Here is a 71,073-nt window from a genome sequence, read left to right as displayed (position 1 = left end):
ACTCTAACAGATGCTTAAAATGTAGAGTCAGATTTGAAACTGTGAATGGTTAGAGGCTGGAAGAGTTTTAAGGTGCATAATAGTAAAAGCCTTGATTGCCTTGAAGAGACTGTTGGTGGAATTATGGATATCAAAGACAATTCTCATGAGGGCTCAAAAGGAAGTGGGGAGGCCCATAACACTTGAGACAGTGCAGATGGTGAGAAGCAGCAGGAGAGAAATGGCACAACCAGACCAGCAGGAGATGGTGGGAGCCAACCCATGAAGCAAGACAGCTGAGAGCCTTCCAGCCGAGGTTTACTGGCAGAGAGGGTTGTCTCCAGGAACTTACCGGTAAAGAATTTTGTAACATTTGCCTGAGCAGGGCAGAGACCAGGCCGGTACAAGAGGCCCAAGAAGCCAAGGAACCAGGAAGCAAAAGGTGAAGAGACAAGGAGCAAGGGGAGAGCTGCTTCAGTCTCCAAGGGTGAAGCCAAGACCTCTGGAGTCTCAAAAGGTGGAACCACGGCCTGCTGGGTCTCAAAGAGTAGGGCCACAGCCTCCTAGGTTTCAAAAAGTCAGATTTTCACCAACTCAGTCCCGGAACGTAGGGCTGCCTTTCATGAGTGCCAAGGGGATGGGGCCAAGTCCACCTCCCAAAGCTGAGGGGGTAGGGCTGCCATTCCCAAGGAGAGAAGAATGGGGCCTACCGGGGCCAAGGAGGTAGGGTCACCACTCAGATGGACTAGGTGAGTGGGGCTGCCCAAAGCTGAAGGAGCAGAATTGCCATTCTAGTGGGCCTGGAAGGTGGAGTTGAAGCCCAGGGCTGAGAGGCCTCCACCCAGAATCTGGAGAGCATGACGAACACCCAGAGTCTAGAGGGCAGGGCCAGTGCTTGAATGGTCTCAGAAAACAGAGGGTATTTTCAAGTGTTGAGAGCTAATGTGATGTGTTCTGCTGACTTGCCTGGTGCCTGTTATCCCTTCATTCCCTTTAATTTCTCCCATTTGTAATGGAAATGCCTATCTTGTACCTGTTCCACCATTGTACTTGGGAAGCAGATAACTTGTATTCTAGATTTCACAGATGAAGAGTAATTTTGCTCCGGGATGGAATTTGGACCTGCAGTTGATTTAAGACTTTTGGGATGATATGATGGGGTGAGTGTGTTTTACATGTGGCAAAGACATGAATTTTGGGGGTCCAAAATTCATGTTATGGATTGAATTGTATCCCCCAAAAATGTGTAGCAACTTGACTACGCCATGATCCCCAGTATTGTGTGGTTGCCCATCATTTTGTGAGGCAGAACTCAATCTAAAAGACTAGTTTGTATCTTGAGTCAATCTTTTTTGAGATATAAAAGAGAGAATTGAGCAGAGAGGAGAGGGACCTCACACCACCAGGAAAGAAATGCCAGAAGCGGAGCATGTCTTTTGAACCCAGGGTGCCTGTGCTGAGAAGCTCCTAGACCAGGGGAGGATTGACGATAAGAACATTCTCCCAGAGCCAACAGAGAGAGAAAGCCTTGCCCTGGTGCTGGCACCCTGAATTCAGACTTGTAGCCTCCTATACAGTGAGAGAATGAATAAATTTCTGTTTGTTAAAGCCATCCACTTATGGTATTTCTGTTATAGCAGCACTAGATAACTAAGACACACCAGGAGGACAACTGAGAAACTGCGGTTGGGGTCATAAAACCAAAAAACCCGTTGCCGTAGAGTCGATTCCGAGTCATAAATTCTAAATCCATTTGGAAACCGTTTCAGCTCTGGTGAATGCTCTGTGCTGAGAGCTCACACGAAAATAAGAAGAGACCTTCCAGGCTAAATAGGGAGAAAGCTTACTCTCCCATTCATCCCGGAATTATTAATTGAGCTCCTTCTCTGTGCCAGGGACTGTGTTAGGTGCCTGAGATACAATGGAGAAGAGAGAGAAAATCCTTCTTTCATGGGGTTCACAGTGTAATAAGGACGAGCCACTGAAAAAGTAATTAAAGTGTGCTGAGTACTCCAAAAGGAAAGTACAGAATCGAGAGGGCATGAAGACCAGGGACTGAGACCTAAAGGATAACCTAAAGTGCTAACGTAAAAGAGTAAGAGAAGAGAAGACAGCATGTAGGAAGGCTCAAGGCCAAGAGAGAGCTCAGCACTTTCGAGGAACTGAAAGAGATTCAGTGTGGCCCTAGAGTGTTGAGAAAGGGGAAGAGGCATGTAAAAAGGCTAGAAAAGTGGGCAAAGGCTGTGTCATGTGCGCCGTTGGAGACCATGGTAAGGATTTTGGACTTCAGAGTTTAAACCAGTGAGAGCCATGATTTAATGTGCTTTTAAAGATTATTTAGGCTACTATGTGGCAATCACGTACTGAAAACCAGCTAGGACCTTATAGTGGGCAAAAGATGCTAGTGGCCTGGAAAAGGGAGAATGCTACGATTAGAGAAAAGTGGTCAGATTTTAGAGATACACTAAAACCTGCAAAAACCAGAAACTGTGTAAGGCAGACACCTCTCAGAGAAGGAAAACTCAAATAGTTTCCACTGACAGAGAGCGATAGAAAAGTGATAAGACTGCACCCTGTCAAAGGCAGAAAACTTGCAAGACCTGGAAAAACAAGGCAGTCCTGCCTGTCAAATTCTGGCTCTCCCAGGTTTCACTGTGTGTAGGAGGACTTGGAAACTAAAGAAGGAAGAAGGAGTTAAGGACAGTCTTTTTCCTCTTTCACTTGTAAAACCCAGTGGATGGTTGACTTTGTGCCATGGGAAGCTCAGTTGTGGATATATTCTGTTGAGATGCCTTTGCGGCCTTAAATAAACATATCAAGTCATGCAGGGTTGCCAGATGAAATACAGAACACCCAGTTATATTTAAATTTCAGATAAACAACAAATACTTTTTAGCATAAGTATATCCTAAATGTTACATGCAACATACTTATGCTAAAAATTTACTAATATCGTCAAAAAAAAAACAAAAAACAAAATCCTACCAGGGCAATTGCTTCCTAATCCACAAAATAAGACTACATCATATGATATCTAAACTTCTTTTCTTTTTTTGATAATGGAATCAAATGCCAGTTATCTTTAGCTTTACAATTATATGACCTCGGGAGTCACTTTTTGTTTTTTTTTAACCCTTCAATAAGATACACTTTTATTTAAAAGATCTCAGCAAAGAAATTTTCTCCTACAAATCTTACAAGGAGGTTTATCCTAAAATCTCCTTTGGTATCATATTTTGGAAAGAAAATTCCTTTTAAAAGGCATTAGCATCAACATAAGGAACCCTGGTGGTGAAATGGTTAAGGACTTGATTGCTAACTGAAAGGTCAGCGCAGTCTCAGAACCCACTAGTGGCTCCAAGGAGACAAGACCTGGAGAACTGCTTTCGTAAAGATTACAGCCTAGCAAACCCTATAGGGCAGTGTTACTTTGTCCTATAGGGTCTCTATGAGTAGGAATCAGCACACAACAGGAAAATCATCAACACGGTTTATCTTTGGCCATAATATATTTCATATTAGAAATTAGTGAAAGAGTGTCATTATTTCTAGGTTTAAACAAGAACCAAAAAATTAATTAACCAAAGTTATGTAAACTACATGAGCCTTTAATTTATAATATTTATTTTTTAAGTGTCTTAGTTATTGTCTTGATTATCTAGTGCTGCTATAACAGAAATAGCACAAGTGGATGGCTTTAACAAAGAGAAGTTTATTTTCTCATAGTAAGGTAGACTAAAAGTCAGCTGCAGGGGAAGGCTTTCTCTCTCCATCGGCCTTCTCATCAATCTTCCCCTAGTCGAGAAGCTTCTCGGGTGCAGGGACTCTGGGATCCAAAGGATGAGCTCTGCTCCTGGCACTGCTTTCTAGGTGGTATGAGGTCCCCAACTCTCTGCTTGCTTCTTTTTCCAAAAGGTGGTGCAGGCCACACCCCAGCAAAACTCTCTTTACATTGGATCAGGGAAGTGACCTGAGTAAGGGTGGTGTTACAATCCCACCCTAATCCTCTTGTCATAAAATTAACCCAAACCCAACCCAGTGCAGGCAAGTCCATTCCAACTCATAGCGACCCTGTAGGACAGAGTAGAACTGCCCCGTAGAGTTTCCAAGGAGTGCCTGGTGGATTCAAACTGCCGACCTTTTGGTTAGCAGCCATAGCGCTTAACCTCTATGCCACCAGGGTTTCCATCATACAATTACAATCACAAAATGGAGGACAACCACACAATACTGGGAATCAAGCTGATACACACATTATGGAGGGGATGTAATTTAATCCATGACAGTCATCTAATGCTGCTGTAACAGAAATACCACAAGTAAATGGCTTTAACAAAGAGAAATTCATTTCCTCACAGTAAAGTAGGCTAAAAATCCAAATTCAGGGCATCAGCTCCAGGGGGAAGACTTTCTCTCTCTGTCCACCTTCTCATCAATCTTCCCCCAGACTAGGAGCTTCTCTGCATAGGGACCCTGAGTCCAAAGGACTTGCTCAGCTCCTGGCACTGCTTTCTTGGTGGTATGAGGTCCCCTGTGTCTCTGCTTGCTTCTCTCTTTTATATCTCCAGATATTGCCTCAAAACACAATCCAATCTTCTAGATTTGTTACCAATCGCCAAACTGACACAAAGGGTCCTTCTCTTTTCCTGAGTAAGAATACACGAGAAAGACAAACTTTATCTTCAGCAAGCTTTATTTTGCTTGAGTCAAGCAAAAGGAGTCAGCAGGGGACTAAGCCTCTCCACAAGACTGACTCGAAAAGGGAAGCAAGGCTAGGGCTTATATGGGTTCAGTGGAGACAATAGAGTAATGAGTATTTAGTGGGCTTCTTTCAAGAGGCGGATACTTCTCAGAATGGCGGTGCATGCTAATTAGTTTGCACAGGCATCTGGAATCCAAGATGGAAGTCACTGATATTCAAGCTGGAGTCTTCTTGGCAGCCCTTGCCGTCTCTTATTACGGGATGTAGTGCAAGCGCACTGATCTTCAACACTACATCGCCATCTTTGGAGGGCTGGGGAAGGTTAAACAGCAGTCACACTTTGTTCTTCTGTGCATGTGGAGCCTGTAAAGGTGGAAGGGACTAGAAAAACACTAAGAAGGAGATGGTAACCCATGGGTTGTTTCAACCTTATCTCAAGTTGACAGTGTGGTTCCTGTTTACCCAACTTGCAGATGGTAATCTTTTAACAGCTCTTTTGTTCTGCCAGCACAGCTAACCTTATCCATCTCAGATTGAGTCCTGCCTCACTAACACAACTGCCACCCATCCTCCCTCATTAACATCACAGAGGCCAGATTTACAACATATAGGAAGATCATACAATACTGGGAATCATGGCCCAGCCAAATCGATACACACATTTTGGGGGGGCCAAAATTCAATCCATGACACTATGCGAGTAGCCTATTCTGCCTTCTGGTGGAAATTATATGTATTTCTGAAATGTTAAGCATGTCTCATGTAATATTTAGGGCATGCTTTCTTTTTTCTTTTTTCACACTCAAAACTTATTTGTTGTTTATCTAAATTCAAATTTAACTGGGCTTCCTGAATTTTTATTTGGTAAATCTGACAACTCTACAGGCAAGTAGATAAATAGATCTGAAGCTCAGGAGAGAGGTCTAGAACAGAGGTGTATGTCTGACCATCGTCAGCATAGAGTAGCTCTTGAAGTGTCACAAGTATAGGGGGTGGCTTAGGGTCAATAGATAGAGGAGACAAGACCTGGGACAGAGCCTGATTGAATTGAGCATTTAGGGTTTGGGTAGAAGAGGAAGTAGGAGGGAAAACAGGAGAGTGTCACACAGGCCAAGGGTAGTAAAAGGAGGAAGTGACCCATAATGGAAAAATCAAACATGAAAGGGCTAAAAGTGGTCACTGATCATATGAAAGTCATTGGTGGTCTTGGCGACAGCAGTGCACTTAGGTTTTATGATGGGGAAAAATATATTTCAGTGAGTCGAGGAGTAAATGAAAAGTGTTTGAGATGTTTTTCTAAGAAGGAGGGTGTGGTAGTTGGAGGAGGAGGTGGGATCAAGGAAGATTTGATTTAACGTTAGAGAGACTTTAACTTGCTTAAACATTAATGGGAAGGAGTGAGTAGAGAAGGGGGCGTTGAAGATGAGGAAAAAGAGGGGACAGGTAACGTCTCCGAGATGGCAGCAAAGCTTGGGATCCAGAACGTAAGTGGCAAGATTAGAGAGAAGGATGCACATCTTCTATTAAATCAGGAGGCAAAATGGAGAGGAAGATACAGGCTGGTAAAAGGGGTGCCAGGATGTTGAAAGATTCCCTGTCTAAAGGCATCTGAAGAGATGATACCATCTGCAGAGAATTAAGATGGAATTAAAGATGTGAAAGGTTTGAGGACAGAGGAGAAGGTTTAGAAAGTGATTTGTGAGGAGCTGGAGAGGTGGCACCAACAGTTGAAATCTTGGCCATTTGAACCCACCCAGAGGTGCTTCAAAGGCAGGCCTAGCTATCTGCTCCTGAAAGGTCACAGCCTTAAAAACCCTATGGATTAGTTCTACTCTGTACACATGGGGTCTCCATGAGTCAGAATCGGCTTGTCGGGAGCTAATAACAACAGGCAAAATATAGCAGGGCAGTGCTGAGGGCTCAGCTAAGTTTCGTGACCGTCAAAGATGATGGGTCCAGTCTGCTTGCTGGTGTGGTTTCCAGCAGAAATCATCTACCCCGTGCAGTTCAGGGAAAAAGGATGGCTGATTCATCCATAGACGAGGTTTTGCCAGGTGGTGCAACAGAGGGAAGATTATGTTATAGGCAAGAGAACGAATAAAATTCTGGGCTATGCAATCCAAACTGTGAAAAAAGAAGGAAGCTTCTGGATAGGGAGAAGGTGGAGGGGTCAGTGAACAGGTGCTCCTGATAAGGTCAGAGGACAGGTGTAGGGGAAGTGATTGAGTGGCTAAGCTGAAAGGATAGAAGCGTGTCCAAATTAGTAATTTCAGAAGTGGGGAAGTTCTGGAAAGTGACTATGTCTAGGGAGTGGTGATGGGAGTGGGTGGCCAAGACATAGTGGGACATAAAGTCATCAGAGACAGGGAGACCAAGCAACTGAGTGACTAGAGTGTGGGCTGCATCACTCTCATGGACACTGAAGTCATCCATGATGATGGCAGGGCGTCACTGTGTCCAAACATCTTATCTCTCCTGGCAACATCTCCCTGTTTGTCAGGCCCCATGGGTTTCTATGGTGGTGGGCAGAAAGAGGGGCGGTGCTGGTGACTAAAACTGGGAGAGGACTGTGAAATCTTTCCATAGAGAAAGAGATTTGGTCACTTGTGTAAGCTTTGAACAAAATGGACTCCTTTGAGCCAGGCTGGAGGCATCCATGGTTGGTTACAGCTGGCATCAGGACTGAGATTTTTTCTCTTCTCAGTGTACTCCAGGAGCTCAAGAACTACTGTACTGGTAACAACCCCAAATGGTATGCTCATCTTCCTTCCCTCCACCCCCTACCCACTGGAACCTGCTGCTTCTCTTGTGTTCTTTCAGCCAGTTTGGCCAGAAGATTCAGAGTCTCACTTCCCACATCCAATTGGTTATCTATTTCTATTCTCGCTGCCCCTGTTTGTTGACCAGATGATGGATCGTTGTCATCTGTCTCCTCACATTACAACTGCTTCCTAACTGGTTTCTCTGTCTCTGCGACTTTGCCCAGTCCCCTCTTCTCAGCATTCTCCACCTTCCTAAGAAGCAGAGACTGAGAACAGAATACCTCTGGCAATGCGTTCTCCAAATATACCCTTCACAAAGCCATCAGTGTAAGTTTCCCAAAATATGGGTCAGTTTATTTGACTCCCATCTTCAAAATTTCTCAGAGAATCTCTGTTCCTACAGAACAAAGACCAAACTCCTTAGTGGGGTATGTTAGTCTCTTCTTGGTCTGACCCCGTGTTCCTTGCCACCCACATCTTCTCCTCCACCCCTCCGTGCACCATGTGCCAGTCCCTCTGGGCTTTTTTACATTAACTGTAATAAGCCATCCACTTTCCTGACTCTGAGCCTTCACGTCTGCTGTCCTCTCAGCCTGCAATGCCTTCCTCCCATTCTCCACTTATCAAAAGTCTATGCATCCTGCAGAGTTCAGCTGCAGCCACACCTCCCTGGTGCCTTTTCTGATCCCCACCATTCAGAATTAATCAGCCCTTCTTCTACAGCAAAGGCAGTGTGTCACCAGCCTCTCTATTTATGGTGTATTTTCAGCCTTATATTACAGTTAGCTGTTTAGAAGTGGTTGATTGATATCACACTTTTTCTGTTAATAGTTTTCATTATGTGAGACACTGAGGATACAAAGAGAGAAGGCCAGTCCCTGCCTTCAAGGTGCTCATGTTCTGGTGGGGGGTACTGGGGGGCTGACAGACAATGACAAAGCTTAGTGATGGGGGAAGGACGTCCACTGAGATGGCGTCGAGAAAACTTCTTGGAGGAAGATGACATCTAAGCTGAGCCTGGAAGGAGGAGCTGCAGGGCTTTTTGGGTGGAATTACCCACATCGTGGAATTATGAGTCGTCTTAGTTCTCTAGTGCAGCTATAACAGAAATGCCACAAGTGGATGGCTTCAACAAACAGAAATTTATTTTCTTACAGTTTAGGAGGCTAGTAGTCCAAATTCAGGGCACCAGTTCTAGGGGAAGTCTTTTTCTGTCGGCTTTGGGGGAAGGTCCTTGTCCCTTCATCTTGTTTCCTGGTTCCTTGGAGATCTCCATGTGTCTTGGCACCTATCTTACCCCATCTGTCCTCTGCTCACTTGTTTAATCTCTTTTATATCTCAAAAGAGATTAGCTCGAGACACACCCTACGTTAATGTTGTCTCATTAACATAACAATGATAATCCATTCCCAAATGGGATTATAACCACAAGCATAAAAAAGCCCGTTGCCCAGACAAGTCGATCTGACTCATAGCAACCCTACAAGACAGAGTAGAACTGTCCCACAGGATTTCCAAGGAGCAGCTGGTAGATTTGAACTGCTGACCTTTTGATTAGCAGCCTGAGCTCTTAACCACTGTACCACCAGGGCTCTGTACCACAGGCATAGAGGTTAGGATTTACGTCACATATTTTGGGGGGACATAATTTAGCCCAGTTATATGTCTATCTCCCCAGCTGAAATGTGAGTTCCTTGAATTCACAAAAGTGTTTTATTTATCTCTGAATCCCCACGCCCCAGCCCAGAAGCTGGCATGTCCTGAAAGCACAATATGTGATTGTTTTAAGGATAAGTCTGGAGGCTCCTGGAAGGCAAGACCTGTGTCTCGTTCATCCTTTTATCCTTCTCCCTCCCAGTACATTGTACTGAGGCCTGGCAGGGGTCAGTGTTTGCTGAAATGTATCGAGAAAAAGAGTTCCTCGCAAGCAGCAGGTACTCTGGGGAGTCATGAGTAAATAGTTGGCCTGGGGTATGTTCCAGACCAGACATGCACTCGGGATTGATGGAACTGCTGTCTGGACCCCAGACATAGCCAGTCACTGCTCATCTGGGCTGGGCTCCCCGAGGCCAGCTGACTGACCATGTCCTCCCTGTCCCTCCCTCCTGCATAAGGGTCAGGGTAGGGAATGGACACTTTCAGCAAGCAGAGGCAGGGCCGGGAACAACCGGGACTGGGCCGGAGTGACTCACTAGAAACGGCAGAGGAATGCTGCGAGGCACCAACAGAATGCCTCCTCCTCCAGTTGTGGATTCGGCCCCCATCTTGGTTTTGGAGGCTGTGGGTTCATTGTTTTGCCCTCAGCCATTGAATCTCCCACCTTCAGGAGACGACATAGGGGCTCTGTTCCCTGAGTGTGGCCCTGAAGGGACCAGACTTACAGGCCACTTCTGGGGAGATGCAGGGGAGGAACAGGATTCCCCGGGAGACCCCACCCTCACCCCCCCACCCCCCCTCACATTCCCACCCCCAGTTTGTGCAGAGGGAAGTTGGAATGCAGAGGGTAAAGATGTTATTGTAAAAGCTGGAAAGCGTTCTGAATTCCTGGGCTGAGGAAAATCCCCCCATGGCTCTAGAGTTCCAACCAGGAAGTGGGGAATTCCCAGCAGCCAGGGTGGAGGGAGGGGGCAGGAGGGGAGAGGGTGCCAAATAGGAGTCAGGGCTTCAGCAGCCAGGGCCCTCCCCTCCTGAGGCAAGTCCCTGCTTATCCCCTGGAGGTTTACATGGGCTGATGGAGTCCAAGGTACTCCTTTCAAGGGGCAGGACACAGGGTGCTCAGGTCCCATGCGCGGCCTCACTGCTTCTAGGCCTCTTCAAGGAGCCAAGGTAAGCTCCTCCCTGGCCCCTCCTGGCTCTTCCTTCAGCTCTCCTTCCCACACTCCCAGCCCCCAGCCGGCCCCGGGACTCCTTTATTTATTCCCCTCACAATCTTCCTCTCATTTCCCCACCCAGACTAGGAGAAAACGGAGAGAAAGGGCCAGGTTTTTCTCCTCTTTGTAGAGGGGCTTCAGGGCATGGTGCAAAGAGCCTGGGGTCTGGTCCCTGCTCACCTGACCCAGTCCTACCTCCAGCACCAATTAGCTCTGGCTCTGGGCAAACCTCTCAACTGTTCTGGGCCTTGGCTAGTAGTGCCCCTCTGTGAAACGAGGATGCCCCTTTGCAAAATTGTTGTGAAGAGCCACTGTATGTAAGGACTCTTTGCAAATTTGCTTTTAAGGTACAGTTACTCATTTACATGTATACAAACATGCCTTCAGCAAAATATTTATTGAGAGCCTGTTATGTAGCATGTACTATTCTCGGTGCTAAGGATGTAGGCATGCATAAAACAAAAATCCTTGTCCTCATGGACCTTGCACTCTATTGGGAAAGATGCACAAGATTTCATATATATATATGGCCCTGGTGGCACAGCGGTTAAGAACTCAGCTGCTAATCAAAAAAGTCAGCAGTTTGAATCCACCAGCCACTCCTTGGAAAGCCTATGGGGCAGTTCTACTTTGTCCTTCAGGGTTGCTGTGAGTTAGAATATATATAAAATACATATATACATATATAAATATATATATATGATGTATAAAACCAAATATATTGCCATCAAGTCAATTTCGACTCATAGCGACCCTATAGGCCAGAGTTTGGTAATGGGTTTGGTTTTATACATCATATATATACATATATATGCATTATGTATGTGTGCATGTATATGCATAGCAACCCTATAGGACAGAGTAGAACTGCCCCATAGCGTTTCCAAGGAGCAGCTGGTGGATCTGAACTGTCGAGCTTTCGGTTAGCAGCAGTAGCTCACTGAAGATCCTAATCACTGAGCAATTTTCTGCCATGATAAAAAATAAAGCAGGGTAAGACAACAGAGGGTGAGAGAGTTCTCTTCGAATGTCAGGAAAGGCCTCTCTGAGAAGACATTTGAACAGAGACCTGAAAATGTGTAGTAAGGGAAAAAGCCAGGCGACAGTCTAGAGGGAGAGCATTCCAGGCAGAGGAACAGCAAGTACAATGCTCAGAGGCAGGGATGAGCTGGGCCCAAGGACTGGCACAGAAGTCAGTGTGGCCAGAGTGGAATGAGCCGGGGGACCATGGAGGAGATGAGGTCAGAGGAGAAGGCAGGGCCAGTTCCATTGGGGCTTGTTTATCACATTAGGGAGTGTGGGTTTTATTCTAAGTAATCGTTTTGAGCAGAGGAGTGAGATTATCTAATTATGGTGGTGGAGCGGGGGGCGGATTACTCTGTAAGGACAATTCACTGATGGAAAGCCTAAGTGGGGCCAGGAGAGCAGTTAGGAGGCTGTGATCAGTAATCATCACTACTGATCCCCCCAGCTCCATCCCTGCCCCGAGTTGTCATCGCAGTGCTGAGCACACAGTATCCAGTTGCTTTCCATCTCTCTTCCTCTTCTCATCCCAACTCTCTGCTTCTCTTCACTGTGTCTGGGCTCTGTCCCCATACTCCCCTGAGGCTATCCTCTCTCCTGACACCTTTGCCTACTGCAAGGGACTTTTTTGAGACTAGACCTCTGTAATGGATTGAATTGTGTCCCCCAAAAATGTGTGTCAACTTGGTTAGGCCATGTGCGGTTGTCCTCCATTTTGTAATTTTCTTCTGTGTTATAAATCATAATCTCTGCCTATGGTTAAAGAGAATTAGGGTGGGATGTAACACCCTTGCTCAAGCCACATCCCTGATCCAATGTAAAGGGATTTTCCCTGGAGTGTGGCCTGCACCACCTTTTATCTCTCAAGAGATAAAAGGAAAGGGAAGCAAGCAGAGAGTTGGGGACCTCATATCACCAAGAAGGCAGCGCTAGGAGTGGAGCATATCCTTTGGATCTGAGGTTCCTGCTTTGAGATGCTCCCAGACCAAGGCAAGATGGATGACAAGGACCTTGCTCCGGAGCGGGTAGAGAAAGAAAGCCTTCCTCTGGAGCTGATGCCCTGAATTTGGATTTCTAGCCTACCTGACTGTGAGAAAATTAATTTCTCTTTGTTAAAGCCATCCACTTGTGGTATTTCTGTTATAGCAGCACTAGGTGACTAAGACAACCTCTCTGAGATGTTTGATGATCTTGGTCCCCTCTTCCTGTTGGGAATCTCCACTCCCTTGGCACCTTGGCACTGGGCTCCTGAACAAGGTGCAAAGGTACCAGGTTCACTCTCTGACTGTTCCTTCTCCCCTCCTCCAGGGGCCCCTCTTCTCTGCCCCAGGCTTAGATGTTGCGGCTCCCAGGCTCTGTCCTGGGCCCCTTCTACTTCCATTCCGTCTACACTGTTCACCATGACACCTCCCTCCTGTCCTCTGCTATCACTCTCTCTGGCGAGTCATATGTTCCCCCTGCATCCTGTCCCCAGTGTTCACCAGGAGCCCACCCTGGGCACTCCTGGGCACCTTCTAAGTGAAGATGAGCCAGACCGACTAAGCTTCTGTCCTGAGGGAAGTCACATTCTAGTGGCGGAGGCAGAAAAACACAGAAACAACTTTATGATGTGATGTTGGGGAGTGAGGAATGCTACGATGAAAATTAAAGCAGTGTAAGGGGATAGACAGTGATGGAGATAAGAAGTAACTCTAGATAGAAACACAATTATTTGAGTGCACAAGCCTTGTCAATGTTTGGGGAGAGAGTGTTCCAGGCAGAGGAGACAATAAGTACAAAGGCTCAGAAGTGGGAAATGAGCTTGTAAAGAAGACTAATGGAGCTGGAGCACGGAGAGCGCATGGTAGGAGATGAGGCTGATTATGCCTAACTCCAGACTCAACATCTAACCTCATGCTACAATGTCCAGTAACCTACTGGACTTCTCCAGCTTCAAGCTCCATAAGCATCACCACAAACTCAGTGGGTCCAAAAGTTAACCTGTTTTCTTCCTTGTGAAACCTGCTCTTCTTCGTATTGTCTAGTCTAAACTATCCCCCATGCTTGAAAGCTGGGAGCAGATTTGGCCCCTCTCTCTCCCTCGCCCCACACATCCAGCCAATCACCAAACCACACCAATGCTCTTTTTAAACATTTCTCAAATCCATCTTCTCTTTTCCTGGGTCAGGCTCTCACCCCTGTCATGAGGATCACTGCAACCCCTCCTAACTAGCTCCCCTCTGGTAATCCTCTGATTGGAAAGATGATACATAACACAAAGCAGCATGCAATATGTCAAGAAAGGGCTGTGGCCTGGATACAGTAAGCTGGAGGGGCCAGGGAAGGCTTCGTGGAAGGAGGACATCTCATACTCTCCCAGTCCAGTGACTATATACAACTGGGGCTTCCAAGTCTATCCCTCCAACACAAGCTTCTGGCCTTGTCCACTCACTTGTGCACTTGCCCTTGGCTGCCCCTCAGGGAGCTCAAACTGTTGACGTCAAAGTCTGCACTCATCATTCCCCTGCCTACAGGCCTGCTCCTCTCAGGAAAATGGGCTACCTAACACCCATCCACTTAATCAGGAACCTGGGAGCCATGCTTAACCCCTCTTCCCTCTACCCCATGTCTAAGCAATCACCAAGTCTTATCAACTGGAGAGAGCTCTGGACCCCTCTCATTGCCTCAGCTTCCCACCATCACTTCATTCAGATAACCATTGCATCCCATCCAGACCACACTAAGCAAGACTTGCCCTCCTCCGATCTGTTGCCCACACTCTAGTCACTCTAGTCAGCAAATCTGTTCATTGTGAACCTCTTCTATATACCTTCCATTGTCTTCTCATGGCTATTAGGATAAAGTCCAAACTGTGGGCCCACTGGGTAATTCCCAAGGATCTTCTCTCACCACTCCCCCTCATACCCTCTACTCCAGACTTTCTGACCAACTTTCAGTTCCTAGAATGCATCATCTCTTGCCTCAGGCCTTCCTACTTTGTTTTTTCTGGTCCAAACACTCTTCTGCCCCCTTCTTTCCCTGATTCCCCTGCCTACCTATTTCCTACTCACTCCTCAAGAAATGAGTCTTCCCCCAATCCTGATGCCCCGTTTTTCTTCATATAGTCCAGCTTCTCATATTATTTGCTCAGCATACAGATTGAATAGGTGTGGTGAAAGAATACAACCCTGACGCACACCTTTCCGGACTTTAAACCAATCAGTATCCCCTTGTTCTGTCTGAACAACTGCCTCTTGATCTATGTAAAGGTTTCAGTCGCATTGTATGCATGTGAAAGCTGGACAATGAATAAAGAAGACCAAAGAAGAATTGATGTCTTTGAATTATGGTGTTGGTGAAGAATATTGAATATACCATGGACTGCCAAAAGAACAAACAAATCTGTCTTAGAAGAAGTACAACCTTGCTCCTTAGAAGCAAGGATGGCGAGACTGCATCTTACACACTTTGGACATGTTGTCAGGAGGGATCAGTCCCTGGAGAAGGACATCAGGTTTGGCAGGGTATAGAATCAGCAGAAAAGAGGAAGACCCTCAACAAGGTGGATTGACACAGTGGCTGCAACAATGAGCTCAAGCATAACAACGATTGTAAGGATGGCTCAGCACTGGGCAGTATTTCATTCTGTTGTGCATAGGGTCCCTATGAGCCGGAACTGACTCAACGGCACCTAACAACAACAACAACCTCAAGAAATCAGCAGAGGTGCCACCTCCTCCTGCAAGCCTGCTCTGATCTCTCAAGGCTGTGTGAGCTGTCCCTCCCAGGTGTTCCCATAGCATCTGGGTCATGCAAATGGTTAACATGCTTCACTGTTAACCGAAAGGTTAGAGATTCAAGTCTACCCAGAGATGCCTCAGAGAAAAAGGTCTGGCAATCTACTTCCAAAAATTTAGCCATTGAGAAGAACACCAAGGACACAAGGCGATTACGAGCCCAAGAGATAGAAAGGGCCACATGAACCAGCAACTAAATCATCCTGAGACCAGAAGAACTAGATGGTGCCCGGCTACACCCGATGACTGCCCTGACAGGGAACACAGCAGAGAACCCCTGAGGGAGCAGGAGAGTAGTGGGATGCAGACTCCAAATTCTGATAAGACCAGACTTAATGGTCTGACTGAGACTAGAAGGACCCTGGTGGTCATGGCCCCCAGACCTTCTCTTGGCCCAGGACAGGAAACATTCCTGAAGCCAACTCTTCAGACACGGGTTGGACTGGACAATGGGTTGGAGAGGGATGCTGGTGAGGAGTGAGCTTCTTGGATCAGGTGGACACTTGAGACTATGTTGGCATCTCCTACATGGAGGGGAGTTGAGAGGGTGGAAGGAGTTAGAAGCTGGCGAAATGGACACGAAAAGAGAGAGTGGAGGGAGAGAACGGGCTGTCTCATTAGGGGGAGAGTAATTGGGAGTGTGTAGCAAGGTGTATATGTTTTTGTGTGAGAGACTGACTTGATTTGTAAACTTTCACTTAAAGCACAATAAAAATTATTAAAAAAAAAAATTTAGCTATTGAAAATCCTATGACACACAGTTCATGGGGTCACCATGAGTCAGAGTCAACTCGAAGGCAACAGCTTTATCTTCCCTGAATCTGGAGATCCATGAGTGCTTACCTTGTTTAGTTTGTTGGAAATGGAAACTTCAGCTGATGGCACAGGGCTTGGCAGAGAAGGTACTCAGTGAATGTGTTTTGGATGGATGGATGGAAAAGTGACAACGAAAATGAAGTTTAAAGAAGTATGGTGGCATCTGGAGAGGAAAATACATTCTAGTGTAGGGGATGGTGGAGAAGGGCCAAGGCAAAGGCAGAGGTGTAGAGATGGCCATGTGTACTATGTCATGCTCAGGAGCAAAGGAGGCCTGCCTGATTGGAGCAGAGGAGGAAAAGGGGAGTGAAAGGCAATGAGGTCAAAAAGGGAGGCTGGAGCCAAACTAAGGCATTTGAACTTTATGCTAGAGCCAGTGTGGCGTCTCCAAAGATTGTGAGCAAAGTGTGACATGGTCAAAGCCATGTTTAAGAACATCCATCTGGTTGGACTGCAGGGGAGTATGGGAGGTGGGAGGAATTTCAAGACCGCTTCTACTTTGGGGAGCCAACAGGGAGGCTGTCCTGAGTCTTTCTTTCAACTGAAAGACCCTGAGATCCAGTGATAAGCCTCTGGCAGCCTTAGGCTGTGGAGGGAAAACTTCGTGCACCCGCACTTCCTCCTGCACTTGGCAGAGGCTTCTTGCCCTTCCTGGTGACTCACCCAGAGGGGTCAGCTCCAAGCAGAAAGTCATTGTTGACAGGAAGAGGGGTCAGACTTTCCCTTCACCAGTCAGCTTCCTGGGCACCAAGACAGCAACACAGGACAACAAAGCTTGGGGAGGGAGCCTCCTGAAGGGGCTGGGGACACCCCACCCCAACCCATGCCACCCGCCTACCCCCTCAGCCCCACTGTGCCACATGACAGCTAGCCTAAAAGCAGCAGCTGTCAGTGAGTCAGGCAGCCTTGGGAACCCTCTCACAGCCATGTAAGGAGATGTGAGTGACATAGAGGAAAGCAGAGGCGCCATTCTGACCCATGTTCCTAGTCCGGTCAAGAGGCAGTATGACCACAAGAATCAAGAGCCCAGCAGTGTCATGCTCAGATGCTTGCACACCAACAAAGCTGGTTGTAAGGCACATGTTATGAGAGGAAGGTGGGAACCAGTGAGGGCATCAGAGTTGGGGACAGAGACTGGCAAAGCAAAGAAGTAAGAATTCAAAGAGGGGACAGAGGTCTACAGCCCACCCAAAAAGGTATAACCTGGAACACAGAACTTGGTCAGAAACTGTCCCTCTGACATGGAAGATGGCAAGAGTTAAACCACTGTGCCAGGGGTCAACAGGCTGGCTCCAACCCCCGAAACTGTTGGAGTTTAGAATTTGCTGTCTATTGGAGTACAGTGTCACATGTGGTGGTCTAGTTCCTGGGCTTGGCCATCCCACAGATTTCTGTGTGAGCTGTAATGTTCAGCTAAGAAGGGGGGCTGTAAAAGGAGAATGAAGAGCACCAAATATACAAGGAAAATATGAGCCCAAGAGAAGGAAAGGGCCACAAAAACTACGAACTCCATCACCCTGAGACTGGAAGAACTAGATGGTGCCCGGCTACCAGCAATGTCTGCCCTGACAGGGAACACAACAGAGAATCCCTGAAGGAGCAGGAGAAAAGTGGGATGCAGACCTCAAATTCTAGTAAAAAACCGGACTTAATGGTCTGAGACTGGATGGACCCCCGAGGTCACGGCCCCTGGACTCTCTGTCAGCCCAAAACTAAAATCATTCCTGAAGCCAACTCTTCAAAGATTTATCTGGACTGTAAGACATAAAATGATACTGGTAGGGAGTGTGCTTCTTGTCTCAAGTAGACACATGAGACTGTGTGGGCAGCTCCTGCGTGGAGGTGAGATGAGAAGGCAGAGTGGGCAGGAGCTGGTTGAATGGACATGGGAAATACAGGGTGGAAAGAAGTAGTGTGCTGTCACATTGTAGGCAGAGCAACTAGGGTCACATAACAATGTGTGTATAAGTTTTTGTATGAGAAACTGACTTGAATTGTGAACTTTCACTTAAAGCACAATTAAAAAAAAACTCAATTAAATAAAAAGAAGAGGGGGCTGCAGATTTGGAGTGGGGGGAGGAAGCAGGGGAGACTTGGAGAATCTGCAGGGTCCAGGAATCCATAGGCAACAGGTATTTTTTCAATCAACAGAGAACCACTGAACGAGAAAACAGGACTTCTAATTCTTGCCCAACTTCAGGGCCTATGTCTGGGGGTGGCTCCAGTGAAGCCTACCTCGCTCATTGTGTTACTAGGGATGACAAGAACTTCATCCTCCCCTGTACAGGAGGAAGCAGAATCCAGACCCTCCTACTCACCTGCTAGGTGGTGGGAAAGGGGGGCACCTCCAGCTTAAGGTAGTGGGGAACTGGCTTTAAGAAGCCTGGAACTCAGGATAGGTGTGAAGAAGGTGTGGGTGTCATACCTGGGGCTGAGGGCTTTGAGCCAGTCATTGGGAAGAGAGAAAAAAGAAGAGGGAGCTGTGCTGAGGGTTGGGGAGTACAGAAAAGGAATATATACCAGGAGAGGGGCCAAGGATCAAGAGGGTGAGGAGAAAAAAAGCCCTCCCACAGCTTGCTGAGTTGCAAGATCAGCAAGAGACCAGGATTTTCCTTTCTGTATGTCCTTAGTCATCCTCCTCCTTCGCCTTCCTGGCCCTTCTAAAACTGGCTCCTAATGGGGCAAAGGGCAGAAATAGGAGCCAGAGCGGGTTTGTCCTTCTATCTGGAACTCTTCCAGCCACTACAAAGCTGGCTCCTTTTTGACATGCTGCTCTTGGTGTAAATATCACACCCTCGGAGAGCTCTTCCTTGACTGCCCTGACATCTCTATCACAGCCCCCCGTTTTATTTTCGTAACAGCACTTACCACCACCTGGTATTTTCTCAGTTATTTCTTGGTTTCCTTGTTTATTTTTGGCTCCTCTCTAAAGTGTAAGCTCCATGAGAGCAGGACTTTTTCTGTCTTTTTTATAGCTGTATCCCCAGTGCTTAGAACAGAGTGTGGCACAGAGTAGGCACTCATGTATTAGCTTTTTTCATGAATGAATAATAATAGCCAACATTTATTGGGTGCTATGTACCAAACACTTTTGTCATGTATTAACTCAGGGGTCAATAATCTATGGGCCAAGGGGGCAAATCTGTTTCCCTGCCTATTTCCAAAAATAAAAATTTATAGGAGCACATACCCTTTTGTGTACAATGGCAGAATTGAGTAGGTGAGACAGAGGCAGTATGGGTGGCAAAGCTGGAAATATTTGCTACCTGGCCTTTTACAGAGGAGGGTTGCCAACCTGTCTATTAACTCATTTAATACTAACCAACACCATTGAGGTCAGTGCTATTGTTAGTGCTATCTTACAAATAGGGTGACCGAGGCACAGAGAACTTGTCCAATGTCACACAACTAGTAAGAACAGAGGCTGGATATGAGCCCAGACAGCCTTGCTCCAAGGCCCAGGTTCCCAGCTACCACACTCCACTACCTTTCTAGGAATGAACAGAAGGAAGGAGGGAGGGAGAGAGGGCAGGCTGGTCGTAGGCACCGTGGGTGTATATGTACATGTTCTTATCAATGCCAGTGTCTTAGTTTCTTAGTGCTGCTGTAACAGAGGAAAAGGAAAACATGAAAAGAAAATGAAAGATAAACTCCAGGGTAGCTAGGAGGCCAATGAAGCCCTGTAATGCTTAAGGTTGTGTGTCAACTTGGCTGGGCCATGATCTCAGTGATTTGATAGTCATATGATGGTGTGCCCATTTCCATGATGAGATTTGATATTATGTGATCACCTCCATAATGGGATCTGCTGTGAGTAGCCAATCAGTTGAAAGGGATTTTCCTTGGGCATGTGGCCAGCATTGAATTATAAGTAGACATTCTGGCAAGGCTCGTGGGCTTTTGCTCATTCTGGATCCTGCAGCTGGCTCCTGTTCATCTGATCTCCAGTTCTTGGGACTTGAGCTAGCAGTTTATCTGTGGTCTTGCCTGCCAATCTTTGGATTCATCAATCTTAACAGCCTGTGAACAAGAGCCCTGCTCACCGACCTGCCGATCTTGGGTTCACCAGCCCCTGTGACTACGTGCATCAGAAGAAGCCTCTATCCTGACCCACAGACTTGGGACGTTCCAGCCTCTACAACTATGTGAACCATTTGCTTGATATAAATCTCTCTCTCTCTATATATATTTATATGCTTTGCTGGTTTTGCTTCTCTAGAGAACCCAGTGTAAGGCGAGCCCTTAAGACCCTGGGTCATTGTTTTTGAGACTCGGTCAGGCACTGAGACCCAGAGCCCCTGGATCAACCCCAAAACATAAACAAAGACCCTCTTTCTTTAATCTGAGACGGAGTGGAAAATATTCTCCATTTAGGACTTGGGGCCCTACATTTTTCTTAATGAGGTGTTGGTGGTTCAGTAGTAGAATTCTTGCCTTCCAGGCCGGAGACCCAGGTTTGAGTCCCAGCCAATGCACCTCATGCGCAGCCACCATCCGTCTGTCAGTGGAGGCTTGCAAATTGTTATGAAGCTGAACAGGTTTTGGCGGAGCTTCCAGGCTAAGTCAGGCTAGGAAGAAAGGCCTGGCGATCTACTTCCAAAAATCAGCCCACGAAAACCCCATAGGGCACAAAGGTTGCTATCCGTGAGAATGGTGCAGGATCAGGGAGTGTTCCCTATCATTATGCGTGGGTCACCATGAGTTAGGGCTGACTTGATGGCAGCTAGCAACTACCACAAACATTTTTCTTAAACCTTTGACCCCTGCCACTGCTTATCTATGCAAGAATCAAGGAATCAAGAATCTGTGGTCTCTTGCCATCGAGTTGATTCTATCTCATAGCGACCCTATAGGACAGAGTAGAACTGCCCCATAGGGTTCCCAAGGCTATAATCTTTATGGAAGCAGATTGCCACATCTTTCTCCTGTGAAGCAACCTTTCAATTAGCAGCTGAATGCTTAACCACTGTATCTCCAGGGCTTCTTCCGATTTATACAGATAAGGGTAATTTAAGGTTGGACATAGCATTTTTTTTTTTTTTTTTGGCATCTCACCAAAAAAACGCTCTATCTCCACGCTGTGAACATGTTTGGGAACCACACATTCATTTCTCTGATGTTTAAATTTGGATGCAGTTCAAGTCAGAAATTGAAGAAACACGAAACCAATAAGTAGATCCTCTAGCATCAGAGTGTTATGTATTGAATTATGTCCCCCCAAAATGTGTTGTAAATCCTAACCTCTATGCCTGTGGTTATAATCTGATTTGAGAATGGTCTTTGTTATGTTAATGAGGTAGGTTAGGACAGGGTGTATCTTGAGTCAATCTCTTGAGATATAAAAGAGATTAAACAAGCAAGCACAGGAGAGATGGGGTAAGATAGATGCCAGGACACTTGGAGATCTCCAAGGAACCAGGTAGCAGACACTGAAGAGACAAGGACCTTCCTCCAGACCTGACAGAGACAGAAAGCCTTCCCCTAGAGACAGAATTCAGGCTTCTAGCCTCCTAAACTGTGAGAAAATAAATTTCTGTTGTTAAAGCCATCCACTTGTGGTATTTCTGTTATAGCAGCACTAGATAACGAAGACAAAGGAGATAAACCGTAACCTTGGAAATCGAAGCCCAACACAGGAAGGAGGCCTCCTAGTAGTGCTGAAAGCTTTTCCTTCTGATAAGAAGTACAAAAAAGGAGGGGATGGGACAAGCTGGACAGGAGCAGTGACCTGAGCTGTAGATTAGCCCTGTCCAGTTAGAGAGGTCTGCTCTGCAGAGGCTGGGCATTTTCTGGAAGGTGCTCTCTGGGGAGGAGTAATCAAAAGCACAGCCCCTCCCCTCTACAAACGTCTGGTGACCTTCTGTATAACAGGATGAAACATTGCCCAGTTCCGCGCCGTCTTCACATTTGAGTCCATTGCTGCGGCTATTTTGTCAGTCCATCTCACTGAGGGTTTCCCTGTTTTCATGGGCCCTTTTTTGGAGGGGTTTATCTCTACAAGCAGAAATGGAGAGCCTTCCTCGTACATGTCCATGGCCCAGCCTCTGCCTGCCTTTCAGCCTTCTCCGCATCAAACTCCTTGTCACCCCCACTCTGCCTCACTGAATCACTCTCTCCTCCACCCCTTTGCCCTCACTACTCCCTCTGCCTGGGGCATTTTTCCTCTCCCCCTCCCTTCTCTTCATCCCTTGGCTCACCCACCACCTCACCTGGAAGCTGTCCCCAATCCCCCACCCTCTCCTGGGGCTCCCACGGGGCAACTTGGGCTTCCTCCCCAATAGCTCTAACCGCAGGAGCTGTAATGGGCTGCTGCCTTGCCTAACCCCCTCCACTCTTGCTAGACTCTCTTTTATTTTGGAAATTCCAGCAGTTTACCTTGAGGTGGACATATAGTAAACATGCAATAAAGATTATTATTAAGTGGAAAACTATCCAACTTACATGGGGCAAAGGAATGTGTTATGGTAGACAAGGCCAGAGCAGGAGGTTGGGTCCAACCTGAGGAAGGCCTGGACATCAGACAAGGGTGCTGGCATTTACACCGTGGGCATGTGGAGCCACTGGCAGTGCTGAGGAAGGCCTCCTAAGGCTGGTGCTGCCCACTAACAGGAGGGCTCTGCAGGGCATGAGGACTCAAGCAGAACACGGAGGATCACGAGGGAGGAAGGTGTGACGATTGCTCTGGCATTCTGGAATGCACTCACGAGGTCTTCTAAGGGTTTGGTGTGCCTGGACCAGCCCCCAGGTTCCACTCCCACCTGAGCTCACTAACGGAGTGAGTGCTGGCCCTCAGCTCTGGCCTCCTACCAGAGCCCATGACCTCACCCAAGTGCACAGATCCCGTGACAAGCATGTGACCCAGCAGCCAGCCCAGGGACAGGCACAGCGGGATGAGGGGAAGGAGATCAGCTTAGAAACAGGAAAGGGAAGGTTGTTTCCAGCAAGAGGGATGACCTGGGTTCTTGAAATCCATTCATTCATTCATTACTTTATCCATTCAACAAAACTTTATTGGTAGGTTTGAGTCCTGTGGGAGGTGAAAAAGCTGTCTCCATCCTCAAGAAAAGACCCTCAAGCAAAGCAGAGGGTCAGCAAAAATAAAGGAACCCTCTGTGAGATGGATTGACACAATGGCTGCAACAATGGGCTCAGACATCCCAAAGATTGAGAGGATGGCAAGGACGGGGCAGTGTTTTATTCTGTCATACACATGAGGCCACCATGAGTTGGAGCCGACTTCAAGGCAACTAATAACAACAGCAACCATCTTCGAGAAGTTGGAGGAAGAGTAAGAAATGTGCACACGAAAAGGGGTCATAAACATCAGAGAAGACATAGAGACCAGAGCACCACGGGCCAGAGGATGGAAACGGAACTGGGAAGATTCCCCAAGGAGGGGGCATTTCACACCGGTCTTGTCTCAGCTTCCCAGGGCAGCAATAACAAATTACCACAAACTAGGTGGTTTAATACAACAGAAATGGGCTCTCTCACAGTTCTGGTGGCTGGAAGTCTGAAATCAAGGTGTCAGCAGGACTGCATTTCCTGTGGATGACCTAGGGGAGAATCCTCTTGCCACTTCCAGGTTCTGCTGGCCATCGACATTCCTTAGCTTGTGACCGCATCTCTCTCACACTGTCTCTCCTCTGTGTGTCTATGTCTTCTCTTCTGTCTGTCTCAAATCTCCCTCTGCCTTCCTCTTATAAGGATACTCGTTATTGGATTTAGGGCCTACCCAGATAATCCAGGATTATTTCTTCATCTCAAGACCTACCTTAATCACATTTGCAAAAACTTTTTCGAAACAAGGTAACATTCACAGGCTCTAGGGATCTGCTGTAGACATATCTTTGAGGAACTATTTTCCGGCCTACCTCAGGCCTTAAAAGATGACCGTGATTTCAACAAGAAGACAGGAGAAGGGTAAAGAAGAACAGGTAAGCCAGACAGAAAGAGACATGAGCACTGTAAGGGCGAAATCTTTGGGGGATGGGTTTCTAGTTGTCCCTGGTAGATGCTCAATAATCACTCGTCTCTTTTGTCTGATGAGACGATGGACTTCTACCAGCTCCTCTTCCTTCATTCCCTTCCTGGACCTGCCACTAATCACCTGAACTTGTCTCTCAATAGCACTTAAAGTCTCCTGAGCCCCTCTCCTTCTGCCAAGGGATTGGGAGAGCAACCCCAGCCCTGGATCAATGTCCCAGCTCCCCACATCACAGATGAACACTTGGACAAACCTATGTTGTCCAGCCTTAGCTGGGCTGTGGTCACCACAGGGCTTAATTTGTCCTTAGATGACCTCAATGGCATCCTTCTCAGAAGCTCTGCAGCCCTTCCTCACGCTCCTTAAATGGCCTTGCTCCTCTCTCAGCGAGCCCAGTTTTCTACCAACCACATTACTGAGGAGAAGAGGGCTACCTGCCCTCTACCTGCAAGTCCATCTGTAGCCTCAAGAAACCTCTGACCTCAAAGAGAAAATGTCCCTCCTCCTGACTCTCAGAATGCTTTCCCAGCCCCTTGATCTCACCCTCCTTCCCTCCCTGGGATCCTACTCCCTCAGTGGCCTCTTTCTCTCCATCTGTTTAGCCCCTCCTCTGCAGGTTCCTTCTCTTTAGCTGATAAACCTGCTTGTCTGGTATCTTCCAAGCACCCCCCCCCCCGGCACTTTCTGATTAAACAGTGCATTTCATATGGGCAGGGGTACACGCAGTACAACATGTATGTCTTCCGGGGCCCCTCAAAACCTAAGGACTGTGCCCTAGGCTCGGGAACTATTCATCAAATGGATATTCCTGATCCTATCACTTCCCAGCTCCTCAGTGGTGTCTCAAGGTAAAGTCAAAATGATGTGTGTGTATGATTACATACATGTATGACCTAATGTCTTGTGTGTAGGACACACCAGGCATCTGGCCTCTCTCCCACTTCTTCTTCCTCCCCTGATCTAATCATTCCAGAATACTTGCACTATCCAGAGCCTGCCACACTGTGATTTGCCTCTCCTGGCCTTTGTGCATGTTGTTCCCTCTCTCTGGAATACGTCTTTCCCACTTCTATACTGTCTACACTTTTGCTTTCAACTTGGCTTGAGGATCTCCTCCTCCAGGAAGCCTTCCTGGCTCTCTCTTCACCCCAACCACCTCCTCCTAACTCCCACCTAGCACTGTTGAAATATGTAGGAACAGTGTGTGTACAATCCTGCCTCCTCCATGAGACTGCGAGATTCCTAGGGTTTGTTGTTGTTGTTAGTTGCTATCAAGTTGGCTCCAACTCACGGCAACCCCATGTGTTCCAAAACAAAATGTTGCCCAGTCCTGTGCCATCTTCATGACCATTGGGATGCTTGAGTCCATTGTTGCAGTTACTGTTTCAATGCATCTTATTGAGGGTTTCCTTCATTTTCACTGACCCTCTACTTTACCAAGGAGCCCTAGTGGCACAATGATTAAGTGCTCAGCTGCTAACCAAAAGGTTGGTGGTTGGAACCCACTCAGCATCTCCTTGGAAGAAAGACCTGGTGATCTGCTTCTCTAAAGATTACAGCCTAGCAAACCCTTTGGAGCAGCTGTGCCCCATCACATGGGCTTGCTATGAGTCGAAATCAACTAGACAGCACCTAACAACAACTACTTTACCAATCATGATGCTCTTTTCTAGCAACTGGTCTTTCCTGACCATGTGTCCAAAGTAAGCAAGCCGGTCTCTCCACTCTCACTTCTAAGGAGCATTCTGGTTGCATTTTTGCTAAGACTGATTTGTTCGTTCTTCTGGCAGTCCCCAGTGTATTCAAGACTCTTGACTAATACTACAGTTCGGATGCATCAATTCTTCTGTCTTGGGAGTAGGGAGGCTCTTGTTCAGTGATTTTAGCCCTAGTGCCTAGGGCCTGGCAATCGGTAGGTGCTCAATAAGGGTTCATTAAATGAATATGTTAATTAATGTGTAGAGAAGTGCTAGTGATTCCAGAGGCAACTTCCAAATTTCCTCTCGAGTCCTAGTACCCACCTGTAAAAAGGGGTGAAACTCACTAGGGATACACAGTGTCCAAGACGACATGAGCCCACAGTCCAGGGTCTCCAAAACATCAGGTTTAAGAAAACCCTTCCTTAAGTTGGCTTTAAAAATTAGGACTATAAGCCATGATTTTATTTTTCAAATCCAAGGAGGATCTGGAATACGATTTCTATTGCTGTATTCTAAAAATATATTTTTTTTTATTGCTTTCTGCTTTCTTCACAATAAAATAGTTTCGGCATGACACTTCTTGTGTAAGTGAAAGCACCATTTATTGAAATAGCATTTTATGAGTTTTAAGGGCAACAAATATCTGACTTCAGGCCAGGGTGAAGAGAAAGGGGAGGGGCTCCAGGCAGGGTAGTTCTATCTCTGCCAGAGAAGGCCCCAGGCCTGGCGCCAGGAAGCTTGAGGATTGCCAGAGGTTTCCAGCTTCTCCAGGGATGTTGGCCCTGGAATCCAGGATCAATCATCCTCAATCAATGAGCAAATATTTATTGAATGATTACAGCACTTGGAGCCACAGCTGAAAGGAACATAAGAAGCATGTGAGCCTGGTTTGCTTTCTGTGGTAAGCTCCTTCTGGTCATACCATTACTATCACTTCTACGAATAAGAGTATCCAACGTTCACTGGGCACCCACTCTGCAATGAAGGCCTGTTTATATACCGTATTGACTCTTTACAAAGGAGCTCTGGTGGCACAGTAGTTAAAGCGCTTGGCTGCTAACCGAAAGCTCGGCAGTTCGAATCCACCAGCTGCTCCTCGGGTGAAAGATGTGGCAGTCTGCTTCCATAAAGATTAAAAAAAAGAAGGAAAACCAACAAACCAAACCCATTGCCGACAAGTTGATTCCGACTCATAGTGACCCTATAGGACGGAGTAGAACCTCCCCATAGGGTTTCCAAGGAGCGGCTAGTGGATTTGAACTGCTGATCTTTTGGCTAGCAGGCGAGCTCTTAACCACTGCATCGGACAAGAAAACTACTATCCAAATACACTTTGTGACTTGTCCAGGAGAGCTGGAGACAGGACCAGGTCTCTGGATTACAGCCTTAGAAACTCCATGGGGCAGTTCTGCTCCGTCCTACAGGGCCACCATGGGTCCGGAATCGACTCGATGGCAGAGGGTTTGGTTTTGACTCTTCACAAAAACACCCTGAGGCAGTTAGTATTATTTCTACTTAACAGATAAGGAAACTGAGGCACAAAGAGGTCTCACATCTAGCAAGTTGCAGAGCTGGGACCTGAATGTGGATTCCCTGATTTCAAACTCAAAGTCCTTTGATAATGATAGCCAGTATCTGCATGAGGTCTCCCAAGGTTACAGTGTATTTTCTGGTAAATTTCTAATTTGATCCTATTACCAATCCCCTGAGGTCAACGTTATTATAATCTCTGTTTTACAGATAAGAAAACTGAGGTTCAAGTGACTTGTCAAAGGTCGCTCTGTTAATAAATACATATTCCGGATTTGATTCGAAATCAAATCCTGTGTTCCTTTTGCTACACCATGGCAAGGGCTGGATCTTCTAGTTTTGGCCCCCTTCCAGCTGCTAGCCCAAAGCTGGGCACTGCAGTCTTGTGGAAGGAGTTTAATTCTAGAAACAGAATTCTCACAACAACCCCAAGGACCCCATCACTGGCTGTGGCCCCGCCTGGACTCTGCCCCAGACTTCTGTCTCTGGGAAGGCAGAGGAGGGAGCTCCAGGCCTCGTGGCCAGGCTGCTGTGGGGGCCAGCAGCCCAGCTTGTGGGAGCTGGAGCGTGAGTGAGGCGGCGGGGAGCTGTGCCTGGCACTCCTCAGTCAGGATGCTTTCTAATGAATGGACCAATTGGTAGTTGTAGGTTACGTGGGCCAATTGTGGTTAGGAGAAGGGAGGGGTCTCCTGATAAACACTGCATTCCTGCTCTTGTCATGAACTCAGAGTGCTCAGGAACACAAAAAGTGGGAACACAGCTCCTGCCCACCCCTCTCGGCTCCAGGTTAAGTCTACCCCCTCATATTCTCCTGGTCCCCAGAACAATGCCTCCTCACAACAGGATCCAAATGAATGTCTATAGTAGGAAAGGGTCTTTTCCTGAAGTAGAACCAGCCTTGGCCATGAGCCACCCCCACCCTCATTCCCTGACCAGGGCCCTGATAAAGAGGCATTACCACAGCCACACTGGATTCCTCTTTGAATTGAACCAACGGTGGCACTGACTGGATAACAGATGCAATGCCCTCTTGGCCTCTCTACCCTTTATATAACCCAAACCAAGCCAGTTGGCTTTGAGTCAATTTCAACTCGTGGCGACCTCCTGTGTATATAGTAGAACTGTACTCCATAGGGTTTTCAAGGTTGTGATCTTTGGGAAGCAGGTTGCCAGGCCTTTCTTGGGAGGCACCTCTGGGTGGGTTCAATCAACCAAACTTTCTGTTAGTAGTGGAGAGTTTTTATACCACCCAGGGATTCCACTCCTTATATACATACATATATATATATATATATATATAAACCAAAGCCATTGCTGTCAGCTCAATTCCAACTCATAGCAACCCTATGAGACAGGGTAGAACTGCCCTATAGTGTTTCCAAGGAGCAGCTGGTAGATTTGAACTGCTGGCTTTTTCGTTAGCAGCCTGAGCTCTTAACCACTATGCCACCAGGGCCCCTACTGCGTATATTAAAAAAAATCAAAACCTGCTGCCATTGAGTCGATTCCAACTCACAGCTACCCTATAGGACAGAGTAGAACTGCTCCATAGGATTTCCAAGGAGCGTCTGGTGGATTCAAACTGCTGACCTTTTGGTTAGCAGCCATAGCTCTTAACCACTATGTCACCAGGGCTTCCACTCCTTATATAGCACCTCTATACTCCAGGCAGTAGTCTCTGTGTGGTGCAAACAGTTTACACTCTCGGCTGCTAACTGAAAGGTTGAAGGTTTGAGTCCACCCAGAGGCACTTCGGAAGAAAGGCCTGCTGAACTACTTCCGAAAAATATCAGCCATTGAAAACCCTATGGAGCACAGTCCTACGCTGACACACATGGAACCCCCTAGGAGTTGGAGTCGACTGGATGGCAACTGGTTTTATATTCCAGGCAATGTTCTAGGCATTTTAAACAACACGACAACAACATCCTTACAACAACCCTAAGAAGAAGGTGCCATTATCATCTTCATTTCACAGAGGAGGAAGCTGAGGTTCAGATAGCTCTGTTAACTTGGGGCCACAGAGCTAGCAGGAGGCACAGCTGGAATTTCCTGCTCCCAGGGAAGGGAGGGCCTGGGGTGGGCTAGGACCCTGGCCTGCAGCTTGGAGCAACCCACAGAGATGAGTGTTGCAGACTGGAATGGGGTTGCCCACACTTCCCTTAACCCACACAGGGCAACCCAGGGAAGGCTTCACATCCCCACTCGCACTGCCTCTGAGCCTCCTCCGTCCCCGCCTGGCCGGCCCCCACATGAGGAAGTCTCCTCTCGGACCTCTCAGTTGGCACTGAGCAAACCAACACAGAGAACCAAGGCAAGCAGAGCCTTAAATCACATGAGGTGGAATGGAAGCGTCTGTTGCCACAGCTCTATCTGGGACCTGAGCTCCTCCATCTGCTCCACTCCTGCCTCAGTCTCTTCTCTGCTAGAGGCTCCTGGTTCCCTTCAGGTGACTTCCAGAAGCCAAGCCACTCTGGACTGCCAGGGCACTTTGCACATTTCTCCATCATCACACCCACGGTCTCATGTCAGATTATCCCTGGATGTGTCTGTCTCCCTGGCAGTCTGTGAAAGTGGAGGGCATGTAATTCAACTGGCTGGGGGCTTGCATAGGGCCCAGCTCACAAGTGGAGCTCAAAACTGTTGATTGCATTAGCAGATGAATGCAGATAACATAGGTTCTCACTTCCTGTTTCCAGGCAATTCTCTGCTCTGAAGTCACCCAGGGCCCAGAATAGTTCATTAGTTCTAGATCTGGGCCTGATCTGCTGTTTGAGCACCGGCGGACACACTATCCTCTTTGCAATTCTTTTTTACCGATGAAGGTTAGAACAAACTTTCATGCTAGAAGGGGTTCTCAGCAGAGAGATTGGAGTCTCTAGGGTATAGAGAGAGCATTCAGGAAGCCAAAATTCACTGTGGATAAATGGTTTCTTAATTTCTCAGTTAGATTTATCATCTCTGAGGAGAGCACGAGAGCAACCTGAGAGATTTTGCCCTGCCTAGGTGCCCAGTGGCCAGAAGCTCAGGGCAGGCAAAAGCAGCTGGACCAAGGATACAGGCCTCCCACCAGTGCCTACCTCCTGGGCGAGGCTTCTGGTAGGTGTGAGCCCTAAAGCCAGCTTTCTGGAGACAAAGGGCCAGCTGGCCCTCCTCCGCCAAAGGATAGGATGGCCTCGACAGGTGTACTCATAGTTCTCCTAATGACCAAATGTTGGCCCTAAGTAGTCTGCTAAACACAAGGTTTCCACAGCCTGCCTGGGCAGCAGCAGGCTGAGAGCTACCTGTTACGGATTAAATTGTGTGCCCCCAAAATGTGTGCTGGAGTCCTAACCCTTAGACCTATAGGTGTAATTCCATCTATTGGAAATAGGGTTTTCTTTGCTATGTTAATGAGGCCATATCCATGTAGGGTGTGTTTTAAACCTAATGACTTTTGAGATATAAAAAGAGCAGATTTGTCACAGAGACAAGCAAGCACAAATAGGGGAAAGATAGATGGCTCGTAGAGATCACCCAGGAACCGAGGAATCCTGGGGTTACAGGAGCTCAGACAAGGACCTCCTTCAGAGCTGACAGAGAAGGTCTTCCCCTAGAGCTGGTGCCCTGAATTTGGGCTTCTCACCTACTAAACTGTGAGAAAATAAATTTCTGTTCATCAAAGCCACCCGCTTGTGGTATTTCTGTTACAGCGGCACTAGGCAACTGCCATTGTATTTACTTAATAGGGAAACTCGGGTCTTCTCACTCCAAGGATCCCTCACCCTGTGAAAGAGGGGAAGACCTAAGTAAAAGGGCAAGAGACCCAGGTAGGACAGGTGGGGGCGAGACATCCAGGGTCTGACTCCCCTTCTCTACCCGGATTAGTCAGGGGCCTCAGCACACTCTGGTCCTCTCTGCAGCTCCCTGCAGGGAGCACTGGGGCCTGAAAGCAGCATTCCCTTCACAGCTGCCAGCTTCCAAGGCTTCTAACTTCTGCCACTGGGCCACTTCAGTGGTCGAAAGAACCAGAGTGTCTTAGTTATCTAGTGCTGCTATAACAGAAATGCCACAAGTTGGTGGCCTTAACAAACAGTACTTCTTTCCTCCCAATTTAGGAGGTCAGATGTCCGAATTCAGGGCACCAGCTCTAGCGGAAGGTTCTTTGTGTCTGCTCTGGAGGAAAATCCTTGTCTCGGCTTCTTGGTGTTCCTTGGTGATCTCTACATGGCATCCATCTTTCCCCCATTTGTGCTCGCTTGCTTCAGCGCCTAATCTGCTCTTTTATGTTTCAAAAGTGATTGGCTTTAAACACACCCTACACTGTAATGGCCTCATTAACATAGCAAAGAAAACTTTATTCCCAAATAGGATTACATCCACAAGAATAGGGGTTAGATTTACAGAACATATTTGGGGAACACAATTCAACCCACAACAGAGAGAGAGAGAGAGATTACGAAAGAGAGAACAAGCAAGGGAGCCCTTTGTGGTAGAAGTCAAATTCCCTAGAAAAGATCTCAAGGGGAAATTGCCTGTCAAATAATCTCAAGGAAATGACATTTCCACAAAGCAAATGAGGCTTTCCTCCCACTTCCTGCCATCTATCTCCATTTTCTCTTTTCAGTCTCTCTCCTCCCACCCTTGGTTCATTTCTCCAGCAAGTAGGGACCCTCCTCATCCTCCTTTCTGCCCTCCTCCGTGGTCAGCTGAGCGCTGTCTTCTTGATGATGCTACATTATGAAACCATTGAAACCTCAGATCACGGATTGTTTCAAATTCTTCTCTGCCTCCCCCAGGACCTGGCTCCGGACATGACTCCATCAGTAGTCAGCAAGCGGACAGTGGCTAATCTGACCAGGGCAAGAACACGGAGCCCAGCCTCCTCACTTCAGGACCCACTCCTGAGGCCTCCACCCCAGACTCTGCCAATTCATGGGTGACTTTGGAGGAGGGGGCTTAGCCTATCTGGGCCTCCATTTCCTCACTGGAGGTAATGTGAGTGGAAAAGCTTCTAGTTCTGTGATTCCAACACTCCCTGCCCATGGAGGGGACACACACACAGTCTTGCATGGGTTTGAGCATCTCAGGAACCACACAGAGATGGACACCATCCTGTTGGCTTGGCCCTGAGATCCAGCCAAGAGCTGCCCACCCAAGGTCTCCCAAGCAGGCAGACAGAGGCGGGGGTAAGTGTATCAGACCCAGTGCAGGAGCAAGCGCAGGGGATGCTGCTCAGGGCAGCCACATCAGGCACGTCCAAAGTTCTCCTAGCCTCAACTTCCCCGTGTCTGGTGGCAAAGCTGGTCTGGGGTCAAACATATTCACAACCTCTCCTTTTAAGGTAACAGATATGAGAACTGCAGTCCCATCATGGAGTCACCATTATTAAAGGCCTCGAACATTCCTCTGTGCCCTAGCTCTGCCTCCCAGCATCCCACAGCCTAAGATTCCAATGAATCCTTTCATAACTCAGCACCTATTCTATGCTGGGCATCACCCTGAAGACTTTCTGTATGTCACAATCACTCCTTGAAGGAGGTCTTATCATTGCATTGTACAGATGGGGAAAGAGGAGCTCAGAAGGATTAAGAGGTTTGTTCAAAGTGACACAGCAAGTGAGTGGCAGAGCTAGAACTAAAATCTGGCATTGGGACTCCCAAGTTCACTCACCGTACCACTGTGGCATCATTGCTTACAACCCAAGCAAATAGACAGATAATAATAATACTGACCACCTTCAGGCACTGTGCTAAACAATTTGCAGGCATTATCTCATTCAATCCTTATAACACTTCTGTGAAAAAGATAAATGAATGTCTCCATTTTGTAGATGAGAAAACTGAGGCTGAGAGAGGTTTGTCTAAAACCACACAGCAAATGACTGGGCAGAGCTGTCAAGGTCAAAGAGCTTGTTAGTGGTGGAGTCAGGATTCAAACCTGGCTATATCAAGAATTTCACTTGAGGGGGAGTAAGGACCCGAACCTTGAGCTGACCCAGAATGGCTACTCTTCTCCACAGGCAGAGCTAGGTTCTAGGAGTGAACCTACAGCAGGGTTCTGTGGATGAAGGAGTGAGCAGGAAACGTTTTGCTCCCTTCTCAAGAAGTCTAGAGGTTTATCTTTCTCACATTTCTTCCTATAACATCTTAACCAATCTTAAGTACTGTGGTGTCTGTTGTCAACATGTTATCTTAAATCATTATCACACGGGCCACTTGAGAGAACATTCCTGGGTAAAGTAAGCCCTCAGCCTGCTTCCTCTGGCTGGGTGTCTGTCTCTGGCCTTCCTTCCTGAAGGCTCTAAGCACTCAGTTGCTGCCTCCACACTCCTTAGCTTCTGCCTGCTCCACAAGCCCATGAAAACAGGGACGACACCTGCGCATTCACTGTTATATCCCCAGTGTCCGGCACAGTGCCTGGCACATAGTAGGCACTTGGTGCACATTTGTTCAATGAATGAACTATTCTCTAATTGCCTCATTCAGTTCAACCATTAGCTGGCTATCTGTTATGCGCTAGGCACCATTGATTCAGAGGTAAGTGAACACAGGTGTCACCCTGGAGGAAGTTTCTGTCTAGGGTGGAGGCAGAATATAGCCATCACCTTAATCCTTAAAATGCTACCTTAATCTGGACCACTTTAAATACTTTGTAAAATAATGTGAAGAATGAATGAATGATAAATAACTGATTGGGCTACTATGGAGGAATAAGTCCAGTGGGAACACAGGAAAGGGAACGACTGATCTACCCAGGGAGTTGTGGGAGGCTTTGCTGGTGGAAGATGAGGTAAATTTCAGCCTTGAAGGAGGAGGAGTTTGCCATCAGGACAAATGAGGAAAGGGGAAGAACATTCCAACCAGAGGGGCCAGGCCAGTATGAGCAAAGGCATGGGCTGTAAGGTTATTTTGGGGGGTTGGAGCAAAGGGTATGTGGGACAAGTGAGAAGAGATACCATATACATATATATGGAGCCCTGGTGGCCCAGTGGTTAAGAGCTTAGGCTGCTAACGGAAAGGTTGGCAGTTCAAATCCACCAGTCACTCCTTGGAAACCCTATGGGGCAGTTCCACACTGTCCTATATGGTCGCTATGAGCCAGAATCGACTGGACAGCAATGAGTTTGGTTATATATATATATATATATATATATATATATATATATTTCCCAGGGGATGGGGGGACAACCTCAGAGAAAGATTGAAACACTTTGAAGTATAACGAAATGAAGAAAGGAAAAGCACCTGAAGTTGGCATGATAATTAATAGGCTCATCTTATTAGGGTTCATTTAGATTCATTCCCATGTAGAAACAAAATGTGATTAATCATCACTGTGAATCCATTTCCAAAAGCATCAGGGGAAATGCAGGGCCCAGGTGCCTGGCCTCCAATCCTGCCCTGCCAGAGGGAACACGAGTCCCAGCCAGTATTTACATCACCCACAAGTCAAATGCCCCGAGTGTCTCCCAGCACAGATAGCAGACCCCTCCCAGCTCACCATCACAGGGCACATTCCCTCACCTCCTGGCCAGGTGGCTGGCCTCCCTGTGTGTCCCCTTCCACCAGGACGTGCGAGACAAGAGGCTGGGCGGGCTACCTCGGGCCTGCATAGGATGGAAGGGGCTGCTGGCAAATCTGCTGACTCAAGCTCCTTCGAGGGGCTACAGCCGCGCACGGGAGAGGCCCCAGTGCCTGCCTTTCTCTCCCAGTGCCTGTTCCTGCTCTCATTTCCTGCTTAGGTCTGGGAATTTTCAGGCCTAGAGGGAAAGTCCCTTGGGACAAATATTAGAAAGAGGGTGACAGCACTGGATCTGCCTGCAGAGCACAGAAGGAAAGGCTCGATACGAGGCCAGGCGTGCAGAAGGGCGAGGAGGCGGTGAAGCCCGCGTTCTCTTCGTGAAGAAAACAGTTGGCGACTGGAAAGACAAGCCGGGAAGACCAGACCGAGAGCTGGGGGAGGGGAAGAGATGGGGAGGCGGCTCAGTGGGCCTCCAGAGTGAGTGTGTGTGTGTGTGTGTGTGTGAGAGAGAGAGAGAGAGAGTGTGTGTGTGTATCTGTGCGTGTGCGTGTGCGTGTGTGTGTGTGTGTGTGCCTGGCGCATGTCCAGGGTGATTTCCCATAAACCACATGCCCAGCCCGCTTAAAAGGCTGTGCCGAGGAGCTGGCCAGTGAAGCTCGGCTGGGGAAAGTGAAAGTTTGCCTCGGGTCTCTCCGCGCCGCCGCGGGTCTCAGCACCGCGGCACAGCCGAGCGGCGCGGCGCGGCCCCTCAGCCCGGGCGCCCATTCAAGCAGCGGCGAGAGACCAAGGGCGGCCGACGCGCCCGGCCGGGACCCAGCTGCCCGCATGACCGCCCGAGGCGCCGCCGGGCGCTGCCCTCCCACGGTAAGCAGCGGCGGCAGCGCGGGGCCCGGGCCCGAGGCGGGAGGGCGGCGCGGCCCCCCTCATCGGACCCTCCGGGCGCCCCGGCTGCACGGGCTTTCCCGCCGCGGCGGCGGGCTGCGGTTTCCTTCCCTCCTTTACGCAGAGCTGCCCCCGAGGACGGCCCTGCGGCTGCTCCCGGGGCTGCGACGCTTCCCTGGCAAGGAGAAGGCAGCTCACCCCATTGCATGGAGAGGAACGCTGAGCCCTCCACAGGCAGCAAAGAGGGGTTCCCAGGCACGGGCAGAGGCTCGGTGTCATCCACGGCGCCCCTGCCTCTACCGGCTTCCCGACCTTTTGACCGGGCACCGCCAAGGGACAGGAGTAGTGGCTGCGCTCCGAGTGTGGGTCTGGTGCCTTCCCCACTGGGCACCTTCTTTTTCCGCCACTCACAGGCTTCCAGACGCTTCAGGGGAGTGGGCGCTTCTGGGTGGGGAAAGTTCAGGGATCGTCAGGCTTGTACAATACCAGGGCCTATGCCAAGCAACCTGCTGGTAGAGGGAAGGAGGCAGACAAGCCACTACTTGTTCCAGCCCACAGGCAGCTGATGGGACTCGAGTGGCTGGGTTAAAGCCCGTCTTGGGGGGCCCAGGCCTCAGAGCTGACTTGACCCTGGCTTTGGACGTGCTAGCTCTGAAACATTTTCGTAGAAAATCTGGTCTTGGTCAGTTGAGAAGATCCAGAGCTTGGTGGTGGTGAGGAATGTGGAAGGTGGGTTTGGCTCTGCAGAGTTTTGGGCAGGACAAGGGGAGCTCAGGACTGCATGGGAGATGCGGGGCCCCAATGGTGGATAGCGGCTGCTGCAGCTCCTAGAAGGTGCGCATGACACTGTTAATGAACAGTACTGTAAATGGTCTTCCAGTGGGTTTGCTTCTGAGGAATCCTGGAGATAGGAAGAGGAACCTGGTGGGAAGAGGAGCAGAAAAAATGTGTGGGAATGGGGGAAAAGCTTGCAGGTGGAGGGAGAGGGAGAGGGAAGAACACAACTACAGGGGAGGAAGAGCCCAACTGAAAGAGAGAGAGAGGAGATGAAGCTGAGAGGAGAAAGGGGGGAAGGGGGAAGTGATGGGCAAAACACAAGGAAAGAGGCTGGAGGGTGAGACCATGAGGAAGGCTGAGCTGATGCCCAGAGGAGAAAAGAAAAGGGGGTTGGTTTTAGGCAGGGACAGTCCAAGGGTCCAGTCATGCCAGGGTCTCTCCAGAGACCTGTGGATGGAGATGATGGACCAGGATGGGAGGCAGGTAAGGATGGATGGCCGATCTGAGATGTCCCCACATCTCTCTGAACCTGCAACAAAGATACTTTCTGAGGCTGCCCCATAGAGGCAGAGGCTGGTGGACAGAAGGAAAAAAAGAGGAGGGAGAAGAGTCAGCCCTGCCAGATGCAAGTCACAGCGTTAACCCTAGGGTGTCCATCCAGATTCTTCTCTGAGGCAGAACTGGGGCCCTAGATCCAGGGGCGGCCCCCTTTGGTCACCTTTAAAGTCAGCCTCCTGTATGTGCTCCCCAAACTAATGCCTGAAATTTCTCCAAAATTCAGGCATCCGTTGGGGTTAAGCATTGCCCTCACCTCACTGTCCTCAAGCACCTATATCTTGACATGCCTGTGGCAGGATTGTCTTCCTGAGCATCCCTTTCCCCAGGGTCCTTTCCTCCATACCATTTATACCAGGGTCTCAGAGCCTCAATGGCAGCCAGCCTGGGACAGAGACACACTTTCTGCATGGCCCAGTTTCCTCCGATGGGTGTCGAACCCCAGGTTCCTGGGCAGCCATTCTCATCCAGGGCTGCCTCCCCAACTGCCCAACAGAACTCCAAGCCCCCTCATGGCTGTTCTCCCCCTCCTCCACATTCCCCTTTCCTCAGGCCAGGCCAGGACCTGCACGGTCCCTGTGCTGAATGGCACTGGGCCACCCTATGCCTCTTCCCTCCAGACCTCCCTCTTTCTCTCTGCCTCCAACTCCTCTCCATCCTTCAAGGCCTCACTAAGGCCCCTTCTCCCTGCAACCTCCCTGGTAGCCCGGCCAGAGCTGCATCTCCTCCCCGGTAAGAGCTGGCACGCGTTTGGGCCTTTCACTATGTGTAAATCAGCATGTTGTTGTGAGCTGTTTCATAGCCTCTCTGTGTTTTTCCAATGTGCTATTTATTTGCAGTATTTGTCTCATCATCTGTATTACTGGGACTGAGCCCAGATCCCAGAGGCCAGGGAGGTGCCAACCCTCACCCCACCCTGCCGGTATTTCCCTAAATCTGGGGGCGTCAGCTGACAGGAGGCTCAGGAGCTCTCAGGAGGCAACCTGGAGCTAGGAAAGAAAGCTCAAGGGTCTCTCTGCCTCTGGCTGGACAAAGGGAGACCTAAGGCCAGGAGAGGGCAGAGGGTACCTCAGTGAGGAGGAGGGAAGGAATAAGAAGTGACACAGTATTAGGAGCTATTTCCATCACTCTGCAAGTGAGCAGTGACAGGGCCAGGTGGGTGCTGAAAGGAGGGAGAGACCTCAGAAAAATGTCCCCACCATGATAAGAGCTGGGCTGGCTGGATGCAGAGCTTGATAGGGCTTCGCTAGCCGGTGTCAGCCAGGGCTGGCTCAGAGCTAGCATTGGTACCTGCAGTCAATTGGTTGGGATCCTCAAAACATACACCCAGCGCTCCAAGAGGTCTCTGGCAAGGAATGGGTTCCCAGTGAAACTGAGTTTGAGACCACTGGTTGTGCCCGGGGCAGAGCCAGGCCTTTCTGTGGAGCCAGGTGGGAAGAAGGCCTGGGCCCAGGAAAAACTCTCTGGCTTGCAGTCTGAAACCTGGTGCATGAATGTAAACTTGGGAGGAGTGGGCTGCTCAGAAGGTGCCTAGCTCAGTACTTGATGTTGCAGGGACAGGATAATGGGCAGATGCAAGTCCTGCCCTCAAGGATTTTCCTGTGTAATGAGGAATTTAGACAGGTAGGCATATTATTTATGTTATCATTAGAAGTTTAACATGTAGTCAGGCTTGGCCTGGGTGGATCTGGGAAGGCTTCTTGGAGGAGGTAACTTTTGAGTTGTTATCAATGGAGAGCAAGTTTGTGTCATGGCTGTTAGGAAATCCCAGCAAAGCTGCATTTGGGGACCACTGCATCCTGGAGTGAGGGACAGAGTCTGTAGAACTGTAGGTATAAAGTCTTTGTTTTTCTGCCCTCAGCAGGGCCTGGGAGCTCCTGGGGAGAGTAAGAGCTGGGAAGAAATGACACCTTCTCTGTCGCAGACATGGCTGGGCCCCCGGCTGCTGTTGACCTGTCTCCTGGTGAGCACGAGTGTTACCGAGGCGGTGCCAGAATACTGTAGCCATTTGATTAGGGATGGCCATCTGACGATCCTACAGCAGCTGGTGAGTGTTCTTCCATGCCTACCTCACTTCTTCCCCACTGGGGAAACTGAGGCAGGAGCCAGGGAGCAGGGTCAAAGAGAGGGGATGCAGACAGAGAAACAGGGCTACGCAAATGTGGTTGTAGCTCCCACCCAGCTTCACTGATGCTCCCCTAAGTCACCTTCCCATGTAAGGGCCTCTGGCCCCCCAGCTCTGAAACCCTCTCTAACTTGCCTGCAGGCAGTGGACGACGGGGTAGGCTTTCAGCTGGTTGCCTGTGTTAATAATTCCCCAGGAATATCAATTCTAGACTCTGAAAAGGCTTCTGAGGTCTGCTCTCCCTTAGTGAGATGCCTCCTCCAGGGAGCCAGCACAGTGCCTGATGTGTCCAGATGTTGCCTCCAGCTCCTGGACTCTTAGATATGCCACCAGCCTGGCACCAAGGCCCTTGCCAGATTTGGAAGGGAGGCTGCTGCCTGACTCTCAGCCCTCTGCCCCCACTCCTTGGCTCTTGCCCGAGCCCCAGGGCTGAGATGGCTTGCTCATCTAGGCCATGAAGGAGTCGGTGCCCCATTCTACTTCGGCCCACAGAGTCATTCCAGGCATGGCCCAGCCGGGCATAATCAGGTTCCTATCATGGCTGCTATCCTGCTCAGATGGGAATTTATCATCCCTCTGGCCAGCCAGGCAAGGTGGGGCACCACAGCTAAGGCCAGCTCCAGGGCCCTGTGCTTGGGGCCTACAGGCTAGGCCTCCCATCCCTCTAGCCCCTATACCACTCCTCCTGCGTGTAGCTGCAGCAGTCATGCAAGCTAGACTCAAGAGCCACAGCATTCTCTGAGGCTTAGAATCACAGAGCCACTGCGCTGGGGTCCAGCGGGGGCCTTGAGGACATTTAGCTCCAGCCCTCCAGGTCCAGAATCCCCAGACATCATCCATCCTCTGCTTGAATTCCTGCCATGACAGGGAGCTCATTACCTCCCAGGGGAGATTTTGTTCTGTATACTCTGTTAGATAGTTCTTCCTTATAACAAGCTGCCATCTGTTAGATTTCATCAGGTACAAGGTGGAAGGAAGAGACTCCTTGTTCTTCTACAGCCCTCCCCTAGCCTTGGCTCCGTCTTTCCAGGTGTGGTTGTGGGAGGTAGAAGATGTTCAAATCCTGATGGACCCAAAACTCCAGTCCCTGTTATGAGGCAGGCTAAGTTAAGCCTCAGCCACTCTGATACCACTGGCCCGCTCTCTCTTACAGATTGACAGTCAGATGCAGACCTCGTGCAAAATTCCCTTTGAGTTTGTAGACCAGAACCAGTTGGTGAGTGATGGCTATTTACGAGTTCCACGTGACAGCCTGTATAAGAGTTTGGCTGCTAACCAAAAGGTTGGCAGTTCAAATCCACCAGCCGCTCCTTGGAAATCCTATGGGATGGTTCTACTCTGTCCTATAGGGTTGCTATGAGTCGGAATCGACTCAATGGCAACGAGTTTGGGTTTTTTTGTTTGTTTGTTTAGGTGGGGTATATATGAATGCATGAAGATGGAAGAAATCCTAGAGCCAGGCAGGCTGGGGGCATGAGGTGCTCATGTGTGGAGTGCCAGGGTCTGGGGCTGGGTATGGTTCATGGCGCAAGTACCCTGCTTTCCCCTTCTCCTGTCATGGCACGTATCAAGTGCTTACTATGTGCCAGGCACTTTTCCAGTTTAATTCTGCCAGTAACACTATATGGTACACTGCTATTGTTTTTTATCCTCAGACAGATTAAAGGAGCATAGCTAGTAAGTGCTGGAGGACTAATTTGAACCCTGGAAGGCTAGTTCTGGAACCTAAAGCAAACCAATACTTCCAGGTCATGTGCTTGGCCTGAGGGTGTCACCTCCATCCACCAGACAGGCCAGGATCCAGGGAGTCAGTCCAGCTCTTTCCCTCCTCCTCCTACCACACACCCAACCAGCCAGAGAGCTGCTGGTTCTGCCTCCCAGGCAGCTTGGGATCTGCCCCTCCTCATCAGTTAGTTGGACAATTTGAGGGCCTTCTAACCGGCCTCCCTGCTTCCAGTGCACCCCTCATACCACCACTAGGGGGAGCTTTCTGAAACCCCAGCCTGTTGCTTTCACTCCCCTCCCCAAAATGTGTGGAAGGCCCCTGATCAACAGGAGAAAGCCCAGGTTGCTTAGCCTGGCAATTATGAGCTCCCATCACACAGCCCGCCCACCACCCCCCATTCTTTGCTCCTTTCTGTCTCCAAGTCTTTCTACAAACTCTACCTTACGACTATAATGCCTTTCCAATTGCCCCCACCTCAGCCCTTATTCCATGTGTATTCATCTTCATGTCTCTTACAAAACCTCTGCCATGATATCAACAGGTCGGTCTCACCTCTGAGCTTCCGCACACCTGCCCATACACACTTCTGTTAGAACTGAGCCCTTTGGTTCACCATTATTAGTGGTTTGAGTTGTCTCCTTGAAGAGATGGTGGTCTCATCGAAGACAGAGACCCTGTCTGCTTTAGCTCTGTATCCTTAGCAGCACTTGTGCCAACAGGTTTCTAGTAAATGCTGTTAAAGGCATGAGTGATGACTGACTGAATGAATGAATGAATGAAATACTGATGTTATTCTTTGGACCATGAGGTGGTCTCCAGTGCCAGTATGCACTGGAGGATTAGAAGGAGTCAGATGGTGTAGGACTTTTGTGAAGTCAAGCCGAGAGGGAGGGAGAGGAAGAGGGAAGAAGAGAGAAGAAGAGAGGGATTCCCCAGAGCCCACCCACCCTATAGGTCCCCATCATGATTAAAGCCTCAACCTCAACCTCCAGAAATCCAAAGGTCTGTCTGATCAGAACCCACATTTCCTTTCCTGTATCCCATAACCCCAGGAGTGCCAGATCCCAAAGAGAAAGAATGAAAGAGCAATTTAGTACGGCATTTTCCTTATTACTGGAGTGTTACCCGCCTCCCCCAGTGGTGGGGTAGGTCAGGTTGCAGCATTCCATCTTCCTGGAATGGGGGTATCTAGCACAGACCCTAGGTCTCTAGGCTGCACCAGTCAGGCCATAACCTCTAGATTCTCATTTTTCAGAATGATCGTGTGTGCTACCTTAAGAAGGCATTTCTCCTGGTGCAAGACATAATGGAGGACACCTTGCGTTTCAAAGACAACACCCCCAATGCCAATGCCACCATGCAGCTTCAGGAACTTTCTATTAGGCTAAAGAGCTGCTTCACCAAGGATGATGAAGAGCAGGACAAGGTAGGAAGGTCCTGGAACTGGCAGCACTGAGTAAGGGCAGAGGGTAGCTGTGGAGAGTACAAGCAGTGGTGGGACCATCCACTGCTCAAGGACCCCTGGCCAACTGACCTTGGCCTTCACTGGCATTGTGCCTGCAGCACTGAGTGCATTCACCTACCTCCCTTCATGTCATCATTCACACGCTTTCTCATTCATTCTTTCAACCCACAAACCCCTACTGAGGACCTACTATTCAGGAAGCGCAGTACTCGGCCTTGACAGTGTCATCGTGAGCAAGAAACACATGGTTCCTGCCCTCATGGGGCTTATAGTCCAGTGAGGTTAGCAGCCATTAAACAAACAATGACACAAATAGATATAATTACAAGCATAAGGACTATTCATTTATTTAACAAATAGCTATTGAGTGCCTACCATATACCAGGCACTGTTCTAGGCACTGGGAAACAGCTGTGATCAAAACAGACAAAAATCTTTATATTCATGGAGCTTACATTTGGGGGTGGTGTTGATGGTGGTGAGACAGTTAACAAAACGTATAAGTAAAACATTTGGCATGTAGGATGGTGGTAGTTGCATTGGAGAAAAGTAAACCAGAGGAAGGAAGAACTGGAGTAGGTGAGATAGTGAACCGTGAACAAGAGCTACACAGGGTTCTGAGAGAGAGAAACAGAGGTCTCTAATTTGAATGGAGATGGGAGTGGGGAAGAAGAGACAGGCTTCTGAGGAAGAAAATGTTCATTTGAGATCCAAGGATGAATAAGAGCTGGAAAGCAATATATTGTTAAGAGGGTTCCAGCCCAGGGGACACGAAACACAAAGCCCTCAGGGGGACAGGAACGTGCACATCCAGGGATCCAAAGGGTGGCGAGCATGACTGGACACAGGACATGAAAGGAAGAGGGCGGAGGAAGTAGGAGCCATCTCATTTGGGGCCTTAAAGATGTGGAATTTTGTCTTAAGTGTAAGAGAAGCCATTGTGAACAGGCAAGTGACATAATCTGACTCAGACATTGTAAGCCATTCTGGTTGCTGTGTGAAAGGTGGACTGTAGGAGTGGAAATGGAGGCAGGGAGTCCGGGCTAGAGATATCATGGCTCGGACTAGGTGGTGCAGTGAAGGTGGAGGCAAGTGGGCATGTTCTAACAGATTTTGGAGGTGGAACCAACAAGACCTGGTAAATGCAGTGGGCGTGAGGAGCTGAGGAAAGGGGGAAGAGTCACGAGTCCCAGGTTTTTGTCTTGAGCACCTGGACGTCTCGATGATCCTGATATGGGGATGATCAGAGGGTGGAACAAGAGCAGGCGTTCAGTTTGGGCACACTAAACTCGAGATGTTTGTGAAATGAGTGAATGGAGACTTTGAGCAGGCAGCTGGGTATAGTGTCTTGAGGTATAGATATGTAGAGACAGATAAGAGAGAGAGAAAGAAGAGATACCAGCATATGGGTCACCTATGAAGCCTTGAAACTATATCATTGCCTACTGGCAGAAAGAACCAGCCCCCTGAGCTCAGAGGTACCCAAGCATTTGGAGGTCAGGCAGAGGAGAGGCAGCCCTAGAGGTGAAAGGAAAACCAGGGGAATGTGGTGTCACTGAACCCAAGAAAGAGGATGTTTCAAGATGGAGGAAGTAGCCACCTTATGGTGTTGAGAAGTCAAGCAAGGTAAGGGCCAAAAAGTATCCATTGGATTTGGCCACGTGCAGGTGGCTGTTAGAGGCTAGTGCCAGATCAGGGTGCATAGAAAAGAAGTGGAGGCAATGCTGTGGAGGAACTCAGCTCTAAAAGGGGGCAGAGACAGAGAGATGTAGCTGGAGGGATGTGAAGTTGAAGTAGGAAAATTTTTTAATGAAAGGTATTAAATTTGTGGTCCAACTTTAAGGCTCATAAGAATCACCTGGAAAGTGTGTTAGAAATGCAGATTCCCAGGCCACTCCCCCAAAGAGTCTAACTCACTGGGTCTGAGGGTAGACCCAAGAATATGCATTTTAACAAGTAGCCCCACCCATGATATGATATAAGCAGTCCTGAGACCCCACGTGGGTACACACTGGACGGTGAGGGGTAGACTCTAGGAGGGAGGGATCCTTTGGAGCTGAGAAGAACGGAGCTCCTGAGGAGAAAGGGTACCCCGCTGCTGCAACAGAGGAGCATAGGGGACTTCTGTCTGGTGGTTCCTGTTTTCTCCATAAAAAATGAAGGGAAGTGTGGAGGAGACAGTTTTATGAAGGGAGGAGAGAGAGGGAGCCAGCTTACCTCTTTCTTACGACAACCTTGGGGGAGAGGCTGGCAGGGATTATTGTTTTGACTTTACCCATGAGGAAATGAGCCCAAACTGGATAATTCATTTGGCCAGCGTCACACAGCTGGTGAGCGCTGGAGCTGAGCCCAGGACTTCTCATTCACTCATCTAGTAAACATTTATTAAGGGCCTACCATGCTCAGAATAAAGATCTGGTGATCTACCTCCCCAAAATCAGCCATTGAAAACCCTATTTAGCCCAGATTAGAACACATTTCTAATCGGACACATGGGGTTGCTATGAGTTGGAACTGACTCAACAGCAACGGGTTTGGTTTTTTCAGTTTTGTGAATAGGCCATGGGGAATACAATGATGTGCTCCAGGACTCCACAGCTTAGTAAAACCCATAGCTCTTCCCTCTGTGGCTCAGTGGAAAGAAAAACTTGGTATTTGGGAGCCAAGGGCAAACAGGCCATAGATGAAGTGATGGGCATGTCTGGCATTGCCTAGTGTGAAAGGAGAAACAGGCCCAGGACTGGGCCCTGAGGAATGCCTCACCTAGAAGTCAGGGCAGTCTGTCTGGTAAGGGGACTGAGACAGAGCAGCCTAAGCGGTGGGAGGAAAACGAGGAGTATGTGAAGCTTCTCAGAGCTCTGGTGGATGTTGGGGGCCTGGGTCCCACAAGCAGAAGAAAGCAGCCTCAGCACAGTGAGAGAGGCCACTTAGGGCTGGGGACCTTCAGCCCTCGCTCCAAGACAAGCCAATGCCAGAGAAAGTCCCACATGCCCTGTGGCCTGTTCCATCCCACATTCCACACCACAGCAGGACAATCTTTCTAAAACCCAAGCCTTACCATGCCACTTCCCCCTCCCAGCAACCTTTCAGATGTTTTGTTTCTTTCTTTTTCTTCTCTTTTCTTTTTTTCTCTCTCAGGAAAAGGTTAAACGTTCTTGAAATGGCCAACAGGGCCCAGCAAGACCTGGCCATTGCTGGCATCTCTCCAGCTACATTTCTCACTACTTTCTCCCTAGATGATACTGCTGCAGGCACCCTAGCCTTCTTCTAGTCCTTCAACATTTCAGGCTTTGTCCTGCCTCAGGACCATTTGCACAGTCTATTGCCACTGCCTGGACAACCCTCTGCACACTCCACCTCATGCTCCCTTCCTGATTAACTCCTGCTCATCTTTGAATCAGTTCCTAGGTGAAATTCTCCCTAAACCCTCAGGCTCATTGAGTCCCCCTTGTTATACACCCTCAGAGCACTCAGTACTTCTTCACAGGACTCATCACCCTTGTAACAGTGTGTTTAATGCAAAAGCCCCTGCTATACTCAATGTCCAACCCCACCAGGGACCACCCCACTCTCACTCATTGCAGGGTTCCCAGGTAATTACCATATGCCTGGTCCATAATTTGTATTGAATGGATCTATGAATAAATGACATGTCCCACAACCTCAGGGTTGGTTCTGTTGCAAACCAGTGAGGAGAGGAAGGAGGAAGTGAAAGGGAAGAAGAAGATAGATACGAGAAAGTTCAAGGGTGTTTTGACAAAAGGGCTAGGGACATGGGGCCAATGAACATGCTCACCAAAGGGGCTCCCTGCTCTCCTTCCAGGCCTGTGTCCGAACTTTCACTGAGACGCCACTTCAGTTGCTGGAGAAGATCAAGAATGTCTTTAACGAAACAAAGAATCTCCTTACAAACAACTGGAAAGTTTTCAGCAAGAACTGCAGTGACAGCTTTGCTAAATGCTCCAGCCACGGTAAGTCCAGGGGGCCTGCAAGTGGATGGTGGAGGGAGGATGTAGGGGACAGAGGAGGGACCGGGAGGTGAGGTGTGGGGCTGGAGGGACCCCCAGGGAGGCAGCTACTCGTGCTCCTGTGTGTGTAAACGTGCTTGTTTTGTGTACATATGTGGCTTCACACACCTCTGGGCGTTCCTGGGCACATATCTCTTCTGGCATGTGTGTGCATGCACACTCACATATGTCTGCATGCCAAGGCATCAAGAAGGATCATGCTGATGGCTGCGAGATCAGGGAGTGGCAAAGGGCCCTCTCTGAGAGCCCTGTAGGCATGGAGGCTTTCCCCACGGGCGCTGCAGGCTGCCTGAACACACGGAGGGTCCCATGGAGAGAGCAGAGGCCCCATTTGGGAGTCAGATCCCTCGCTCCAGAAGCCCCGCTGCAAATCACCGGGATACCCTGGCTCCAGAAGTCGCCAGGATGCTTTGAGTGTCCCCTCAAGGGACAAGGCTGGATTTGAAGTCTGAGCATCATTCAGATTCTCCCAGTGCTGGCCCAGCTGCATACGTGTGTGCCCTGCGTGTCCTCGTCTCTGCGTCCTGTGTCCCCCTACAGCTCCCTGAGGCAGGGGCTGAGGTCCTGCAACCTGCCAGTGGCCAAGTCCAATCTCATTGCCTCAGTGCCAAGGCCTCAAGCCGTGGCCATGTTCCAGCTCCAGTTGGTTCCCGCCTGTGGCTGTGGCTGTGTGGTCCCTGGCTGTGCATGAAACCATCTCTCTGCTTTCCAACCAGCGTGGTGTCTTTTGGCTTGAGGGTGTCTTGTGTGAGTCCTGGAGCCCACTTCTCAACCTCAAGGCCTGGCTGCTGCTCACCCTGGCTTGGTAGCTGGCTGGAACTCTACCGCGGGCTGTTCTCTGTTGTCTTCCCTGACACTGACCCGCAGCCTGTGCATCTAAGCCCCCTCTTTGCTCTTGACCCATGAGAGCCTGCAGTCTTCACCTCCTCTGCCTGAGGCCTGTGTCATGAGCGTCTGCTCCATCCTGTCCTCTCCTCAGCCTCAGGGCTGAGTTAGGGGATGAAGGGTACCCCAGACCCATGCCCTTGTCTTGGCCTACCCTGGGAGAGCTGTGCTGGAGGCTGGTGACTCTATTTCCTCCCCGTCTTTCTCCCTCTCTCTGTGGTTCTTTCAGATGTGGTGACCAAGCCTGATTGCAACTGCCTGTACCCCAAAGCCACCCCTAGCAGTGACCTGGCCTCTGTCTCCCTTCGCCAGCCCCTCACCCCCTCAGCGGTCCCTCTGGCTGGCTTGACTGGGGCTGACTCTGAGGGGACAGAGGATGGCTCCTTCTTGCCCAGTGAGCAGCCCCTTCATGCAGTGGACCCGGGCAGTGCCAAGCAGCGGCCACCCAGGAGCACCTGCCAGAATTTTGAGTCTCCGGAGACCCCAGGTGTCGAAGGCATCCCCACCTCTGGTTCACCTCAGCTCCACCCATCTGTCGGGGCCCCCACCCCTGGGATGGAGGATGTTCTTGACTCCGTGTTGGGCACTGACTGGGCCCTAGAAGAAGCCTCTGGAGAGGCTAGTGAGGGTTCTATACCCCAAGGGTCTGAGCTTTCGCCCTCCAGGCTGGGAGGGAGCAGCATCCAGGCAGAGACCACTGGGCCCAGCAATCTCTTCTCGGCATCTTCTCCAGTTGCCAGATCAACAGCAGGCCAGAAGCCAGCACACATATCTGGCACCCCCTTGCCCGGTGTGGGCCCTGTCCAGCCCATGGGCCAGGCCTGGAATCACATACCTGAGAAGCCAGACAGTCTATTGGCCCTGCCCAGAGACCATCAGGAGCCAAGTACTCCCAGGACTCCGTCGCTGCGCCCACAAGGCCTCAGTAGCTCCTCCACCCTCTCTGTTCAGCCAAGGCTTCCCAGAAGCCACTCAGGGGGCAGTGTGCTGCCCCTTAGGGAGCTAGAGGGCAAGAGGAGCACCCGGGACCGGAGGAGCCCCACAGAGCTGGAAGGAGGACCAGCAAGTGAGGGGGCGGCCAGGCCCCAGGCCCGTTTTAACCCCGTTCCTTTGACTGACACAGGCCATGGGAGGCAACACGTGCAACACTCTGACCCCCAGCTCCCCGGGTTTGTCTTCCACCTGCTGGTGCCCAGCATCATCCTGGTCTTGCTGGCCGTTGGTGGCCTCCTGTTCTACAGGTGGAAGCGACGGGTAAGAAGAGCGCAATGAGGGATAGGAGGTCAGCTCTTGGGGGGCAGGGTGGAGGTGCAGGTTGGGTTCTTCAGACACTGAGAGAGGAGGCTGACTGAGCACAGAGCTTGGGGAGGTCGGGAAGGGGGGCTTCTTCAAGAATGCGGAAGGCTCAGCTGGTCCTAAGGTTAGCAGGAAGGGAAGGGACCGCAGCAGAAGAAAGTGGGAGAGAATATTCTTGGGACAACAGCAGGATGAGAACCCAGATGAGAGGGTAGGCAAAGGAGGAGCGTGATGCTGTGTGTGTGTCAGGCAGGCGCGTTCCCTTGGGGCTCTGCAGAGTCTTGGTGGGACATGAGGACCCATGGGAGACAGTCTGCATGGGGAGAGGGGGAGTGTGTCTGGGGTTCACCAGCAGGGAGGCCTCATGGCTGTCTTCTGGCCCTCTGGCTGATCCCCCCACTTCTGGGTAGCTGGGGGCAAGACAGGAGACTGGCAACTCTCTCATCAACTCCTGGGGCTGCCCTGCCTGGGGATGGGGCCACCAGCCTCTCCCAGCTCCTCAGTGAGTCTGCTTTCCTGTTCCCAGAGCCATCGAGAGCTTCAGACAGTGGATTCTCCCATGGAGCAGCCAGAGGACAGGTGAGGCGGGCCTTGGGTTAGGGCCCTGGGTGCCTGACTTGGGATCAGACTAGGGACTGATTTTCCCTCTAGATTTGGGAAGGGAGGACCTTCTCCCACTTGCACTGAGGAATTGAAGATACAGGAGAGAATGAGGGGCCTCCCCTCTTTCCTATGCATCTGGGTTTTTTCCTGATTTCTTCCCAGGGTTAGGCAATCTCGGGTGTCCCAAATCTGAGGGGGCTGGAGCACATGCACAGGGGACTTGGAGGGTAAGCTGAGGGGGTCCCTTTCTCCCTTGTTCCTGCTGAAGTCTCATACCAGCCCTGTGCTCTGCCTGCAGCCCCCTGACCCAGGATGGGGAGAGACAGGTGGAACTACCAGTGTAGGGGGAATTCTAAGGTAAGATTCTGGTTTTGATCTCCTTCTACCCCTTAAAATGAGATACACCTTTCCAGGTACCCCACCCAATGATGACACCACCAGTTCTCCACGCAAGGCCCACATGCTCAACTCCTTCCCCTCTCTCCTGCTCCCTTTTTTAATCCATGGCCAGGTCTGGCCCACCCTCTCCTGGCCAGGCGCTTGGGTCTTTCCTGCCTCTCCAGCCTCTCCACTGCATCTGAGGCCAGGCACAATGACCTCTTTCTTCATCAGGTCCCTTGTCTTGCTACCACTTTCGATCCCAGAGCAACTTAAATTCTCTTCTTCAAATGTAGCTTTTGGAAAGTCTTTACCTTGCTGAGGAATTTTCAGTAGTTCTACACTGCCAGCCACTTCACAGCCAATATTCTCAGCTTGGCCTCCAAGCCCCTTCAGCAGCTACCCTCAACAGGCACCTTGTACCAGCTTCCCCCTCTGTTTGCTCCCTTTTTGGTTCTTCTTCTCAACCAAGGCCATTTCTACCTCCCTGCCTTTAGAGTCACAGAGCCATAAAACCTCAGTCTTGGAAGGGCCCTCAGGGGTCATTTGGCCAAGCGTCCCACCCCTCTCCCAGCCAGCTTCCTGTCACACTCCCAGTTCCAGGCAAGCTCCCTGCCTAGCCACAGCCCATGCCAACTCCAAATAACTCTGAGAAGTCTTTCCTTGCACGAGCAAAACTGGTAGCTCTGCCCCCTCCACACTGGTCCTCCCTCCAGTTCTCCAAAGAGCCCTCAAATATTTAAAGTCAGTTAGTCATGTCCCCTTTAAGGATTCTCTAAGCTAAGTGTGGTCAAGTCCCTCAAACATTCCTTATATGATATGGTTTTCAGACCCCTCACCATCCTGGTCGCCCTCCTTTGGACACACTCGTTTGTCAATGTCCCTCTGAAAATGTGGCACCCAGCCCTGGACACAGTACTCCAGATGTTGTCTGACCAGCTCAGAGTACAGTGGGACTGTTACCTTCCTTGATCTGGACAATATTCTTCTATTCATACAGATTAAGATTGCATTAGTTCTTTCACGACCGCATCATAGTGTTGTCATGTGTTGAACCTGTAGTCTATTAAAAACCCTAGACCCATTTCCCATAAACCTCTGTCAAGCCAGACCTTCTCTATCCTGTACTTGGACAATTTTTTTTTTTTAACCAAAGTGCAGAAGTTTATATTCATCCTTGTTAAAGCCACCTTGTTGGTTTCTGCCCATCACCCAGGCCTAACGAAATTGTTTTCAGTCCTAATCCCAACTGCGTCTCCCGCACACTGAGGAGTGCCTTCTATTGTCCTTGCCCACGTTGTTGATAAAGATGTAGCTCTTATTCTTCCTCCCAGCTGTTCCCCCAGCCCACCTGTCCCCGGCCCTCCTCCCTTCCTTGCCTACGCCCACAGGCAGCCCCGTCAGAGGCCTCCCTGAGTGCCCCCTCTCCCTCTGGTTGCTCCTTTAATTCCTACCCCTCTTGTTCTTTTGTATTTGGTTAATACTATATTGATTTGCACTTATTTGGGTGTTGTTTTTGTAAGTTTTTAAATCTTATTTTATGTGTCTGTGTACATTCAGCACCCCTAACAAGGTTGTAAGCTCCTCGAGGGCAGGGAATGTGTCTACCACTTTTTTGTGTGTTTCTTCTATCACAGGTTCTAGCACTGGGAGGGCTTCTCCACACTTGGCAATAGCTCAGTAAACTGACTGGGCTGACTGACTGACTGGCCCTGGCCAGCTGTCTCTAGCCAACCAGCCTTCTGACTGACCACTTAACCAGCTAACTAACTGACTCTGACTGACTGACTGACTGACCAGCTGGCTGGGTGACTGACTAACCAACTGGCTAGCTGGTGACTGCCTGAATAGCAAGTTGTTGGGTTAACTGAATAGCTGGCTGACTGGCTGGCTGGCTAGGTCATTGGGGCAACACACTGAAGTTGCCAGTCATACCCCGTGCCAAATGCAAGCAAGCACCTTAGGCCTTCCTATGTGTACAGCAACAGGCCTGGGCAATTCCTGGAGAGACAAGGGATCTGGCAAATGCTCCAAACCAGGGGAGCAAACTTAGAGAAGAGCAAGAAGTCACACATCTGGAACCCTGGGGACTACTTTGTCAGAAGGGTAGACTAAGGTGTGTCAGTAGATCAGCTGGACCCCTAGCTGGGCTGTGAGGATGGCCCAGGTCCCTCAGGACTGGTGAGCATAGGGTGGACAGAGGTCCCTAGGGTCACCACTCACTGTACTGGTTGCTGGCCCCTCCTCCCCAGTCTTAGCCCTCTGTCCCCTCCCTCTGCATTCACATTCACCTTCCCCTGCCTGCCTAGTCTCACACCTGTCACAGGCTTTCCTCTTCCTCCTCTTAAGTTTTCAGTTAGAGAGGAGCCCAGGCAGGGGCTACATCCTGACCCCACCTAGATCAGCAGGTTGAGTCCTCAGGCTGTCCCCTATCCGGGCACCAGGAGCCCAAGGAAGACTCAGTGCCAGCCCCAGACTGACTGCTACTCTAACGGAAAGAGACACTGAGAGACCCAGAGCCACAGAAAGGAAACTCAGACATAACCATGCCAACCCCAGGGAACTGGGAGAGGGGGGCAGTAGACCGGAGCTTTCCCAGCTGGTCCTTCTTGCCTCTTGGGCCCCAGCAGGGCCTGTGGCCTGGCTGTACCCAGCATGGCTCATGTTCAGTTTATGGTTCCCCTCCAGAGCATGGGAATGGGCTAGGAGCCAAAGGCTGTGGTCCCATCTTCCCTCCATACCCTTCCCAGGCTTTGTCAGTAGGGCCTATGGATGGTCGGGGTAGGAGGCTGCACACAGGGTCAAAGTCAAACTGTTGGATGGAGTCCAGGGGATTTCTGCTCTGGGAACAAAGCGTTCTGAGGATGCTGGGCAAAGGGACAAGGATGGGGGTGTGGTAGGGAGAGGGCAGGGCCCTGACTCCTATGAATTATTGGGGTGGCAAGTCCCTTGGCCCATCCAGGAGGAGGCTGGGTAGCTCAAGGGTTAGCATGCCTAATGGCATGGTGGGAGTTTCCTTGTCCTAGCACTGCCTCTAGACTTTTCCATTCTGGCCCAAATTCTTCCTCTTCAGTTACCTCTGCTCTGCTGTCCCGAATATCATCTGTGGTAACTGATGAATGGTGTGGAGGTGGAAATGAAAAATTCCTCTTATTTGCTAGAGTTAGCAGGAGTCACCCTTAGATTCACTGCACAAAGGCCAGTGAGATGGCCTTGCCTGAGGAGGGGTCTAAGGACACTCAAGTGTCCTCTTCCCTTCTTGTCAGGCCCCTCTGCCTGAGCAATGACCCCTCCCCCCAGCCCTGTTCAAACCTCCATCAGGCCCCATTGCCTCCCCCTGTGGTCCCTGGTTCCACAGGAGGAGGTAGGAGGTGAGGCCAGTCTGACCAGAGGCTTGGGCTGTTGCCAGGGAAGGCCGCCTGGCCCCTCTGTGGTGTCTGGGGTGGCTGGAAATGCGAGGGAAAGAATGGGAGGAAGCCCTTCCTGCAGCACCACCAACAGCCCACAGGAACGCCGCACCTCCCCCACCCATGTCCTCAGCGACCCTCCTCCACTCCCACTCGGCTGACCAGCCTTTCTTTCTCTCCCTGCAGCTGGGCGCACAGGACAGTTTCTCCATGGGAGGAGAAGTTATGGGGGCATCTACCACCATCCCTCCCCAGCCATTCTCCTGGGATGGTGGCCTGCCCACTATGAGCACCCCCGCCTGCCAGGACTGGAACAGAGCAGCCAGGCTGGGGTTCCTCTGCCCTCAACCCTCTCTGTCCCTTGACTGACTGAGAGAGGGCCAGGGGGTGCTCCCTGAGATACCTATATTTATTGTGGGGCCTGGAGGCTCCCATCTGCTTGAAGAAGGCTGGCAAGCGTGTCTCAGGACCCTTGGCCCCCAGGGGCTGTGCCCTCCCCACATTCCCCTCCGAGCCAACACCTGGGCGAGAAACCCAGAGGCCTGTGGGATGAGGAAGAACAGGGCAGGGGCTGAGGAATGGAAGAGCCCTTATGCCTAGAGGACCCACCTGGTGCCAAGAGATTCCAGCATCGGCAAGCAAGGACTTGTCTCCAAGGAGAGGAGCATGAGATTGGCAGGGTGAGACAGCATCAGCTGGATTTCCTGAAAACACATGCAGCTGAGGTAACAGGAAGAGGCGGTCTCTGGGCCTGCCGGTCTGCACCAACAGCAGAGGGTTCTACACCCTCGGCTCATCTAAGTGTCCTATCTGGTTGCTGGGTAGAGAAGGGAGGCCAGCCCTGTCCTCAGGACCTGCCTGGCCTGCTCCTGACGCCTAGGGGAGGACCAAGGTCTGGCCTCTGCTCCCACTTCCTTCCAGCCCCTGCCAGAGCGTCTTCAGGAAGCCACGCAGAGGCTGCCCCTCATGAAGGAAACCATTGATTGCACTGTGAACACTGAACCTGCCTGCTGTACAGCCTGCCCTGGCTGTCCCGGGGGAAACAGTTGTCCGTCCTCCCACCCGTCCAGCCTTTCCCAGCTTCCCGCGCTGAGCACCGAGCTGGCCTTGCCTGTTGACGGAAGGAGCCCTTAAGCCCTAACCTTCTCCTGACCCGGCCTTTGACACCCCAGGGAGGAGTTGGGTGGGAGAACCGCCCGGGCTGCTAGCCAGAGCTGGTCTTTAGGCTATGTCGTTCGCCCAGGTTTCTGCATCTTGCACTTTGACACTCCCAAGAGGGAAGTGATTGGTGGGAAGGAGGGAAGGGCAGAGACAAAACGGGTGCAGGGTGGAGCTCTGACAGAAAATGGGTCTTTGATATTATGGCTCCTGGCCCCTGATCCCCAGCCCAATCTCCTTCCCCCCTACCAGGCTCCCGCCCCAACCACAGTTTATGGCTGCTGCCGGCAGGCACCTGGAGCTCAGTAGGTTATCTCTGCTAGGAGCCTGGGGCTGGGCTGCCACCTGTACTGGCACCCAGCTCCCCTTCTCTTCCCATACTTGTTCTTTCCTGACCCCAGTAGGCAGTTGACACCCTCCAACTCTCACTCCAGCCCCCACTACCACCACCTCTCTGGCCAGGCAAGCCAGGATGGGAAAGGGGCCAGAGGGGATCAGGGCACCTTTTTTCATCTCTGCTTATGAGGGCCTTAGCTTCCTGGGCCTAGCCCATGGCCGTGGCTCAACGGCGACAGGGCTGTTGATTGCCCTTGGCCCCTTTGTGCTGCTGTGTCCCTCCTTGGCTGCCCTGCCACTGAAGACCCTGCCCTGCCTGGGCTACTATCCCAGGGCTCAGGGTCTTCCCTTACTGCCCCGAAAAGGGAGGCTCGCTGGCTCCTGCCTGCCCAGGTTGATGCAGACAGCCGAGGGAAGGGCAGCGAACTTTCACTGAGGACTCATTCTTCTAGTCACAAACTCTATATTTGATACTAGAAAATACGTATTTAAAAATGGAAGCTTGGAAGAAAAAAAAAAAACCCCAGAAAAAAGGCATTACCCCTCCTTAAACATACAGTATTTTAAAAGTCAAAAAAGCATGTCCAACCCACCGCAGAAGCTCTTTGTGAGTGCTTGGTGACATAGAAGCGGGGCGGGCCCCAGAGCTGCCTCTGGGTGTCTCCTCTGACTGCACAGGAATCCCTTCTTTTCTCTGGGAAAGCTGAGAGGGAACATTGGCTCACGCACTGTGAGATTTTGTTTTTATACTTGGAAGTGAATTATTTTATATAAAGTCATCTAAATATCTATTTAAAAAAAATAGGAAGCTGCTTATATATTTAATAATAAAAGAATTGCACAAGCTGCCACGTGTGAGTCATGGGAAAAGTTGCTTTTCGGGGTGTGGGTGGTAAAAATGGGGGCAGGCGGGCAGGCAGCGGCTGCTGGGCGATCCCTAGCTCGGAAAGCTCTTTCCAAGATATAAGGGGAAGGAGGGTTCTCTCTAAATTTCCGTCTTCTTATTGCTTCCCCAAACACATTCATCTGCCTATCTGCTTAATAGGGAAACAGGCAATAATCAGCCAAACCGCAGGCCTGGCCACTGGCCCCCGTTCTAGCTCAACCCAGCCCAGCCTGGGTAAATGGGTGGTTGGGCTCTGTCCAAGGGCCTGAGGGGTCTGCAAGGACCAGCTCCTTGACCACTGAGTGACGCTTCAGGGCAGAGGGAGCTGGCCAGTTTCTAGCAGGGCTCTGAGGTAAACGACCACTGTCTGTGGCCCAGCAAGGTTAGCAGGGGGAAAGATCCAGAAGGCTGTGTGAGGGTCCTCAGGGTCTGACCTTCCCACTGGACATAGAGAGGAACCTGATCAAAGCTGGGGCCACTTAGGCGCAGAAGGGTGTTAGGAAGAACCCATAGACTGACGGCCCAGATAGTACAAACACATATCCTGGGCAAAGCTATGACAAGAGGGGCCTCCCCACCCATGAGAGAGTGGTGGACAAAGTTCTGCGTCTGTAGTTCTCAACCTTTGGCTTACCTTAGGATCACCTGGGGAGTTTAAAAAAATAATGATGCCCAGGCCCCACCTAGATCAACAACATTATAATCTCAAGCACCAGGCATCAGGACTTTTAAAAGTCATCTCAAGTGATTCAAACGTGATCCAGGATGAGAAGCACACAGAGGTTCACCATCCACGTGGTGGCTATTGTAATTAAAATTGGTAAGAATTAAACCCTCCGTCCCTCAGTCACACTAGCCACGTTCCAAGTGCTCAGTAGCCACATGTGGCTAGCAGCTACCATATCGGACAACACAGAAATAAAACATTTGTATCATCGTAAAGACTTTATTGGACAGCATTGCACAGAAGGTTGGATCCCTAGATTTAGAGGACCATGGTTATAGGGCCATGACTGGCACCAAGTTACTTGTCCAGGAACTAATTGTACAGGTGCCTCAGTCACCCCTTTCTGTGCCCTTACCCCCAACCCTGTCCTTCATCACTTCCCTTAAGCTAGCTCTTCCCTCTTTATCAAAAGCTTCTCAGAAAAGATTTTTAAAGATTTACATTTCATCCTTCAAGATACAACTCAAAAGTCACCTCCTCTGAGAAGCCTTCCCAGCTTGACCCAAGGCCTAGGCCTTTGAGACCCACTCAAGCTTACTTAGTCCCTTTCTCATCTGTGCTCCCATGGACTGAGAGTGCATTTGTATGTCTGTCTGTCCCACTAGGCTATGAGCTCTGGCAGGAACTGTGCCACATACCTCCTTGTATACCAGTACCTAAAAGTATCTGACACACAGTAGGTGTTCAATAAATGTGTGTCAAAGGATAGTGATGAATGCATAAGCAAAGGTATGGTAATGCAAATACTCACCAGATTTAACAGGTGGCCTTTTTTAGGGGCCTTACTCTTATTAGCCAATGGAATGAATATCTGACAACTACAATTCAGGGCCAACCAGAGGAGGCATTTTCAGCAGAGGGGTCTCCCCAGTTTTGGATGGGGATAGGTCCAGATTTAAAATCTGCCTGGTCGCCAGGCTGTGGATGGAATGTCTATTTCAGGGCTTTAAGCAAGGATTGGCAGAAAAGAAAACAAAAACAAAATCCCTGCCCCTCTCCCTCCTTTCCAGACCAGGGCCCAAAAGCCCCGGGAAGTATCCAGAAAGGCCAGAGAATCTCAGCAGGCTTTTCCCTGGGCTTCAAGTGTTGCAGGGCTGCTTGGAAAGTGCCTTGCCTAAGGAGCAATGGTCACTTGGGTTCCAGAGCGAGAGGACCTAGGCCCTTGGCTTAGATCTCTTACTGCCTAGCCATGTGACCTTAACAGTCATTTGTAGAACTGGCTTAATAGTACAAGCCAGGTATACCTGGTCTGAGGTTCAAATGAGGTGACAAACCCTAAAACACCTTGTAGACTCCAAAGGGCTGTCCCCAAATAAAGTGGGTCCTGATGGGGCCTCTACCAGTGGGTCCCACATGCCTCTGGGCAGTCACTGGGGAGCCCGGATGCTGCCAGGACCTGGGCTATTTGAAGCCGGCAGAGCTGTGAACTCCCTGCAGGGCTTAGGATGCAGATACCTTGTAGTTCAAGGACATCTGGCTAGAGGCAGGGGACAGGTAGGAGACTGGAGAGCAAAGGGACCTGGAGAGCAGGGGATGCCAGTTGGTAGGCAGGGTTGAGAACGCTGGCTTTGGGTCTGCAGTCAGAAGGAATTGGCCAAACCCCAAACCACTATCCGGCCAGAGGCAGGAAAGTGAATCAGAGGCAACCAGGAAGAAGCCTGAGGTTAACCTCAGGCAGACTGGGGGCCACAGAAGGGAAGGGATTGGTGGGGGCCTGGGCAGAGCTGGAGTGGGTGTCTGAAGACCCCTTGAGGAAGAAGCTAAAGTCCTTAAGGGGTGGGCAGTGACCAAGCAGCCCGAAGCTCAGGTCAGCTGTTAGGCAGCCGTGGCAGAAAGAGCCCATATTTCCCAGGCAGCACCCACTCCTCCCCTTGCCCCAGCAAAGGCCCTCTCTGCCAGAGCGGTGTTTTTGCCCTCTGGGAAAGGGGGATGGCCAGGCTTTGCTGCCCTGGATACTGGAAATGCTGAGGGAGCAAGGTGGACTATGCCTGCCTGGAAAGCCCCATGACAAAGTGGCTGAACCACAGAAAGCTCACTTCCGAGGCACTGGTCTGGGACCACAGGAAAGCCCACAGGCTGACCCCCATGGCCTTGTCCACCATCCACACTGACTTAAGTCAAGGACTGGGTGGCTGGGAGTCGGGAGAGGTTATGGACTTGGGCTGGCGGTAAAGGCTGGGTCAGGGGAGTTTTGGGGTGAATCCTGAAGGAGGGCTGGGTTGGAATCCCAAGTTGGATTCCTGAGTTGCTAATTACCTATTGTCCAGTCTCTTTCTTGTCCTCCTTCCAGTAGCTTTTCCCCCAACAGCTCCAGTCCCCCGGCCCTGCCCCTGCTCTGAGGTCCTGGACACCTGCCCACCCACTTTACTGTTCTGTCTTTTCATGTGCGTGTACCTAGTGAGATCTGTGAAGGCAGGAGCCTCATTCTCATTCATTCATTCCCCATTTACTGCTAGACACTGAGCATATGGTGAGCCAAAGAGTCAATGGGGAAGACAGATGTTAGTCAAGCAATCACATGAATAACTGTATCATCATAATACCTGAATACAGAAAAGAAGACATAGATGCTGTAGCAGCTTACAATAGGGGACCTGACCCAGGGATGCAGGGCCTTGCAGGCCTTCAGGAGAATTAAGGTGACAGGATGCCATAGGAAGGTTATAAGCAGTGATGCCTGGTCTATTCCTCCCCCTTACCCGGTGCTGCCAAGAAGATTTAATAGCTTTCATTTACTAATTACCTGGTTGGTGTTTAAGGCACTTTATAAAACTGCTATTTCATTCCATTATACAAGAGTCCTGTAGGTAGGTACTAATATCCTCTTATATAGATGTAGGAACTAGGGTTTAAAGAAACTTAATAATTTGGGCAGGGTCATAGCAGCTGATAAGTGACAGAACCTGGATTTGAACCCAGGTCTGGCTGTTTTCAAAGCTCATGCTATTGCCATCATGTCACACTCTAGCTGGTATGTAACATATGCTTGTTGTACAAATAAACAGCTCATGCCAGCCTGGTGCACTTTGAAGTCCCCAGGGTTTCAGCATCCTCCTTTTTTTTCCCCTCAGAAGGATTGTACAGTTAGGCACTGGGCAGGGAGTACGTATGACAGATCCCTGCTCTCTCAGCTCTGCTGCTAACCCCAAAACCACCTGGGAAGATGGAAGGAACACTCCTGTTGCTTGGGGCTCTGGGAAAGTTCCAGTCCCTTGACTGCCAATCCCTCCCTCTAACTTCCTCTGGCCTGAATCTTTTGTGACCCGTGCATTCTCTTCCTGCCCACTCTTCATGCACCTCCCAGTCCCCTGGTTAATTATTGGCCCAGTTGACATCTGGGCGCTGATCATTCCAGCTGACAACAGGCTTTGATATTACTCTTATTTTGCCTGATAGTGACCTTCTTGGATAAAGAGACTGGAAATTTGCTCCCCAAAGCCCCAGCACGATCTCCAGGGGAGGTTACAGACCTGTGCTGGGCTGCGTGGGCAAGGCTGGATCAGAACCACTAAATGTGACATCTGCAGGTTCAACATGCTCTAGTGATTCTGGGGAAACAGGCAGAAAGCTGGAGGCTGGAGGGCCCAGGGAATGGGGACAGGGTCCTCCCCCTGTCTGTGATGTTTTGAGGGCCTCAAAGAGGCTGCATTTTCAGAGTACCCTGTGGATGCTCAATCCATGTTGCTTTTGCTGACACAAGCTCCACAGCCACATGCAGGAAGCCCTGTCCGATTATCTAATCTTTCAAAGAAGAGTTTCAGGCTTAAAGGGAATTTAGCCAAGATCTATGCTATGTTCAGAGTTTTCTATAGCAGCAAGAACAACAAACCCTGAGGAGGAGACAGAATCTGATTTCCAGAGTTCCCATATGATATTATTTAAAATGTCCAGTTTTCAACAACAACAAAAATTTTGCAAAGAAACAAGAAAGCATGGCCCACACACAGGAGAAAAGCAATCAAGAGAAACTGTCCCTGAAGAAGTCCAGACATTGGACTTACTAGACAAAGACTTTAAATAGGTTATTGGAAATATACCCAAAGACCTAAAGGACACCATGTCTAAAGAACTAAAGGAAAATACAAGAACAAAGCCTCACCAAAGAGAGAATATCGATAAATAGATAGAAATTATAAAAAGGAACCAAATAGAAATTATGGAGTTGAAAAGTACAATAAAAGAAATGAAAAATTCACTAGACAGGCCTTGGTAATGGTAGTGCTACATCTTCAATTTGATGGTATCTTAGATTCAATTAAATACAACATGTATCAAGACTATTCAATTTATTTTACACAGATTCTCTCATTTAATCCTCTAAGCAATCCAATGATACAAAAAAACAAAAACCAAACCTGTTGCCATCAAGTCAATTCTAACTCATAGCAACCCTATAGGACAGAGTAGAACTGCCCCATAGGGTTCCCAAGGAGCTCCGGGTAGATTCAAACTGCCAACCTTTTGGTTAGCAGCTGAACTATTAACCACTATATCGCCAGAGTTTGAATCCAATGATATAATTACTTTTATACACCACATTTTACAGAAGAAAATAAAAAGATTAAGGAAGCTGCCAACATCACTAACAGCTACACTATTGTTATGGATTGAATCGTGTCCTCCAAAAATATGCATTGTAAATCCTAACCTCTATGCCTGTGGTTATAATCCCATTTGGGAATGGATTGTCTTTGTTATGTTAATGAGGCAGGATTAGTGTAGGCTATGTCTTCAGTCAATCTCTTTTGAGATATAAAAGAAACTAAACAAGTGAGCAAGCAGGCAGATATGGGGGAAGATTGATGCCAAGCCACATGGAGATCTATAAGGAACCAGGAAACCAGCTGTAGAGACAAGGACTTTCGTCCATAGCTGATAAAGACAGAAAGCCCTCCCCTAGAGCCAGCACCCTGAATTCAGACTTCTAGCCTACTGAACTGTGGGAAAATAAATTTCTGCTAAAAAAAAAAAAAAAATTCACTAGAGGGGCTCAACAGCAGATGTGAGCAGGCGGATGAAAGAATCAGTGAACTTGAAGATTGAGATTTTTCAATCTGAGGAACAGAGAGGAAAAAAATTAAGAAAAATGAACAAAGTCTCAGCAACATGCATAAATATGAGTCCAAGAAGGAGAAAAGAGAAAGATGCAGAAAGAATATTTGAAGAAATAATGTCTGAAAACTTCTTAAATCTGACGAAAATCATTAATCTACAAATAAAAGATTGACACCTAGATATATCATAATCAAACAGTCAAAAGCCAAAAATGAAGAGAGAATCTTGGAAGCAGTGAGAGAAGAGACTCAGCATATACAACAGACACTCAATAACAGTAACAGCTGGTTCCTCATCAGAAACTACGGAGGCCAGAAGGCAGTGGGATGATATATTCAAAGTGCTGGGAAAAAAAAAAAAACCTGTCAACCGAGAATTCTATTTCCAGCAAAATTATCCTTCAAAAATGAAGGAGAAATTAATACATTTCCAGATAACCAAACTGAGAGAATCCGTTGCTGGAAGACCTATCCAACAAGAAATATTAAATGAAATTCTTCAGGCTGAAATGAAACGACACAAGACAGTAACTCATATCCACACAAAGAAATAAAAAGCACCAGTAAATACACAAGACATATGTAAATATAAAGAGACTTTAAATGTATTTTTTGTTTTTAACCCCTTTTTTTCTCTATCTGATTTAAAAGACAACAGTATAAAGCAGTAATTATAAATTTATGTTGATGGACACAGAATGTATAAGATGTAACTTGTGATAATAGTATAAAGGAGTAAAAGTGGGAAATAGAGCTAAATAGGAGCAAAGATTTTATATAATATTGAAATTAAACTGGTATTAATCTCAACTAGATTTTTATAAATTAAGATGTTAATGGTAATCCCCAGAGCAACCACTAAGAAAATAACCCAAAATATATATAGTAAAATGAATTAAAATGGTGCACTAGAGTATTTTTCTATGAAGTCTCACTCTTAACCTGTCAGTGAAAAATGAGGAGCCTTAACTCCCTGAGGAGGGTCAGTGTGCACATCCCCCTTGCCCCTTGACCCCACACTCTATTCATCCCTTAAAATAAAATACCCAGGATTCCTTTTCACCAAGCACTTTCCCAGATAAGATCATACTTCCTCTTCATGACAGCCCTGTGAGGCAGGCTTTTTAATATCAGTTTTATAAGTGAGGACTCTGAGGCACAGAGAGGTTAGGTGAGCAGCCCAAGAACATACAGCCAGTAATTATAAGAGTTGGGACTAAAATGAGGTCTGTCTTACTCAAGTACAGCGTTCTCTCTGCATTGTTCAGCTGAATGCTTGGCCAGCAGAGATGCTAGCATTAATCTCAAGCTTCCCAAGTGTGGGAATAGAGGGGTCTGAGGTGTGGTCCAGGAGCAAGGCAGAGCTGGTGTCCAGACTGAAACAGGGATTTTGGTCACATCCCACCAGGTCTTCACTCTCTCAGAGCACAATGTGTTTCCACCTTGGCAATGGTGGGTAACCACAAGGAAATTAGGGCAGGAAGGCATTAGACATACACTTAAAAGCCAGCATTTCATGACCCCTTTTGCCAGTTTAGTATTTTTAATACGGTCATCTCATTTATTCTTCACAATAACCCTACAAGTAGCCACTATTCTTATTTACAAGCAAAACCAACAGATGCTCAGAGAGGTTTAGTGACTTATCCAAAGTCACACAGCTCATAAGTGGTAGACCTGGGATTACAACCCTGGTCTGTCAAAATGTGAAACTCATGTTCTTACCCCTGTGCTACTCTATGCCCAGCACTGAAATTAAATGGGGCAAGATCTCTGTTCTACTGGAGATCAGTCCAATGGCTTCTTGCTCACGATGTCCCTCAAGGGGAGAAGTAAGTTCAACATCCACCCAGTTCTTGAAATGCATGGATTATAGAGTCCTGAGTTTTAAAGCTGAAGAGTCCTCTAAAATACATCAGATCCACAATGGGATGGAGAGGGATGCTGGTGAGGAGTGAGCTTCTTAGATCAGGTGGACACTTGAGACTATGTTGGCATCTCCTGCCTAGAGGGGAGATGAGAAGGTAGAGGGGGTTAGAAGCTGACAAAATGGACACGAAAAAAGAGAGTGGAGGGATGGAGCGGGCTGTCTCATTAGGGGGAGAGCAACTGGGAGTATGTAAAACAAGGTGTATATAAGTTTTTGTGTGAGAGACTGACTTGATTTGCAAACTTGCACTTAAAGGACAATAAAAATTCTCTTTTAAAAAAGCATGAGATCCTACTTCCAGGGAAATAGAGAATTTGTGCGTCTACAATTTTCAAATGAGGTAATGCAGCCAAGGTTGTGCCAGCAGGAGGGAGGCACATAGCTTTCTGTGCATGGAGATGATAAAGGGACAGGATTGTCCTGCAAAGCAAGAAGAGGGGCTGTAGGATCCCCACTCTTTAGCTGTCACCAGCATCTCTGGGGTTTGAATTCTTCAAGGGAGTTTCATTAGATGGAATTTTCTACTGGAGTGGGAGTGGCATTGGTGAAAGTTAGTTACAGGGCATTTTAGGATTTCCAGGCACAGTTCTCTCTTGCCTCTGCTTCCCTCCTCATACCCATCCCACCCCACCCCAACTCCACCCTATTGCCCCAACCCCAATCCCTGGTAGAAAACACCGCCAAGACGCCAGCTCATGGCCAAAGAGCTTTAAGTGCCCAGTCCCAAAGCAAGGGCTCTAAGGGTTATATCTGGGTTCAACCTAGCTCACATTTGACCTGCAGCCTTCCTTACCCAGAGCCCTCTCCTACCAGCCCTCAGAGGCGTGGAAGCACGGATAGGCAAACATTGGCATGCTTAAAACCACCAAGGATTTCTGAGGTTTGACGTAAGTCCTTGCCCATTGTGAACCTACAGGCCTGAACTCATATGGCCATCAAGATGGGGGAGCTTTAGTTTTCACTGCCTACTTTTCTTCTTGATCCTGGCATTCTTGCTGGCCTGTGTCAGCAGCTCTCCTGTCCTAATCTCCCAAGCAGAGAAGGTTCTCATTCATCCATTTCCAAGGAAACTTGATTGAAGAGTTCCTTGTCTTTTGGTCCTTTTCCTAATAATGGAAAATGTCAAACATGGACCAAAGTAGAGAGATAGTAAGATGAACTCCTCTATACCCATCACACAGCTTCAACAATTATCATGGCCAAACTGGATCCATCCATATTCCCACACACTATCTTCTGCCCTCCCTCCACTCCATTATTTTGAAGCAAATTCCAAATATATCTTTCAAACTTAAAAATGGCAGTGTGCATCATTAAAAGATAAGAATTCATTCTGAAAAACATAACCACAATATATTTATCACTTCTGAAAAATTAATAATTCTCTAATATTATGAAATATCTAAGTTAGTGTCTCAATTTCCCTAATTGTCTCTTAAATTTTTGTAAGAGTTTGCTTGAATATGGACCCAAATATCATTCATACAAGAAACTCTGGTATCGCAGTGGTAAAGCACTCGGCTGCTAACTGAAAGGTTGGTGCTTTGAACCCACCAGTTGCTCCACAGGAGAAAGATGTAGCAGTCTGCTCCCGTAAAGATTATAGCCTTGGAAACCCTATGTCACCATTCTACTCTGTCCTATATGGTCACTATGAGTAGGAATCGACTTGACAGCAATGGGTTTATCATTCAAACTTTGCGAATGGTTGATAGGTCTCTTAAGCCTCTTTTTAGCACAGGTCCCTCATCTCTCCCCAGTAATTTATCTGCTTCAAAAACTGCGTCTGTCCTATAGAGTTTCAAAGAATATGGATTTTGCTGATTGCAGCCCCATAGTGTCTTTAACATGTTCATCTGTCCTCCTACCTCCTATAAATCAGAAGTTAGGGGTCTAGAGGCTTGATCAGATCCAGGTTCAATTTTCTGACAAGGATACTTCATAAGTGGTGTTGTGTACTTTGATCAGAAAGCACATAGGACTGGTTGTCTCTCTTTTTTCCTCAGGATATTTATATCTGTAAAACTTGGCAACAGCTTAAAGGTCTGATATTAGAAAATAGCTGCATAACGATGGTGCATCATACAGTGGAATTTTATGCAGTCATTACAAGTCAGTTTTTAAAGAACATTAAGTGATGTGGGGAAATGCTTATCATATGATGTTGAGGGATAAAAGCAGGCATCAAAAGTACATACAGTGTGCCACATAGCTACACACAGAAAAAAGACTGGAAGGAACTACTAATTGGCAGGAAAAAAACACTTATGCTAATAGAGGTTATTACTAAGGTTAAATTATGGATAATTTCTTCCTTATCCTTTCTATATTTTCCAATTTTTAATGCTAACTTTATGTTACTTTTATAATCAGAGAATTAAAAAAATTTTTTGTGTGGAACTCCTACTTTTGTACATGAAGCTGTGATTTGTCTGAAGTTATCTACTCTAGCAAAGAAGGATCCACAAAATGCTACCTTCTGAGATGACAGCTAAACATAAAAACCAGTTTGGCTATTTGAACAAATTAGTGGCCAGTTGCTCGTTGCTCACTGGTTGTTTGGTGTGTCTGAATGGTTGTTTTGGTCACCAGGACTGCTCTGCCAGTTTCATGGGTCTAGCAGGAGCAGAGAGCAATTAATCAGAAAGGCCAGCAGAACAGACCTTTGTCTTAGCTGTTCTGGCCAGTGGGCTTGGGTCTCCAGAAAGCCCAGCCCCACCACTTTCAAATCAAAATTTGCCCTCCTTCAAATCACTTATCATAAGAACTCACACCTACAGCCACAGAGATGCAATCCCTCTAGCAGTGAGACAGTATGGGAAATTACAAGTACCTCAAGCAAAGGTAGGACCAGCACAGCCCACCCTGGCAGGCATGCTTGAGGGTCCCGCCACCAGGACAACGGGACCAGATGGCAGGTTTGCCCCACCAGAGGAAGAAATGAGAATTCTGTTTCTGATCTCAAACTTCTTCTCCTTCCTGGTCTAGGTTAACCTAGAGCAATGCCCTGAATGAAGCAGGGATTAGATATTCATCTATAAGAAAAAAAAGATATGATTTTAGCATCTCTGAAGGCCCTTTCCAACTCTGACACACTTATCTTTTCTGTGAATGGCTGTCCTCCAAAGACTATGGCCATTTGAGCTATGTGAAAGAGAGAGATCTTTAGTTTCCTCATTCATAAGTGACTATTTAAACATATGTCCTCACACGTGCAAAAGCAGATTGTGGCACAGATGTCACATATGCAGAGATGTGCTGTGGCATCCACCTCACAACCCAAATTCTACTCACACATCTCCAGCTCAGGGGAGCCCACACATCACTTGGGCGACCCTTCAATCAACCACTCTCTTCCATATCCTTCTTGCTCTCCTAGAGTAGACTACCCATTGCCATTGAGTCAATTCTGGCTCATAATGACCTTATAAGACAGAGTAGAACACCTGGCCCATAGGGCTTCCAAGGATGTAAACTTTATGTGAGCAGATTGCCACATCTTCCTCTCATAAAGCAGCTTATGGGTTCAACTCACTGACCTAAGTACAGTCTTAGTTTTTTAGTGCTGCTGTAACAGAAATCTCACAGGTGGGTGTCTTTAACCAACAGAAATTTACTTTCTTACAGTTTATTGTGTTATTAGTTGCTATCGAGTTGATTCCAACTCACGGAGATCCCATGTGTGCAGAGTAGATCTGCTCCCTAGGGTTTTGAAGGCTGTGACCTTTCACAAGCAGATTGCCAGGCCTGTCTTCCAAGGCACCTCTGGATAGGTTCAAACCATCAACCTTTCAGCTAGTAGTCAAGCACTTAACTGTTTGTGCCACCCAGCCACCATTCTGACAGTTGAGGAGGCTAGAAGTCCATATTCAGGGTACCAGCTCTAGAGAAATTCTCTTTCTCTCTGTCCGCTCTGGGAGAAAATCCTTGCCTCAGCTTCTCTAGCCCTTGTATTCCTCAATTCCTTGGAAATTTCCATGTGGCATCTATCTTTTCTTTGTGCTTTCTTCTGTGCCTAATCTGTTCTTTTTATATCTCAAAGTGATTAGGTTTTAGAACACTTTTTTTTTTATGCTGATATGGCCTCGTTAACATAACAAAGAAAACTCTATTCTCGAATGGGATTACATTCATAGGTATAGGGGTTAGGATTCCAACACATATTTTTGGGGGAATGGGGGACACAATTCAATCCATGATAAATAGATAGATAGATATATGATTGATAGATAGGAAGAGAGAAAGATGGCTTCTAGCTAATGATTAGGGAAGAATACAAAAGGAGGAATTTGAAATGGGCATTAGAGTCTTCTTAAATATCATAACACTCTGATTTAAAAGTTCAGATAGTGAAGTAGAGGAACCTCCTTTGACAGGCACCCACCAGACTGAGAACTCCAGGCCTGCCCACCACCCAGCACACTGTTGGACACAGCTCTCTGTAGCTGAAAAGAACATAATGGAAAGAGAAGACAATCGAAACTTCCAAACTAATTATTTCACTTTTTATTTTTGAACTAAGAAGCAAACCCTGAACCAGGATGTTTATTCTAGTGCAAATATTCTCCAACAATTTTCAGCACAGTGTAATTTGATATGGGGACGTTAGCAGTCCAGATAGAACACACTTTTAACAGCATTTGACTTTTTGGCTCAATGTAATAGATCATTTCACCCAGAGTCGATTCTCTTCATCCTTCGAATGTTTTGAAAAATAAAAAATTAAAAATAACTTGAGCAGCCTTTAAAAACAAAAAAAGAAGACTAATGAAGACTAGCCCTTAACTACTTGCCTCATGTTGAAAGAGCACTGATGGTGAAAACGAGCACCGGTTGGAGTCACAAAACTTGGATTCAACTCTGGGCACCTTAACGAGGAGCTGGGATATTTCTCTAAAGGTGAAGGTGATGGATGTTGGAAATCCAAAGACATAATCTGAGGGTTAAGAAGACCTTACGGGTCTTCTGCAGTCTTAAACGCTAGCAACCGGCCATCTAAGATGCATCAATGGGTCTCAGCCCACCTGGAGCAAAAGACAATGAAGAACACCAAAGACACAAGGTAATTATGAGCCCAAGAGACAGAGAGGACCACACAAACCAGAGACTACATCAGCCTGAGACCAGAAGAACTAGATGGTGCCTGGCTACAACCAAGGACTGCCCTGACAGGGAACACAACAGAGAACCCCTGAGGGAGCAGGAGAGCAGTGAGATGCAGACCCCAAATTCTCATAAAAAAGACCAGACTTAATGGTCCGACTGAGACTAGAAGGACCCCAGAGGTCATGGTTCCCAGACCTTCTGTTAGCCCAAGACAGGAACCATTCCCAAAGCCAACTATTCAGACAGGGACTAGACTATGGGATAGAAAATGATACTGGTGAAGAGTGAGCTTCTTGGATCAAGTAGACACATGAGACTATGTGGGCATCTCCTGTCTGAGCAGAGATGAGAGGGCATGGGGGTCAGAAACTGGCCGAATGGACACAAAAATAGAGAGTGGAGGGAAGGAGTGTGCTATCTCATTAGGGAGAGAGCAACTAGGAGTATACAGCAAGTTGTATATACATTTTTGTATGAGAGACTGATTTGATTTGTAAACCTTCACTTAAAGCATAATAAAAATTAAAAAAAATAAAAAGGCAACAATACGCAAAATAAATAAATGAAAATCAACCAGGCACTCCTTGGAAACTTTACGGGGCAGTTCTACTCTATCCTATAGGGTCAGAATCGACTCAATGGCAATGGGTTTGGTTTTATTTTGGTTTAGAGGCTGCCTACATTTTTTGGTTTGTGGTCCTTTTCCTTGTCTTCAAAGGGTATCACTCTAATCTCTGCTTCCGGGATCACTTCGCCTTTTCCTCTTTCTTAGTCAAAACTTCCTCTGTCTTCCTCTTATGAGAACACTTGTGATTATATTTAGGGCCCATTTGGATGATTCAGATAATAATCTCCCCATCTCAAGATACTTAGCTTCATCACATCTGTGAAGTCCCTTATCCATATGACATTCAAAGGTTTCAGGGATTAGAACTTGGGCATCTTTGGGGAGCATTATTCAGCCTATCACAATTACCATTACACCTACGATTCACCCTTGAACTATGTATTTGCCTGTCTCTCCTGGAGACCGAGCAATGTGAGGGCAAGGATTGTACCTTACTTACCTCTGTATTCCCAGCTTCCAACTTGCTGCCACACATACAGTAGGTCGCCAACAAAGAATTATTATACAAATAAATAATCCCACACATGAGGAGCCCTGGTTGTGCAGTGGTTGAGAGCTCTCCTGCTAAACAAAAAGTCTGCAGTTCGAATCCACCAGGCACTCCTTGGAAACCCTATGGGGCAGTTCTACTCTGTCCGATACGGTCGCTATGAGTCAGAATCAACTCAAAAGCCACAGGTTTGGATTTTGGTTTTTTATGTGGACTACTATTGCCTCTACCTTAAGGACCATCCCAGCACAACACTTCATTCCAAAGAAATCTGAAATTACCTTCAAAACAGTTTTAAAAGACAATGCCAGTGTTTAAGGAAGTTCTCTTGGGGACATAGACAGGGAGGTCACACAGCACATTAAACAACAAAGCTTTATAAAAATGCCCTAAAGACATTTCTTCCTCTCCTCCAGGCCCCTTCACTCAGTCTCTCCACTTGCTCGCCCATCCAACAGTCCAGGCAGTCACATTTGTAATTTTTCCCAGGGAAAACGTAGCAGCAAACCAGTGTCGTCGAGTCGATTCCAACTCATAGTGACCCTATAGGACAGAGTAGAACTACCCCAAAGAGTTTCCATGGAATGCCTGGTGGATTCGAACTGCCGACCCTTTGGTTAGCAGCTGTAGCACTTAACCACTCGTAGCAGCATCAGGATTTAATTGTGATGCTACTCACTGTCAACCATAGGGCAGGCTATCACCAGAGGAAAAAAATAAGCACTATTTACTTCTTAAGCCCCCACGTGTCTGTCAGTGTGTCGTACTGTGGGGGTTTGTGTGTTGCTGTGATGCTGGAAGCTATGCCATCGGTATTCAAATACAAGCAGGGTCATCCATGGAGGACAGGTTTCAGCTGAGCTTCCAGACTAAGACAGACTAGGAAGAAGGACCTGGCAGTCTACTTCTGAAAAGCATTAGCCAGTGAAAACCTTATGAATAGCAGCAGAACATTGTCTGATACAGTGCTGGAAGATGAGCCCCCCAGGTTGGAAGGCACTCAAGAGATGACTGGGGAAGAGCTGCCTCCTCAAAGTAGAGTCGACCTTAATGACGTGGATGGAGTAAAGCTTTCGGGACCTTCATTTGCTGATGTGGCATGACTCAAAATGAGAAGAAACAGCTGCAAAAATCCATTAATAATTGGAACCTGAAATGTACGAAGTATGAATCTAGGAAAATTGGAAATTGTCAAAAATGAAATGGAATGCATAAACATCGATATCCTAGGCATTAGTGAGCTGAAATGGACTGGAATTGGCCATTTTGAATCAGACAATCATATAGTCTACTATGCTGGGAATGACAACTCGAAGGGGAATGGTGTTGCATTCATTGTCAAAAAGAACGTTTCAAGATCTGTCCTGAAGTACAACGCTGTCAGTGATAGGATAATATCCATACGCCCACAAGGAAGACCAGATGATATGACTATTATTCAAATTTACACACCAACCACTAGGGCCAAAGATTAAGAAATAGAAGATTTTTGTCAGCTGTTGCAGTCTGAAATTGATCAAACATGCCATCAAGATGCATTGATAATTACTGGCGACTGGAATGCAAAGGTTGGAAACAAAGAAGAAGGATCAGTAGTTGGAAAATATGGCCTTGGTGATAGAAACGATGCCAGAGATTGAATGATAGAATTTTGAAAGACCAACGACTTCTTCATTGCAAATACCTTCTTTCACCAACATAAACAGTGACTATACACTTGGACCTTGCCAGATAGAACACGCAGAAATCAAATTGATTACATCTGTGGAAAGAGATGAAGGAAAAGCTCAATATCATCAGTCAGAACAAGGCCAGGGGCCGACTGTGGAACAGACCATCACTTGCTCATATGCAAGTTCAATCTGAAACTGAAGAAAATCAGAGCAAGTCCACGAGAGCCAAAATATGACCTTGAGTATATCCCACCTGAATTTAGAGACCATCTGAAGAACAGATTTGATGCATTGAACACTAGTGACTGAA

The 71,073-nt window shown here is 48.4% G+C and overlaps 1 protein-coding gene across 7 annotated transcripts; it reads left to right on the top strand.

Annotated features, from left to right (window-relative positions):
* Window positions 1-34,930: 34,930 nt before the first annotated feature.
* On the top strand, window positions 34,931-55,120 carry CSF1 (colony stimulating factor 1). 7 transcript variants are annotated; one of them, XM_049880139.1, is made up of 10 exons: window positions 34,935-35,512; window positions 38,724-38,909; window positions 40,141-40,203; window positions 41,969-42,139; window positions 46,002-46,149; window positions 47,321-47,578; window positions 48,215-48,345; window positions 48,914-48,966; window positions 49,289-49,347; window positions 52,962-55,120. In XM_049880139.1, exons 1-9 carry the CDS (start codon window positions 35,474-35,476, stop codon window positions 49,332-49,334), a joined length of 1,095 nt encoding a protein of 364 aa, XP_049736096.1. In that variant the 5' UTR covers window positions 34,935-35,473; the 3' UTR covers window positions 49,335-49,347; window positions 52,962-55,120. The 7 variants fall into 7 exon arrangements, with proteins under 7 accessions (XP_049736097.1, XP_049736098.1, XP_049736095.1 ...); XM_049880140.1 differs by lacking the exon at window positions 47,321-47,578 and having other exon boundaries at window positions 34,931-35,512; XM_049880141.1 differs by lacking the exon at window positions 47,321-47,578 and having other exon boundaries at window positions 34,932-35,512; window positions 38,787-38,909.
* The last annotated feature ends 15,953 nt before the right edge of the window (window positions 55,121-71,073 follow it).

The sequence above is a fragment of the Elephas maximus genome, chromosome 3 (genome assembly GCF_024166365.1).
Source record: "Elephas maximus indicus isolate mEleMax1 chromosome 3, mEleMax1 primary haplotype, whole genome shotgun sequence".
Taxonomy (NCBI): domain Eukaryota; kingdom Metazoa; phylum Chordata; class Mammalia; order Proboscidea; family Elephantidae; genus Elephas; species Elephas maximus.
Note: the sequence above shows the minus strand (reverse complement) of the source record. Positions and strands in the feature narration are given on the sequence as shown.

Coding starts and splice junctions, on each gene's coding strand:
- CSF1 (XM_049880135.1), top strand. CDS start 35,474: ATGACCGCCCGAGGCGCCGCCGGGCGCTGCCCTCCCACG. Junction 38,910..40,140: donor TGACGATCCTACAGCAGCTG/GTGAGTGTTCTT, acceptor TCTCTCTTACAG/ATTGACAGTCAGATGCAGAC. Junction 42,140..46,001: donor ATGATGAAGAGCAGGACAAG/GTAGGAAGGTCC, acceptor CTCTCCTTCCAG/GCCTGTGTCCGAACTTTCAC.